The 72,089-nt window shown below is 29.7% G+C and overlaps 2 protein-coding genes across 3 annotated transcripts; both read right to left on the minus strand.

Moving 5' to 3' along the window:
• Positions 1-27,215: 27,215 nt before the first annotated feature.
• Positions 27,216-51,594, minus strand: LOC114722866 (cystathionine beta-lyase, chloroplastic-like). The gene is made up of 11 exons (XM_028909019.1): positions 51,493-51,594; positions 32,899-32,969; positions 32,694-32,785; positions 31,598-31,688; positions 31,361-31,475; positions 30,328-30,424; positions 30,053-30,134; positions 29,817-29,934; positions 29,328-29,435; positions 28,837-28,939; positions 27,216-27,409 (listed from the first exon to the last, which is right to left on the minus strand). Exons 1-11 carry the CDS (start codon positions 51,580-51,582, stop codon positions 27,216-27,218), a joined length of 1,161 nt encoding a protein of 386 aa, XP_028764852.1. The 5' UTR covers positions 51,583-51,594.
• A 6,604-nt stretch (positions 51,595-58,198) lies between these two features.
• On the minus strand, positions 58,199-61,798 carry LOC114723920 (cystathionine beta-lyase, chloroplastic-like). Of its 2 annotated transcripts, none has more exons than XM_028910282.1 (13): positions 61,688-61,798; positions 61,449-61,548; positions 61,246-61,358; positions 61,069-61,139; positions 60,870-60,961; positions 60,675-60,765; positions 60,470-60,581; positions 60,036-60,132; positions 59,818-59,899; positions 59,567-59,684; positions 59,292-59,399; positions 59,078-59,180; positions 58,199-58,577 (listed from the first exon to the last, which is right to left on the minus strand). In XM_028910282.1, exons 1-13 carry the CDS (start codon positions 61,751-61,753, stop codon positions 58,402-58,404), a joined length of 1,329 nt encoding a protein of 442 aa, XP_028766115.1. In that variant the 5' UTR covers positions 61,754-61,798; the 3' UTR covers positions 58,199-58,401. The 2 variants fall into 2 exon arrangements, with proteins under 2 accessions (XP_028766115.1, XP_028766039.1); XM_028910206.1 differs by having other exon boundaries at positions 61,443-61,548.
• Between the last annotated feature and the right edge of the window lie 10,291 nt (positions 61,799-72,089).

The following is a 72,089-nucleotide window of genomic DNA, read 5'->3' on the forward strand; positions in this document are numbered from 1 at the left end:
CGTTAGAATACCTCTTTAGAGGATTGAGTTATAACTTGTCCTTACTTTCTTGTTTTCTGGCTGCTCCCATATTTTTTTGGGATCTGTGTTTTAATTTAAATCTTCTCTCAATTCATTGCCTTGGACTTCTAGTAGAAAAAATGTTTAGTTGTCCAGAGAGTTTTGTTTATTCCTTTTGACACTTCAGAGATCTCAACAACTCTAACCATTTACACTTACAAAAACAAATTGAATCCAGGCTTGATATGTGTTGGATTCTTGTATCTCATGATATGTTTTTTTAAAAGTTATAGACAAACTTTTAAAACATTATGGTGAGTTTGTGGTTGTATAAAGCAAACCCATACATCTCAACCTTTTTTCCCCCAAAAAATTATTAAGAATGAACTCTATGATATCATTTATATTTTCTCCAGCAAATTCTTATGCAAATGCCCTCAAGTAGTTCGGTATGAGGTGTTATCAATTTGATGAACAATTATGAACGGGTTTTGTGGTGGAATAATTCCATTAGGGTTATGAAGTTGAAGGCCCCTTAAATAGGCTATATTTGCTTGTATCCGTTAAGTCATTAGTAAAAGCAATTATGCGGCTCCAAGCTTAAAACCCTCCCCCCTCTATCTCTCTCTCTCTCTCTTCTCTGAAGTGCTGCGTCAAACCTATAAACCCCCCATTGTGTCAAAGCTGTGGTTGCAACTATGCTCTTGGTCCCATACACTTTATGAGGAAGCGAGTATTTTGCCGTATAAGAGGCTATATGGTTGAGGAGAATTATGAAGCACTTACGGGTCATTGGTGGGACATTGAATCCGATATGGATCGCTTGTCTTAAAGAGAAGTCGTTTTCTACGCTAAAGACCATAAGTATAAAAATACGAGTAAAATTATAAACACGAGAAAAGGGACAAATTATGAGAATGCACAAGAGTTACTTTACAAACTGATATATCAGTTCGTTTGAAGCCTCTATGTCACTTGATTGCTACTAAACAACCATATACGCTATTCATAAGCCATTATAATTACTTCATTTGATTGCTTACACAAACATGTTAAATGCCAGGTTCAAACCAAGACCTTATCTAAACGTGATGAGTAACATTGTTATTAGGACAACTAGCTGTTACAATGCACAGTTAATACTAGCATAATATATGAGTTGATAAAAAAGAATTGAAATTCTATGTTGTGGGTGGAATCTAGACTAGGCAATCATACAACATAGTTTCACTAGTATATTAAATATACATGTGCTTTGATGAAAGGAACAATTAAGAAAGATGGGAATGCATACATGATACATGCATCCTAATAAATTTAATGAAAAAATTGATAATAATTTGACTTTGTTGGAATTTTTTTTTTTTTTCACCAGAGTCTTTGTTGCAATTGAAGTCGTCTAATTGGCTAGGGTGATCATTTAAGGATTAGTAATCTTATTGTGATTGAACTGAAGTCAACCAATCATTATTAAATAGTATAATTTAATTAAAATATATAAAAATATTTACACATAATCTTGAAAAGAGTAATATTTAAATGAAAAGATTTTTATCCACAAATAAAGGAAATATTCATAATATATAAACCATATATAATCCAATAAAATAGTTATTAGAGTGCAAATACAATTATTACTATTTTTTAACATTCAAAATAACATCATTTTAAGCTTATTAAAAAGTAAAAAAAATATAGAATTTAATTCAATTGACCCATTTAAAACTCTTGACTAGACCTATTAAGAGACTGGTTCACTGGCTGCTAACCCGGGTAATTTTTTAATACCATAAGAATGGTTGGTGAGTATACTGATACCTTTTTTTTGGGGGTATATGAGTTTCTAAAGTTGTGCAATGTGTACGTTTAATTGATTTAAACGGTTCATGTATCTTAAAAATAGTGTCTTTCTAGAACCACAATAAATTACAATTTTTTTTAAATTGACTGAACAAAAAGGATATGTTAAAAATAATTGTTTTTGTCAAAAATGAAAAAAGGGCTCTAAATAAAAGCCATCAAGCTTCTGTCCGTACAAACCCGGGTCTTCATTAATAGGACAAGAACGCGCTAGACTTCTATACTATTCTTATAAGCACATCACTATGTCTCCACTTTTCAAAAGATGCACTTTGCGTGATGCGCTTTCTTATAATATTTTAGTTTTGGTTCAAATGTTGACATGGTGTATGTACTTATCAATCTAAAATTAAGCATTAACGAATCTAAATAAAAAATTATGTCTAAATAAAAAGATGTTCTTTTGATAGGTTCTTATTTACAAATCTTGGATCTTTGATATTATCTAAAGTATATCGAATCCATTCTATGTTAACAAAACTTTTGGCAGTCTTTCCTTCTAAATTACTCACTCCGTTTCATACTAATTGTTACTTTAAGATTTTCAAGGAATAATTAATTATTGTTTTACAATTTTACCCTTAAATAGGGTGGTTGAGGTGATAAACACCCTTCAACTTAAGGATGTTGGATTCGATCCTGAGCATGGAAAATCCTCTCGTTGGGGGACCCCTTACTTCCTTCAAAAGACCTTAATCAAAGATTAGGCTGGATTAGTTGGATTCCCGGTAATAGGATCTAAATGCTAGTGGTTCCATCGGAACAAAGAAAAATGAGAATGATCTATTTTAAGAAACCATAATAAAAACGGTATATTTGGCAATTTAACATTACATTTTTTGAAATTATTTTTTGGTTAAAATTTAAGCTACTTATTAACTTTCTGAATTCGTATACACATCCTTAACATGACAATTATGATTTTAAAAAAAAAGGAGTATAATTTGTTTTATTTTGAATTTTATCTTTTCTATGTAAGATTTTTTTTTTTTTGGGGGGAGGGGGTGGGAATCTGACTATAGTATGCTTTCGGGGGTTTTAAACATTTGATTTATCTTCTTTTAATTATATTAACTAAAGTTGGTTGAGAACATTATATTGAATTGGAGCATGATGAAAGGAAAAGAGAGCACAGACGCGGCAAATCAATTCGTGATTCTATGAATGTCACTTGTTTTAATGAAACCAATCATCCCCGTCAAATATAATATATGTGTGCGTGTGTAATATATATATATATATATATATACTCCTCTAATCCTTAATATAAGACTTTTTTAACTAATTTGATTATATTAAGAAAGTTAAGTAAGTTAGTTAATTATAAAAAATATGACATATTTTTTCTAAAACATCATAATCATCTTTCTTAATATCTCCCCTTACTCACTTACTTAATTATGGTTAAGAAAGTATTTATAGGGCAAATTTATAAAAAATTAATAAATATGATAAATAGATCTTATATTTAGAATTAAAATTAATTTAATAATTAGGTCCTATGTTAATAATCGGGGGAGTATAAAAGATGTGTTAATTGTTAATATCTTAAGATACGTGTAAGAAGCATGTATAGGTGCGTGTATATTGTAAATACATAATTAAATTAATATATAAAATAGATTCCAAACATTCAAAAAAATTTCATATTAAAAATGACTAATATGGAACATTTTTGGGAGAGTTACCTTTAATTGGGCTTGATAACACTTAAATCTGATAGTCATATTTAAAAAAATGGGAGGGAGGGAGAGAAAGAAAGGAATTGACGGAGAAACCAGAGGAATAAAAAAAGAGGAGAAGAAATAAGAGGAGAGAAGAGAAGAAATTGAATGAAGGGAAGAAATACTCAAATGTCAATATTTTGCAATTCATAATTATAAGTTTATAAAAAAAGAAGTCTTAAAAGTTTATTTATAATTATATAGAGCATTAACACTAACCCTTGAATTAAATACAAAGTTTCTAGAATAATATGAAAATCTAAAAATATATCTAAAAATGTTTTCCAAATCTGAAATTTTATTTCCGAATCTAAATATTCTTCTTCTTTCTTTTCTTGATTCCATCACTAAATTAAAACTTTCAACAAAAACTAAATATTAATATTTTCTCTTCCATCAAAAGAAAAAATATTAATATTTGTCTCTATTCGCTTCATTGTGATTCTCAATGCATTCTCAAATTTTCCCAAAATTTATTGAACAAAAGTAGACCAACAATACACATATTAGGATGCATTATATTTGTTCATTGTAGATTATTCTGATACATGCATCACATCAAATGCATATATGAGTGGTGGATGAATAGGGGGGGAGGGAGAGAGAGACATATGGGATCGGGTCTAGTTCTTATGCAGACTTTAGATTATCAGAGTTTAAATCAAAGTAGTACAATAGATATACACAAGAGAGAAAAAGATAGAGGGAGTGATAATAAAAAAAAAAACTCAAGAATCAAAGTGGCTAGAATGAAGGACACTATTGATAGAGGCGCCCCCTATTTGTAAGTCAAGTGGACAATATATTTGGAAAATGCAATTTCTCATATTTTATGAAAACTTTTCCATTCCATATTTTCAGAACTGGCATATTCCAAACTTTAAGAAATATTTTTTACTACTCCCAATTAAAAATCTTGCAATTCATGTGATGTCAAATAATAAATTAAATTCTGATTTAATTTATATTTTTTTTGTTGACATGATTTAATTTATATTTTAATTAGCTAAAAGACTGTAATTAAATAGCCCCACCCATTAAGGGTGGATGGGAAGTCTAACCTGAGAAACATTTCAGCACTCTTTTCCTATTGCAATAATTGAAGCCTGCTGACCCAAACAAGTGGGTATGGCTGTCTAGCATTTCTTCAATCACAAAGATTTTCTTTAGCAACAATTGTATATTATTCAAATAGTTGGACATTTGTTCCACTTAATTAAGAATTTTAAATTCTGAGTATTGTGTATGAAAAAAGTTATCATGATGAGAGTTTTACACAGATATGCATTAATCTGATCTACCTGAATTTAAATAAGTTGAGAAGCTCAATATATAACTTTTCAACCTTTTTATCATAATAATTGAAGCCAGCCAACCCTAAGGCATGATTGTCTATATTTATTGATTCCAAAGAATACAAAAGACTTGCATTATCAAATTAAATAATTAACAATAGTTGGTTTCAGTGGTTTAGCAGTTATCTTCTTTTTAAATAAAGTTTCAACTTAAGGTCATCTACATATGAAAAAAATTTTAAATTTTGTATCAAAAAATTTCAAAATTAACACTAGAAGAGCTTGCCCTTATATAGTTCTTCGACCAAGATAGATTCAAATATTTTTGACAAACAAGTTGATGTTATCCCCAAAAGAGAAGGGAAAAAAAAAAAAGGAGAAAAAGATACGCATCAGCAAGTATGAATGCTTATTTTTTAAAACAATAAATTGTATCCAAATCAAAATCCCCAGATTGTTCCCGAAACTTGTCTCTTTTGATAGTAATAATATATAGAAAGAAAGAGAAAGCCTTTAGTCTCTAGATGTGATCTATAGAACACTACAAATTAATTAAAGATGTACAAAGACTTGCATTAACAAGTGAATGCTTTTTTAAATTTGGCATCCTGATCAAAATCCCCAGATTGTCTTCTAAAACTCGTTATCTTTTATTAATAATCTATATGAGGGGAAACCCTTCTGGATGCTATCTATAAAATATTTCAAAGACCTTATCATTTATGCACCATGCAAGCATTTAGCATTTTTCTTTCTCCTCCAAATAGATCCACCATGTTGGCCTCGTTGACAGTTTCCTCAATATTTTGACACTTGGCAATATAATAGCACTAACTTAAATATATTATTTTTATAATATTATTATATCATTATTATTAATATAAAAAAAGTAATATGTGAAAGTGGAAGCAAACGGTGTTGAAAAAACCTCAAAAGATGACAAAAATAGAAGATGTGCTTCATTGGTTTGGCTTATAGTTGTTAATAAAAGTGTTTCTGTTGGGTTCCCATCATGTGGAGAAAGTGGCTATAATTAAACAATGTCAGAATTCACTTAGTGCTGCATATTAAGTTTTTGTTGCAAAATTGACATAATTAATTGTGAATGTTGTGGATTAGTGTGTTGATTTAACTATGGATTGAGTGCCACATTATATTTTGATTAATTTATATCAAATAGTTGCAAGTATGCAAGTTGATTGAGGTCATTGTGCTGTAAATAGTTTGTAATATTAATATAAAATATAAAACATGATCTCTTACTTTACGTTTTTTGCCAGATAGCTTATGCATAAAAGTAAGATTTGATGGGTATACCAGATTTTAAGTTGTGTCCATATTTTTTATATTTATTTTTACAATATATATTTTATTGATAATTGTAATGTGTCAAGTCAATATGCCTCATACTTGTAGATTATTTGATTGATTTGTCACGTTAACAAGTCCCAAGCTTGTAAAATGCCTCCCTGCAATACACTGATTAGCATTCTAATTTACAATAACTATTGTTTATGAATAGAGTATGATTTATCTCAAATATTTTTATATACAAAGTGGTCTAAGCTAATTTTTTATACAACTATTTAATTGCTAACTGATTAAATAAAAATATTAATTGTCAAGTTTAATTGAAAGTAATATCTCCAATGTGTTTTTTTTTTCCTATTCATATATAATATTCAAATCCTCGCCTTCAGTTAAGGCCATAGTTGCTATGAATGAAAGGAGTCTCAAGAAAGGAAGATGGAGAAAGAATTTCTTATCTTGATGTATTTGACACATATTATATAAGATATATACTCCTTCTGTTTTTAATATAAGAACTACCTAACTAATTTGACTATATTAAAGAAGATAAATAAATTATTTAGTTCTAACAAAATTATATTGACATGATCTCTTCATTATACTCATATGTAACATAAGATTATGTATAAGTTAGACAAATTAGTTTATGAAAAATTAATAAATATGAGAAATAAAATAAAATAAAATCTTACATTTAGAATTAAAACCAACTCTCTAATTAGCTCCTATATTTTAGAAGTAGAGGAGTACCAAAGATTTGATAAAAGGAAAGTGTTTCCTAGCTCCTATCAAAAAGAAAATATATATTACCAGTTTATCTTAAGTTATAAAATATATTTTGACTATTTTGTCTATTCTTAACCTAATATTCAAATTTTTATATGTTTTAATTCTCTTGAAAATATTAGCCTTAAGTTTGATATTGAAATAATGCCCATAAATTTGAGAACTTGATTTATGTATTATAATAATGGGCATTCATGTCATTTGGCCGCTTTGACCCCTTCATTCTTTTCTTGAACATTTCCCACCAATCTTCCAACGCTAAATAATAATAATAATAATAATATAGTAATAATAATAATAGTAATCCATGAATTTTCCCTTCATACCAAACACATCTTTAACCTACGTACAAATCATCTTTCAATGAAAATTTCTTTTTCTCTCTTACCCTTTTAATTTTTATTAAAAAATAACTCAATCCTACCAAACATTGCCTAAAAAGAGTGGACTCCCCCACTTAACCCCAGTGGAGGGTCTAACTTTTTTTATTATACCAACCAAAGAAATATCTGTTGATTAACAACGAACAGACAGGCATAGGTATTAGCTATAGGCTTTTATTTAATTAATTAATTAAAAGTACCGTGAGGTGTAATTTGTCCATACATTTCTCTTCGATCCCCTCTAGCTTTTTACCTTTCTTTTTGGGGATATTATAAATTATTATGGCATCATGTCTAATATGATCCATAGAAAGGTTAATTTATTTCCAAGATGTTGTGAATTTTTAAACTTCAGTCATAACACTACGTATTGCAGTTTGCTTCTCCTCGGTGACATGCAAATAAGCCTACCCCATGATGGGAGGAAAAGAATAAAAAAATTAAACCAAAAAAAATACTGCCTTAAGCAAAATGTGCAAATGGGGTTGGTAGTAGTGAGGAATCTGCAAGTTGACTCAAACTTCAAAAAAAAAAAAAAAGGATTTGAGGAAGAAGAAAAAGATAGTGATCAACATTATTTTTTTAAAAAAAAAAATCTTTTTATTTGAATGGGTCCATTTATTTATTTTTTGGTGTGAACTTAGAGTTTTCCTAAATTATTTTGGACTTGAGACTAATCTCTGTCAAGGCTGAGAGCATTAAAGTTAAAGCCCTCTTAATAAATACACTTTCAAGGATTCAAACTTGTATTTTTTTTCTTTCAATGATGCGATCACTTACCATCTCAAACAATACTCTATTAGCAATAGGTCTGTTTATTTAATCGCATGATGATAATGAGATTGTTTTCTTGCCAAGTCCAAGGGTACCCAGTAATTGTGCCCGTGTGGTCCTCCACTTGTTTCTTTCTTTTTACTTTTGGATCAAAGATTTGCTTTCAAAATTGAAATTATTTTGTTTTCTAATACTTTGATCTGATTCCATTGAGAATCAATACTACAAAAATAACGCGCTTCAGCCGACATTTTTTTCCTGAACAGCGATGTGATATAAACATCCACCAATGATTTTGCCAGTGGTTCCAAAATAAATTGCTGCGCCTGAAACATCCGATAGGAAAGTTTAGCAGGAGTTTAATTTAAATGATCCGCCAATAATGCAAAGGAATAAGGAACTGTTGCTATTAGATGCTTGCTATTAAAATCCAATCTAAATCACACGGTTAGACTAATGAACCGGTGAATCAATTCTTTCGTCAGTCTCATGAGTTTTAAACAGATTGATCAAGTTAGATTTTATTTTATTTTCTCCCTTGCTGAGCCTAAGACAACATGGTTTTGTTAAAAAAATAATAATAATAGTCTGTCATGCAGTACTTCAGTAACATTATTTTTATTGGATTATGTGTGGTTTATACATGAATATTCTATTCTTTTCACAATCATATATGAATATTTTTGCATATTTTAATCAAACTGTATTACTTTAATCATGATTGAATAGATTTCCATTCAGCCATAATGATTTTAAATAATTATCTCAACTCGATTAGTTCAATGACTGATCCAATTTTTAGTACTCTTATTTGATGCATAAAGTTTATGTAAGTCATATACATCCCAACTCATCTTAAATTTTATGTATAATACATAAGCCTTATATTTAATGATATAGTACAAGGTCAAAAAAAAAATTTAACGATTAGTAGTGCTTTTTGTGAATTATTTTATCAGTCTCAAAAGATAAGTCTTCTTCCTTCTAAACTTTTCCTATTCTAATATACAGGTCATTCTGATATAACATGTTAGATATAAGGCATTAGATGAATATGGTTAGAATTATTTAGAGTAGGGTGACATTAATGAGGGGTAAGAATTTTTTTTGGGGGCGGGGGGATTCTTACATGGTACTCCATAGATTTTGATTTTTTGTTGTTGTTGTTGTTGTCTCTTTTCTTATGAGAACAAGCTAAGTAAATACGGACCGAAGGATGGAGGGAGTCACTTAAACCGGACTTGCGTTTTTGGATGGAGGGAGTGTGTGTTTGCGTGTGTGTGTGTGTGTGTGTTTTTCCAGAAGGATGGAAGGAGTATATATATGATAGATAAATAAAAAAAGAAAAAAGAAAAAAATTAGTTTCACATGTTACATATTTCTTGGCTCATTCTCACTTCTAACGATAGATGAATAGATCACGATAGGGTAGGATAAAACAAAAGACAAAACAATTATGGACTTACCATCAAACTGAATATTTAGTTTGAAAGCAATCATATTCGATGAACATAGGTTTAAATCATATCATCAATCATTAATAACTAGTGATTTTTTTGAATTTATGTTCAATTGGAATATATGTCATTTTTTTCTTTTTATAATTTAGAGTATTCTCAAGTCACTTTAAGTTTAAGAATAATTTCTGTTAAGTCATAAAGGTTAAGGTTAAAGTCTTCCCAATAAGTACGTTCCTTGAAATTTAAAATTGTCTTCTTCTCTACACGAAAGTAAGACTGTTTATCATCTTAACTAACAACTCGATAGTGAATACATGTCATTTTTTGATAGAAGGTATTACACGCAACATGAGCAACAATTATTTCTGAACTTTGCTTAAACCTTGTCCCAAAGCACATTTATCCGGCCAAACTACATAATCAGTTTGGTAAAATAATTGCAAATTAATATATATAAACATATGTAAGCCAACAAAATTTGGTCCAATCAGTGAAGATACAATATTACAACTCATATATTTCCCCAGTCCCTATTATTAAGTCATTTCTAACCAATAAAAAAAATTAAAAACATTAAATTTGTTCTAAAATTCAACTTATTTTTAATATTATTTTTATTAACTATACTAAACTCTAACATCATATTAATTTTTATTTTTTCACTACCGTTATTAAATATGAGCACATATAGCAAAAATTATTTAACACTCTTTAAAACTAAACAAATTCCTTAAAAAAAAGACTAATAATACTTGTTAATTAACAAGGCCTTATTGTTATGAAATGAATTAACAAAGACAGTAGAGTAGAGAGGTGAAGTAGGTGAAGGAATGCAATTAATTATCTCATTTTCTTGTCTCAATCTCATTTTTACTTTGCTTTCTTTGTTGACTCATTTCATAACACTTATAATATTGATTAGTATTTGAGAGGTGGTTTAGGTACCCATCAAGAGTCATGGGTATTGAAGTTCAGACCACCCAAATCTATTTTAAATATCTACCTACTTTTGACAGTCTAAATTTTTTTTTTACTTTTATCTTTTTTAAAAAAATTATTTTAATGTGAATAGAATTCAAATAAAATAATTTTTAAGTGTTAACTTTTAAGAAAAAATAATTTTTTAAAAAAATTATTAGTTAAAAATGTTAAATTTAGACTATTGAAATTATATTGAGAGGCATACTGTAATGTAATGATGGGCATCTAAACTGGTTAGATTGGAATCTCGTTTAATGACAGAATTTTATTAGTCATTAAATATATAAATGTGAATACAGACATATTTTGAAAAATAAGATCTGCTCTGCTTTGTCTCTAAAAAGGTTTTTAAACCCTGTTGAATTTACCATATCAAAACCTTTATAAGAATAATCAATACTTCTACAAAAATAATCAGCAATCAATTGTTTTGAAATTCAACACGTATTTGATGGTATTTTCCGGTATCAATATTTTTTTGGGTACTAAGTATAATATCTTACTCAATTTTATATCCTAAATTTATAATTTTTCTCAAATTATTTCTATTAATTATCAAGCTTCTACGTTTAGAACTAGATGAAGTATAATATGAGAAATATGTCGAATTCAATATAAATGATGATACTTATCCTCTAGGCACTAAGTTTATATAAAAATTTAATTTTTGATATGAAATGATGTGTGATGAGAAGGAAAAAAAAAGTGGAGAGGTGAGTGAAGCATATCCAAAATGCCCCATGACGCTGAAAGATCAACAACTGATCATCCACTCACAATTTCATCTTCATTCATGTGGACATTGGTGTTACCTTTATTCCTGATTCAAATCGAATCATTCTCTCCCACTCCTATAGCTTCACTTTTTTTTATTATTTCTTTAATAATATTTTTTTAAATAAAATAGTATAATACATTTTTTAATTAAGGATCATTCATAAAATTTCATATAACTTTTTTGGTTACAAAATTTTCATATATATAAACTAGTAGGGCACCTTTTCTTTTATGATCAAAAAAGTAACTTTGTTAGAGAACTGATTAATTTTTGTTTTATGCAAGAGGGACGTGGAGCCGGAAAAACAGGTTGAACCTATCGGGCTGGCCTATTTAAGCCTAAAAATTGTAAGGGCCAAGTTTGAAATTTTTCCTTTCAAATAAAAAAAAAAGGCTTAAAATGACTCGTCCTATAGAGCTGAGGGTTTAAATGGGCCGGCCCTTATGTTTTGGCCTTTTTATATTTTTTTAAAATTTTTTTGTATATAATTCTAATATCTTCTTATATTGTTGACGATATTTCAAATATTTAGTTATTATTATCATTTTGAAATTAAATTTCACATAATGGTGTAATTTATTTGGTTTTAGATGATTATTTATCCAATTAAATTTTAAAAAATGAGTTAATTTGGAATTTAATAATGATTTGATTTATATTATATGTGTTGATATTTTAAAACTATATATATTTGATAAGAGAATATTTATATACTTATATAACTTGTGATTCTATAATTTGAATTAGAAATTTATGAATTTCAACAAAATGCCTCTCAAACTAAAATTAAAAAAATAGTTAGACTACAAAATTTAAAAGTAAAATTCCTATAAAGAAGAAAAACTTGATTCTTTGCTACGAAAGAAAAGTAGTAATGATGAAGTTTCAAAAAATTAATAATAGTATTTGTCTATTACATATTTACACTATTGACGAAACATTTGAATGTTATTGTTTGTTGATAGATGTTTTACATGTTTTTGGATGTTAGTGGATATTTACATATCATGATATTTTATATTTGTGATTTAATTTTATACATAGTTATGTCTTTCATTAATAATTTTCTTGGTTTGTTTTATTTTTTGATAAAAATATGAGAAATATGAAAAATAGCATTTTTTTTTAAATAAGCCAAAAGCCCATGAGCTGGTCCTGAGCCTGTCAACTTAAAGGCCGAGCCTATTAAATTGGAATATTTTTCAAATTTTAGCCTTATAAGGCTAGCCCTTTTAAGCTTGTAAGTCTTGTAGGGCTCGGTCAGCCTCTATTCTCACCCCTAGAGGGACGTGACGGACCCAATTAGCTAGTGGGGGCAAAATTTATAAGAATTATAATGAGATTAAAAAAATAATTACAAAATAAGTTCTAAAAGTTATTATTTTTCACTTTGAAACTTCTTGTTATAAACTGTTTGGGTTATTATTGAGGTTTTTTAATAATTATTTTCCTTCACTAGAGCTTCGTTGTAATTCTCTCAAATTTATATGTTAAGTATTTAATAAATTACACTAAAGTTAAATTTTATTAACATTAATAACATAAAAATAATTTTTGTCTTAATAACTTTTATAGCTATCGCTATAGCTACAAGAATCATGCTTTTTTATTTTTATTAAATAAAATTTATTTGTAACGTTTTGTATACTAGAGACAATTTTCGTGATAATTTTTTTTTTAAAAATTTCAGAAATTTATTTCCTAAATTATTAAACCCTTCAAGTTAAAGTTTCTACATATAATTCTCTTGCCTAATGGTTGTAGGATCACCTTATTTTGATGACAACAAAACTTGTAAAAAGATTATTTTGCAGAGCTTTATTGCATTATTGTGACAAAAGGATCAACTCCAAGAAAAGACTTAGATTTTTTTTTTTTTTTAGTCTTAAAATCTCTTGAATGTGAACATTAGAGAGAGTTCTGGTTCTTACATGAAATTAATTTTTTAAATGTTTTTCAAAGAGAAAGTTAAACTATATATTTGGTTTTACAAAGATTGGAAAACAATTAAAATAACTGCTCACTCTTTATTGTTGTTTAACGTGTTAATTATTTTATCTAACGTGCTAACCACGCTGACAATATGAAAAATGAAACTCACAATAAATAATAAATATTATTATTCATAGATATAAATAAATCGTGTGAGTTATTTTCAGAATTTAATCATTAAGATTTTTCTTGAAAATTAAGACAAAACTTAGATTCATTTACTAATATAATTTACAATTAATTTTTCAATTAAACTTCAACTCTTCAATTATATCATAAATAAAAGTATAACTTAATTTGGTTAAAAAAATTGATCGTAGTGGATATAAGCATATACCTAAACATTCCCCACTCTGTTATCATGTGGTGGTAACACTAATAACAAGAAACGGATTCTGGGAAAAATTATTATGATTTTTTATGAATACTAGATAATTTACTCATTATAGTAGATATTAGGGTAAAAGTGCATCTAATACCTTAAAATATTTTTTCGGTGACATCTATTAGTCTTAAAGTATTTTACGATACATCTGACATTCTAAAATATTTTTTTTGAGTATATTTAATATCCTAAAATATTCTTTTCGAATACATTTAATATCTTAAAATATTTTTTGTACAGCTTTATACTTGTAATTTAGGAGTTAAAATTAAAATTCACAGAAGAGGAGTTTAGGAAACAGAGTATGAAATGATGATTATAGATGGAGATGGGAAAGAACACTGAAAGCGGAGGGTGTGGAGACAGAGTCAGAGTGGACAGAAAAGGATTCTTGTCGACGCCAGCACGCTTTAGATGATTCCACTGAAGGACAAGTTGGTGATTCCTAGGTTATTTCTTCAAGAAAATTAAATTGACATAAAAAAAACCCACGAGCTTTCTCACACAAAAGGAGGCTGAAGACGATGAAGATGCTGCCCAGCTTCATCAACAATTAATAGGACGACTTAGTTATGAGCTGAACTGAAAACGATTATTTTCTTAAAAAAAAAATAGAGAGAGAGAAAAGATAAGGAATGAGTTTTAACTAAGTTAAAAGTTCAGAATTGCATCGCACCAAGACATGCTCACGCACCAAGACATGCTCAAGAAACTGAGTTACAAATAAGTTAAAAGTTAAAAAAACCAAAAGATTAACTTTTTCCAAAAATATATTTCAAAATGTTAGATGTACCTGAAAAAATACTTCGAAATGTTGAATACACAATAAAATATTTTAAAATATTAAAACTAAATTTATTTTAAAATATTTTAAAGTGTTGGAGTGCTACGCGGTCAAATTGGTAATTATGAAAACGTGGCCTCAAAAAAAGGGGCATGGATGAAATTCAACCAGACAGGACAATGGTGGGCTGGCAACGCCATGACTGAAAAGTAATAGCTAATGGGCTAGCATATCCATTATTAGTTCATCAGCGCCCGACAAAGTGAATTAACCTAGTATCCATTTATACTACTAAATAGGATAACCTGAGGCTCAACCTCATGATGTGATTATTATTATTATTATTATCATTATTATATTATTATTATAATAATAATATTATTATTATTATTATTTAAATTTTAATAAAATGCAGGGTTAATATAATCTTTAATACTTATAATTTGACCATATTTTAGTTTTGATATCTAAAATTTAATCTCATTTTGATTTGTCTAAAAATTGTTGATTCCTAGAAGAGTGTTTTTGGTCTCTAAAAAAAATTTAATAATTAAAATCACTAATTTCAAATCTTTGGTAACTATGAAGTCATATTTTAATGATTAAATATTGATATTATCCCTAACATAAACAATAGCCTTTATATTTGATTGAATATTGGATTGAAATATGGCAGATTTTTTTGTATCCCAGATTCCAATACGACGAACTATCTTTGATGATATATCGTAGGAGTCAATCAGGCTATCCACATTATTTTGGTATCTTCTTCTTTTCTTTCTAATAATAATATCATGTTGTTTAAAGGTTGTTAGGCGTTTGATTTAACTTATTTTAAATGATTTAATATACAAAATATATATGAGAGAAATCATAAAATATAAATATAATATTTTAAGGAATCCAAACATCCACAAAACAGGTGAAACAATGTGCGTGTATAGAGCTTATCTTGGTCTTGTTTTCTCCCAAGTCTTATCAACAGCTAAGGCAATAAGGAACACATAGGTCTTCCATTTGATATACAAACTTGCAAATTTGGACATGTAAATGTCTTTATATTGGCCTGTTCGGATCTCAACTATAATCCATTGTAACCAACATCATTATTTATTTAGAAAATATTCAAACACTTTATATATGTAAAAATTAATTATATATGAACCCAAAACCCAACACTCTTTATACTTATATTGATTCTGAAGAATTCGAACTTTTTGTGTGGGATTATTGGTTAAGGTACACTTTTGCTTTCAGAGGTTTTGTGTAAAAACTGTGGATATTCAGATTTTTTTTTAAATATTTATAAATAGGGGTGAAAACAGGTCAAGTCAAACTAGGTTTCACTCTTAACAAGCTATGCCTGTATTGAGGCCTACTGGCCTATGACAAGCTTTGTATTAGAAGCTTGTGTTTTTTTTAAAAAATATTTTAAACATATTTAAATCAATCCAAAATTGCAATAACTCAATCCAAATTATCTAAAATACAAGCATAAAGATTATCTAAAATATTTAATATTCAAATGGTAGTATATTATTCTGTTATTCATGTTTCAAATTACAGTAATAAATTGACTTGAAATGGTTTTTTAAGGAGAAGATGTAGTTAAAAAAAGTCATAATCCAAGGGACAAACAGAAACCAAATTCATAAAGGGGTTATTTTTATTGTCAATTTTCGGTAATGTGTAGCAGGAAAACTGAGTAGTTTTGTGTAGGTAAATAAAGGTCAAAAATAATAAACATGAAATCATCATTAGGTGGACCGAATTTGAATGAACAATAATGCGCATATTACAAAAACAATCATTCAAGGTATATTAAAGAGTAATCTAAACATAGTCTTATTTAGGATAAAAATGTGATATTAGGCATATTACAATATTAATCAAAACATGGTATTATTATAAAAAAAGTTAATTACAAATTTACTTTATAATACTTTTTTTTAAAAAATAACAGACCTAGGCTGCCCAACAAGCCTAATATGCCTGCTAGAGAGCTTGGACCTGACCTATAAAGAGAAATAGGCTTTTAAAAAGACTTAAACCTGCTTCTATTTGGAAATAGGCCAGGCTAAGCCTATTTCCACCTTATAAACATTAAAATAAGTGTAATGTTGCCTAAAGTGAGAAACATGTCCATTTATTTCATTTTTCGAAGTGAGGAACATACCTATTTGTTTCATCTCAAGTAGGAAAAATGGGCTGAGCCCGTTAGGCTGTCCTATTTAAATCCGTTTAAGTCAAGGGTTGGGTTCATGATTTGGAGCTTTCGAAGATAAATGACTTTAAAAGGCCAGTTTTGTGGGACCTAAAATTAAACAGACCGACCTGTTTAAACCTGTGAATAATTTTTTTTAAATTTCTGTTTTTAAAATGTGAATTTAGTGCCTCTTTTTTTAAATCATTAAGGTATAACCATCTCCTCAATTTCTTGAAAACACCCAATTTCTCACACTTAAAGTTTCATCCAAATTTTCCAATATTCATATTGCGTTGCAAACCTCAAAGTCAACCCCCATTCAATCATCTATATAAGTTCTACTAAGTAAAATAATTTATTAATTTTGAATTTAACACACCTAGTATCATAAATCATAATCTCCCAACAAAACCGTAACTTGGTTTCCTTACAACAATCATCAATCATTAAACACAAATCTAAATCCTGCAAACTATTATTAACCTTCAGCGGTCCAATAAAAAGAGAATAATAATCTAGAAGACTCAAAATTTCAAAATCTATAAAACCCTAGGTTGTTCATCATCAAAAATTCATAAATACAAGAAAATAAATATTGGTAATATATAGAAGGTGGAACACATGCCAAACGCTTTAGGAATATACAGAAGGTCGCCAGTGGATGAAAAGGGGCACGAATCTGATAGTGATTGAGCGAGGGATATGTGGGTTTTAAAAATCAATATTGATTTAACATTTTTTTCAATTGTTTTTTTACTTTATTATTTATTTATTTATTATTTCCTTCTTTTAAAAAAATTTTCACACTCACTTAAGATTCATTATTGGGTTGAGTTTATATATTTTGTTCAAATAAAATTTTCATAATTATATTATATTATTTTAAAAATACTATTATTTAATCCCATGTAATTTTAATAATTTATCTGTTGAAAATTTAATTTGATTTCGAATAAATTTTTCTTACTCAAAATAATTACATTTGAATTTCAATTAGTATGAAATTGTCCTATTAAATTAAAATCATGATTTGAAATATCTTATATATTTTTTATAGGCACATAATTTATTTGATACATGGAAAATATAATTATGCCACATTCATCATTATTAGTATTTTCTCCTCAATTCTAATTCTAAACTTCAAACAATGAATTTGATCTACTTTAAATCTCAAATTAATTAATAAATTGCATCCTAATATTATTTAAATTCTAGTAATAAAAAGTTGGGATGTTACACCTATCACCCCCTTTTTATTTTATTATATCTTCCCCATTTTATCTTCTAAATGAAGCACAAGTTAAAAGTAGGGCAGATGACAATAAAGGTTAAGGATTTGAAATCTCTTAATATATTAAAAAGAGTATCTAATTTCTCTACTCTATTCAAATGAAAATAAAAAGGATAATTATTTCTTAAATCTCAAAAGAAAATTATTTTGATCTATGTACTAGTCATTTGTTCTTCATGCAACGGAAAATAATGAAAATAAACTGGAAAGTTTAACTGCACTCATATTTCTAATTTTTTTGATGAACTATTTGTCTGTTATTTAAATTTAACTAACATCTATGGTGACTTGCGAGTCGAAAATTTTAATTTAATTTAATGTATAAAATAAATGTAAAACTGATTTCAATTATCAACGTAAATATAAAATATATGATAAAATATATTATACATGAATCATAAATTATATTATCTTATATTTTTAAACTCTATATATTACACATGGGTTCATTTTCAATAAAAAAAAGAAGAAGCAAAATTATATATTTTGGAGATCGGATTTTATTTTTTAAATTAAAGCAAATCTCTATCTGGCTTTTCAGCTTAGAAGGTGAGGTGATATGATTTTTTGAAGGAACTCTTGTAGTAGACATTATATGGCATGTTAATGGGCATCAAACGAGATGAGTCAATGGGCTGGCAATACCCAAACAGAAAACTAATGGGCTGACATCCTCGCTACTAGTTCATCCACAAAAGGCATAGTCAATGAAGATAATATCCACTTATATTTTTGACCTTAATAATATCCACTTATATTAAATAGTGCGACAATCCACATTATGATAGGATACTTTAGACTGAAGCTCACGGCTTAACAAATATTGGATTTCAATTTTAATAAAATGAAGAGAAAATAATTATATAAAATGAAAATGTGTCAAAAAAAATGATGCATTTGGCCAAAAAGCCAATTTTCAAGTGAAATTTTAAGTAAAGGGAGGAGAAAATAATTATGAAAATCACGCAAGGACCCAGAAAAATTGAGAAAAATTAGAGATCATGATTTTAAGAATTGAAAATATTATGAAGCAATTTATTTTCCACAAAGACTTATGAATGGTTTTCAAGTTAATTTTTGAGGATCAGGGACATATTTTCCCGAACATTCAAGGAAAACTAGCTATAGATTAATATTTGGCCTGAAATGTTTAGGAAAATTGTTTTATAAAATAAAAGAAGCTAATTAAGATAGAAAATCCATATGAAGTATTAATGATTAATTTTTAAAATTTATTTGGTGTTTAAGTCACAACAGAGAAGGCTGTAAAATGATAAATTCACATCCCAAGCTCAAAAATAAATTTGGGCCACGACGAAGCCCAACTTGTAGAGCGTGGAACGTTCTCCACCAGATCCAATGGCATCTGGCTCTATGTATTTGGACCAAGGACAAAAAAAAAAAGTCAAAAGAGAGGATAAGTAAATTTATTTATTCGCTGGAAATGATGTTCACATTTAGTGCTCGACAGTACCTTAAATAAAATTGCCTTTAATGAGAGAATACATATATTTTAGCAAAATGTGGATCCCATATAAATAAAATATCAGTTTTTTTTTTGGGGATAAAAAAGCAAAATGACATTGGTAACAAAAGATGAAGCACATCACAAAGGTCATGTCAAAAGAAAGAAGGAAAAAAGAAGTTATCCGTTTTAAAAGAGGAAGAATTAACCACTACGATATCAAAACTAGTAAATAAAGAGAGAGAGGACAAAATATCCTCCAAGACAACATTTCCTGCACCTATCCTTTGATTAGCCGCTCGAGCAAACAGTTTAATCGACACCAAGAGTTGTGACAATGTGGTTCCAAGTAAAAAGAGTGTGGATTTAATGATCCAGGAAAGAGTGGAACTAAGACACTTATTATTGAATAGACGGTCCCTTTTTGTCTTTGAACCCATCGGAAATATTGGAGAGGCTGAACGTGAAAGCACACCCAAGAATGAAAAAGAAGAACACATTAATTTCCTTTCATTTGATGAGCTGGAGAGACAGTAAGAGAGTTGAGGAACGAAGAAGAAGAAATCAAATCAAAGCCTATTTCCTTCAATGAGGAGTTGAAATCTGGTTTTCGGAGAGAGAAGAAGCCATGGCGAAGCATGAGTAAACAATACCTGAATAATATAGGTTGTATTGGTCGTTTTATGGCTTGCATGTTAAATATTGTTGTTGGGGAAGACATTTTTAAATCTGAACTTTCTGTTTCTGGGGAATCTCGTTCGGTTTTCCGATGGAGATTGCATAGAATGTAAGTGTTCAAATGTTAAAGTAGATAAACAAAATTAAGAAACGAGTTAGGGAGAGAAAGGTAAAGAAGACATTAAATTGTTGATGAGCTTTTGTACTATTATTCCAATTTGTTACCGCCATCCAAGTACAAATGCAAATATAGAAAACAACAGAAGACGAAGATGACAATAAAACCACCACCAAATCATCATCATCAACATCCTTAATTATTATGATTCAAAGCGACACATGTTTTGCGAGTACGTTGTGAAGATCATGAAGAAGATCTTGAACATCCTCAACCTCCATAGAAACATGCGCCAGATCTTTAGTTAAACCCATTCGTAGTTTCTCCATTCCTGGTATGCTAGAATGGGATGTATACCAAGGCAAGCACGTGGAGGATCCTACACCACCTACGTACACAACAATAACAACAAAATTCACAACAAAATGGGTTAAGCTTGTTAGACTGTCATCTTTAAACCTGTTTAAGTTAAAAGCTGGGCTCATGATTTGAAGCCTTTAAAGACAAGTTTGACTTAAAAAAGCCAGCCTTGTAAGGCTTAAAATTAAATGGACCAATAATATTTTTTTAAATCTCTATTTTTAATGTGAATTTAGTACCTTTTTTTTTAAAAAAAATCATTAAGGTATAACCATCTTCTTAATTTCTTGAAAACAACTAATTTCTCACACTTAAAGTTTCATCCAAATTAAAGTGTTAAATCTCCTGGTCAGCTACTTCACCTTTTGAGGGGTCACTCAAAAAAAAAAAAAAAAAGAAGTTTCATCCAAATTTTCCAATATTCATAATGCCTTGCAAACCTCAAAATAAACCCATTCAATCATCTGTATAAGTTCTAATAACTAAAACATAAATCATAATCTCCCAACAAAACCTTAACTTGGTTTCCTTACAACAATCATCAATCATTAAACAAAAATCTAAATCCCACGAACTATTATTGACCTTCATTAGTCCAATAAAAAGAGAATAATAATCTAGAAGACTCAAGATTTCAAAATCTATAAAATGTTCATCATCAACAATTCATAAATAAAAGAAAAGAAATATTAGTAATATATAGAAGGTAGAACACATACCAAACGCTTTAGGAAAGCCAAGTAAACACCCACGTTCACTCAATGTCTCTTTCTTACTCTCACCCGCCACGCCACATTGAGAAATTGAAGAAGAGGCACGACACGAGGGCGGGAAAAAAAGGAAGCTCGCCAGCGGATGAAGAGGGGCACGAATTTGATATTTAGTGATTGGATTTGGATGAGAGGTGTATGGGTTTTAAAAATCAACAACCCCACTATTGATTAAAGCATTTTTTTTTCAATTGTTTTTTATTTTGTTATTTTGTTATTTATTTATTATTTCTTTTTAAAAAAAACTTTTCACACTCACCTAAGATTCATTATTGGGTTGAGTTTATGTATTTTGTTTAAATAAAATTTTCATAATTATATTATATTATTTTAAAAATACTGTTATTTAATCCCATATAATTTTAATAATTTCTTTGTTGAAAATTTAATTTGATTTCGAATAAATTTTTCTTACTCAAATAATTACATTGTGAATTTCAATTAGTATGAAATTGCCCTATTAAATTAAAATCATAATTTGAAATATCTTCTATATTTTTTACAGGCACATAACTTATTTGATACATGGAAAATATAATTATGCCACATTTATCATTATTAGTATTTTCTCCCTTAAATTTTCAATTATATTTCATTCTTTCCTCAATTATAATTCTAAACTTCAAACAATGAATTTGATCTACTTTAAATCTCAAATCAATTAATAAATTGCATCCTAATATTATTTAAATTCTAGTAATAAAAAGTTAGGATGTTAAACCTATCACCCCTTTTTTATTTTAAGGGAGAATTACAATGAGGTTCCAAACAAAGAAAACAATTGAAAAATAAGTCCCAGAGATTGTCATTTTCACTATAGGACTTGTCATTATAGGCTGTTGAGATTGTTATTGGGACTTTTTGGTAGTCATTTCTCTTATGTGGGACTTGATTATTGTCACATCCCGCCAAATTTAGTATTGATAAAAGGGATGAAAAATTTGGTTAAGGGCCAATAGAGAAAGAAGATTGGCTAAGAAAACTAAACATGATATGAAACCCAAAAAAGGTCTGGACCGGCATTTTCATAACTATCGGTCTAGAAAGGACAAAACAGGAAAATTTGAGAAAAATTCTAAAAAATTCCTGAAAAATGGGAAAAATATAAATTAGAGGTTTTAAAAACTCGGTTGAAACCCGAAAGGTAGAATTATGGTGAAAATAAATTGTTACGGAATTTCCTGTAAACGGAGATTTTTTGGGAAAATATTAAAAAATTAGAGGAAAATAATTAGTTTAATTAGTTAGAGGCCTCAATAATTGTGATAAAAATATTAAAAAATTATCTAAATATTTATTTGGATTTATAAAATTAGTTTTAGGCTTCGAAAGCTCAAGAATAAATTTTAGGGAATTTATTTTTCCGCAGTGATACTGATAAAGGCCTAATCGGAGAAAATTCAAAATAAATACCTAGAGGTGGTGAAAAATTCTAAAAATTTCTAGATCATGTTCTCATGTTAAAAGGTGAATTATCATGGAGAGGAATGAATTTTTTGAGGTCTGAAAAAATTATGAAATGTTACTAGTGAATAGTAACCGATAAAATTTCGGCATGGTTTGGGATTTTGACTTGGATTGTGGGCCATCTTTTTGGCCCAGCCTAAACCATTTGTGGGGCTCACATTAGGCCCAATTCAAGTCCAATTTCGTGCAGCTTCTGGACAACTCTATTTTTAATTAAATAAAATGCAAAATTAAGGGATAATTGTTGGAATAATCTAGAGCTTGGACACATGAATAAATCTGAAGCTATGAGGCATTTGATGGATGTCAACTCACATTATTTCAGCCATTTTGGATGTCAAAAAATCAGAGGGGAAGGGCAGCTTGGTTTTTCTATAAATATCCCTAAAATACAAGAAAATGTTGGAAAAATTGGGAAAAAGAGGGGAGGTGCTACTATTTTCATTTTGACCAAGGGAGCCTGAATTTGTGGAGGTTTTGAACAAGGAATCATTCAAATTACATCAAGAAAATATCAAAGTATGCTTAAACCCTCTTATCCCTACATTTCAAGCTAGTTTAGTTAGAGTTTTGACTTGAAATTTTAAGGCTAGATGCTACCCCATTTTGGTCTGATCATGAAAGGTTTAGGGAAGGATAGAAACCTTAAATATCAAGTGGAATAAGCTTGTTTAAGTGGTATATGGAATGGTTTTTGAAAGAAAATACAACTAGGGTTCTATATGTTCATTTCGGCCAAGGGGTGTTCTTGCAGGAGGAGTTTGTTTTGCATAGATTTGATGATTCCAATGGGTTTAAAACATGTTTTTGTGTAGGGATATGTTGTTGGAAAATGTTTGAAATCATTGAAATCAAAAATAAAATTTTTGAAAGTCTATATACCCTATTCGGCCAAGGTGAATTCAAGGGGAAGGAGTTTGATTTTCAAAAATATGATTCCATATTTGAATTCCTCATAAAAAATTGTATAGGAATGAGTCATGAGGTTATTGATTCTAAAGAAGGAATCATTTTATTAAAAATCAAAGAAAATGAGAGAAAATGTTAAGTTCAAGTTTAAGGATTGTGCTTAAGTTATTTGGTTATTAATATAGTCTATATTTATGCTTGATTTAATAGGCTTTGTGAGGAGGAGACAAGGAGAATCATTGTCCCTTGAGATGACTAAATTGGACAAGTATTAAAAGATAGCTTTGAATTATAATTTGATTGTTTATCTTACTTGTTTAATGTGATTATGTTGATTGCTTGAATTCAAGAATTTATGTGGTGATAGTGGTTGACTTTATGACATTTGTTTGTGCTTTCGCCAAATGCATAGAAATATGTCAATGTGAAATTGTTGATATTCCTCTTTTGGTATGATGTAAAATATGATTTTATGTGACTTGAGGATGTTTGAAGTTTTATAACATGTCGCATTATACTTGCTTGATTTACATGACGATTGTAATTCATTGCTACCAAGATTTCTATGAAATCTCATTCCCCTTCAATGTATAAACAATAATAGGAACCTCAAGTGGTGTTGCCAAGGGCAAGGAGAAAATGATTGGAAGTCATATTGGAAGGAGTTTAAGCTAAATGTCATTGAAGTTATGATTTGTAAATTATTATAAGTTGTTATGTATCATTATAAACGATGTTAGAATATTGTATTGATGATTAAGGATACTCTATTTATCGAAAATTGACTAGGGAATTATGTCTATACATGTGTTGTATGATTGGAAAAGCTAGATGAAAGGAAAAGAAAAACAAAAGGCAAGAGTGGTATGAAAAAGAGATAAAGGTTAACTTTTCGGGAGCAAAGTTTGACCAATGTGATTTTGAGTAATTGGATGAATCTGGATCTGAAACTTGTTATGCTTATAGATCTCATTTTTAGTTTTAAAACAAGTGGTAATTCATTAAGTTTGAAGTTTTGTACAGAAAGTTATGCCCTTCCAAAGTTGGACATAAATCCTGAAAAATTGAGAAATGATCAAATGAATTTTTCCTGGGAATGATGTATGAAATCTGGATATAAATGAGTATTTTTCCTCTAAAGAGTATGTTAAGAGCTTTCTATAGAACTTAGAACCATCCCCTTTCAATTTTTTTACAACTAATTATGAATTTTCAAAATTGATCTAAATTGTTGTGAATAGTGTATGGAAATTCAGAAAATGGGAATAATGAAATTGAAATTTTCTCATACTTAAGACTTGAATAATGATTCATGATGATTCCAATTGATGTATAATGTGATGATAAAGGAGGTGTGACAATTATGATTCCCCCTTTATTTTATGATATCTTCCCCATTTTATGTTCTAAATGAAGCACAAGTTAAAAGTAGGGCAGATGAGAATAAAGGTTAAGGATTTGAAATCTCTTAATATATTAAAAAGTAGTATCTAATTTCTCTACTCTCCTCAAATGATAATAAAAAAGATAATTATTTTTTAAATCTCAAAAGAAAATTATTTTGATCTATGTACTAGTTGAAATTATTAGTCATTTGTTCTTCGTGCAATGGAAAAATAATGAAAATAAACTGGAAAGTTTAACTACACTCATATTTCTAATTTTTTGATGAACATTTGTCTGATATTTAAATTTAACTGACATCTATGGTGACTTGCGAGTCGAAAATTTTAATTTAATTTAAAGTATAAAACAAATGTAAAACTGATGTCAATTATCAACGTAAATATAAAATATATGATAAAATATATTATACATGAATCATAAATTATATTGTCTTATATTTTTAAGCTTTATATATTACACATGGGTTCATTTTCGATTAAAAAAAAAAGAAGCAAAATTATATATTTTGGAGATCAGACTGAATTGAGATTTTATATTTTTAATTAAAGCAAATCTCTATTTAGAAGGTGAGGTGATATGATTTTAGAAGGAGCTCTTATAGGAGACATTATATAGCATGTTAATGGGTATCAAATGAGATGAGTCAATGGGCTAGCAATACCCAAACAGAAAACTAATGGGCTGACATCTTCGTTGCCAGTTCATCCACACAAGGCATAGTCAATGAAGATGATATCCACTTATATTAAATAGTACGACCCGCCACATTATGATGGGATACTTCAGACTCAAGGTCACGGTTTAACAAATATTGGATTTCAGTTTTAATAAAATAAAGAGAAAATTAAGTTTTTATTTCCTATAATTTTGACTCAACTGTAATTCGATCCTTAAATATTAACTTGATGATATAACTCAGTATTTATAGTTTTGATTCGTTCTAACTCGGTTTGTAAACTTTGGCTTATTACAGTTTAGTTTATAGGAATTGAATTGCAATGAGTGAAAGTTTAGAAATTGAATTACAATCAAGTCAAAACTATAGAGATAGAGTTGTACTAAGTTAACTTTTAGAAATTAAATTACAACCAAGTGAAAATTAGAAAGAGAAAAGCAAAGAGGTAGCGAAGTAGAGAAAGATAGTATTGCTTCTTTGTGATGTTTTGGAATATACATCTGTTTTTATGAAGACATATTTTGTTGGCCAAGGCTAAAAATGTACAAAAGCTACCATGTGATGTTTGACTTAGTTGTAAGCTTATATTTTGATATCTTTAAATATGTGAAGACTAGAATGATTGTTGGGTTTGGGCTCCCTTTCTTTGTGAAGAAAGGCCCAATATTTGGAACTCAATCTCACTTATTAAAGTGAAAGTGGCAAATTAGATCATAAAAAATAGGTCTCATTGTGCAGTCACTTGAGAGAAAAAAAGAGAGTCATTTTCATATCTTCACATGGTAATCTCACTATATCACTGTTTTCACAATCGTTAACATGGGACATCTAATGTAATGGTTGGATTGTTGGTTCGTTTTCTAGCGTGAGAGTTATTCAATTCGCATTGAACTTTGCCTTTATGAGTATTTTCAACTTCTTCATTCTTTATTATAAGCTTGTTGCTTTAATTTGTTATTTGACTGATTGTTTGTAACTCTTTGTACATTTGATTAAGACTCTCTTGTACCCTGTTTTGATGATAATAGTGATGATTTTCATTGGTCTGGACCACCCATGATTTTTAGCTTTGTATTGAGAGATTTTTCACGTTAATAATTCTGGCACATCATTATATATAACTACCACCATCAGCCCCAAAAAAAAAAAAAAACATACTACCACCATGAAACCTAAAAGCAATAAAATAAGTGAAAAGGTCGAGAGAGGAAGACACGAGCCAGATGAATCAATAAAAATGCTTTGCTTTAATAAGCACTTTATTCCAAATGGCTTAATTATTGTAGTGTTGATGATAGCCAAATGCAAGGCAAACACGTTGAATATAGTACAAGTACCAAATCAACCTCAATTCAAAACCAAAAGGACTTCTTAGTGGGATAAGACGCGAATGCATTTTTGAGATCATCAATAAGATCATTAACATCCTCGATGCCCACATTGAGACGAACAAGATCTTCAGTTATGCCCATGCTTTCACGCTCTGCTTGAGGTATGCTAGCATGGGATGTATACCAGGGCAAGCATATTGCAGAAATTATACCCCCTTAACAAACAACAAAACAATTCCCAAGGTTAGGATTTTGCACAAAAATCCTACTTGTGTCTATCAACTACCAATAAATTATTCTCTCTAGTTCTAAATGCAGCAGTTAGACAACTAGTTTACATGCCGAGATTAAAAGAATAATTAGCTGAGTTAATTAATTATCTGTAAAAGAAATATATTCCTTAAGATATTCTATTTAATCATTTGTCATGGAAGCTGCTCTCATGTAATATATGCAATTAGTAGGGATCGTTTGCAAAAAAAATTCTAAATTTGGGAGACAAAATGGCTTGGGTCTGGGTCTTATAGATTTAGTACCAAAACAAACATCTTAATTATTAGTTCCTATCCTTAGAATCAGAGGAAGTATCAACAAGTTTATCCCTAAAACCTATAAGAGATTATTACTCCCTTCAATTGGAATCATAAGACACTTTCTTTTAGTGATCCTCAATATAGTACCAAAGCAAACATCTTAATTATTAGTTCCTATACTTAGAATTAGAGGAAGTATCATCCCTAAAACCTATAAGAGATTATTACTCCCTTCAATTGGAATCATAAGACACTTTCTTTTAGTGATCCTTGATATAATACCACCTCTCGTTCTTAGGGGGTGTTAGGATAGCAATCAAACCATGGTTTCAAAAGTGATTTTATGGTCTACAAAGTAAATATATAAAGGAATTTGCCTCGATTTACGGAAGTACTTTTCAAAAGCATTTCTAGCTAAAAAAAAAGGGAACCTTTCCTCTCCCCAGCCATTTCGGCATAAGAAGATGTGAAAGCGCCTCTCTCTCTATAAGAATGGGTGTTCCGAGGTGTGAAGTGGGTAAGAAGGGATTTCATGATTAGAGTTTTGAATAAGACGACCTTTTCATTTAGTATAATTAAAATATATTTTTTAGTGCAAATTGAACTATAAGAGATAGTACCATTTATCTAAGGCATTAATTTTGTTCCCTCTAAATGCCGTTAGCTTTGATGCTTTTAAACTATCTATGCAATCTTCTAACTGATTAAACAACCTGCTCTAATTAATTAATTTCTTTGATGGTCGTTTTGAAATTTTAAATGCAAATTAACTAATTTTAATCAAATACCTGTATCAGAGTTGCTACTTTGTTTTTATAATAAAAATCAAAAGGAGTATTTTAGTTAATAATAGAAAAAAGGAATACTAGACCAACAAATCAACTACTACAAAAATTACATGGTTAGAGGGGAAATCATACATATTTCTAACATGCTAACTGCTAAATTTGCCGTTATAGTAACAATATATATTCTCTATATCACACATTCGCACCCTACATCTTACCATTTTGGTCAACTATATGATGGAAAACTAGAAAAGTAAGAAAATAAATGTCAATAATATGTAACAGTTTATATGATAAATGTATATTTCCAAAAATACTTACCAAAACCGACGGTCATACTAAAGTATTTGGTGTGTTCAACAATGTGTTGTGAGAGTGCCGCAGAGCCTGTGGTAAAGCTAAGTACAGATCCTGCCCCACTTGCCTGTGAAACAAGAAACACAATGAATGTGGATAAAATTATTCTAGGCATATCAACCGAAAATTATTAGTGTTTCCAGTCCAAAATATAAGTATCATCAAATAACCAAATTACAGTTCAAAAAGTTAATTAAAATTGGTTCAAGATAATTTTAAAATGGAATTTATTTTCCCAAAATACCCCTGTAGGGAGGTCTAGTGGGAGAAGAAATGAGTGTGAAAAGAGATGAGAGAATTAGTGGGGGGAAAATAAAAATATATATTAAATGATTAGACCAATCCAAATTGTAGATTATAAAAAAAAAAGGCCTACTTAAAGATTTAATGCTTATATTTTGAAAGAGAGGGAGTATTATTATTGAATCGTAATTTAGCAAAGAATTAAATCATACCTGAGAGAAGTGCAAGTCATGTCCCGGATGAGATGGAAGACCAACATAGTTCACTTTGGTTACTTGTCCATTGCTGGCAAGGTACTCAGCAACCTTTTGTGTATTATCCTGTGAAATATAACACACACACACACACACACACACATGTATATAAATATGGTGTCATTAACATACTATCATGATTTTTTTCCTGCTCATCTATCTATTTAATCACTTTCTTAAGCTTGATTAAGAAAACTGAATAAATTACTAAATTATAGCATATGTTATATGATCTATCTAGAACACTAATATATATATATATATATATCATTAGATTATATATTAATTTATAAGTAAGGTAAATTAGTATAAAAAATATATAAATACTTTAAAATAATTTATTTAGTTTTTTAATATTTGTAAATTAATTAATTAAGTCTTATATTAAAAATCAAGTCTAGAATATTTGAAACCATGAATAATTAACTCAGAATGTTTGGGAAGCACCTGTTGTCTTTCAACTCGCAATGCCATGGTTTTGCTTCCTTCCATACAGAGCCAAGAATCAAATGGGCCCAAGGCACAGCCCATGGCATTTAAATAAAACTTCAGCTGTTCTGACAACCTTCACAATACATATGATCAAGGTGGGAAAAAAAAGATTAGGGAAACATAGACATCCACATTATTGATTGAATAAAAAAAAGCACTATATATAAAGCATGAGGAACAAGAGCTATTACTTTTCGTCATTCGTTGCAAGAACACCAGCCAAGAGATTACTATTTCCAGAAATAAATTTGGTCGCAGAATGCATAACAATATCTGGGGAAAAAAAATAGCAACAGTTATTTTTTTTTAAAAAAAGAACACAATTGCCATAAAAATTCCTTCAATTCACACACGTTTGAAAACTGCTAGAAATAATCTTAAAATAAGTTATGTTATGTTTTTCGACATAAAGCTGATTACTTATCCAATGTAAAATCATTTAAAAATGTGTGATGCGAATATATACCTGCTCCAAGATCCAACGGCTGACATAACATAGGAGACATCATGCTGTTGTCCATCATCACAATAGCACCATGTTCATGAGCCAACGCTGATATTTTCTGCACATAAATTAAAAAAAATGAATGAAATTTCATATTACCCCATCCTTTATTATAACAAAAAATTATAACAATTACCAGATTCAAAATATTACTTAAATTTAGTTAAAAATAATGCTACTTTCGATCCTTAATATATGAGTTAGTTGACTAATTTGAATAGATTAAAGAAGTTTGTTAAGTTAGTTATTTGTAATAAATATGTGTTATTTTTCCTAAAATACCCTTGTTAATCATGTGTATTAGCTAGAATTACCATTTAGTATAATCTTTAGCATATGCAATTAATACAAGAATTACTTTGAAAAACATAGATAAATATGAGAGACAAATTAGATTGGGATTTTATATTTAAGACTAAATTAAAAATCAAACTAACTCTTATATTAAAGACTAGAGATAGTAAATATGTGAGATATATACATATTTTTTTCAATATTGATCATTTGAAGTGATTATGTCCATGCAAGAATTAAATAAAAATCATATAGGCATGGACTTTTACTTCTCACTGCTGCCTGAAGAGATGCCGCGGGGGGGGGGGGTACAAAAACCGAAAAAAAAGAAGTCTTTGATCTGTTTGAAAATTTTATTGGCCTCATGTGTTTTTATACATTGCAGGATTTCACATGCAAGAAGTATCGGTAGTCAGTCGGATTCATATCCTTTTAATAAAATTTTTAAACAAAAGCTTTTCACCTATTTTCAAAAAAAAAAAAAACTGTTGAAGCACCTTTAACAATCAAGGAGAAGACAAAAAGCAAAAGCAAAATGTTAATATTCTTATGATTTAGTGGCAGGAAAACTTCCTTACAAGTAGAAGGTTGTATGTTCAATTTCGCTTATAACTTTAAGATTATTAGTATTTGCCTCTTTAAATTAAAAAAGAAAAGCATAAACAGAACACTTACAACCTAGAAAAAACAAATAACTTACTCGAATATCAGTTATTTTTAATAGAGGATTGCTAGGACTCTCTAACCACACCAGCTTAGTCTTCCCACGTTCAAGAGCAGTTTTCACCTTGTCTAGATTAGTTGTGTCTACTCGGCTGTGCATTTAAGCATTAGAAGTTATAACCTCATCAAATTGAAAACTATTTATATATATATATATATAAACTTCAAACCAAAAAGGAAAAAAAAATCCCAAAAGTTGGAAAATCACACTTACTTCACTTCGACTGCTCCTTTCCTTGCAATATAGTCAACCAGGAATTGATGTGAACCACCATAGATATCCTCCACAGCAACGATTTCTTCGCCTGCATTGAAATTATATAAATAAATGACACAAAAAAAAAACCATTAAGTTTTAGCATAAGCGGTCTCCAAATGAAAACTCTGAGAAGATATATGCCCAGGTGGTCCCTCTTATAAATATTAGCGATAAATATATTTTTAAAAAAACTTCAAATATTTACTTTTCGGACCAAAACAAAATGCTATGTCTAATGTTGGTTATGAGATGAGAATTGTTGTTTGTTGACTCTTGATTGTGATTGATGACATTTGATTAGGATTGACTACACATAATTAGGGAGATTTGATTTTGTAATTATGATGTGTACTTGTTAGCCATTATAATATTGTATTATATTAAAAATCAAGCTGGTCATTTTCGGTTTGTGGTCCCCCGTACTTTTAGGAGTCGGCTTCCCTCTCCATTTTTATGCCTTTCCACTATCTTTTCCCTGGATATCTCAACTATTAAATCTAATTTTCAAATGCATTGATCTAATATTTTATGAAATAATCTTTCTTTTTCTTCTGCAGTTATAAACTATTGAAACCAATTAAGTTATAATAGTTTAGATTTGTTTTAATAATTTTTCATAAACTTACAATTTTAATAATAATATTGTAAAATATTAAATATGAACCATTTATAAATAATTGACCCAATAATTGAGATATCTAGCAGAGAAGTAGTGAAGGTAAATGACAAGATAGCCATAGGCAACTATCCGTTGACATTCTTAGATGAGGTCCTGGTTCAAGTCTGGCATTGACATATATATTTGTATTATCATGTGATTGTGTTTTTAATTAATTTAGGCTTGTTTGACTAAGTAGCGTTATGTGTTGGCTTAGTCTATAAGCCCGTCGCAACTTAGATTATGGGTCGTACTTTTAACTTGTGTACTCAGTTCCTCATTTTTCACGCACAAATAACGCTTCCATGCTTGCACTCTGCTTTATACAAGCTTTGATGAGTTACATGAGAGCCAATTAAAACAGACTAATTAAGATGAGGAAATTAGACAAACCAGGTTTAACAAGTTCAGTAACAGCAGTTAAAGCAGACATTCCACTGCTGAAACAATAGCCATATTTTGCATTGTCAATCTTCGCTAGTAACCTGAGAATATAATTAGAGTACACCAAGTAAATTAACAAGAGGATATATAAAGAAGAAACGAATACGAACAAAATATCAAGACAACAAATTAGGGCATTTATACACACACGTACTTCTCTAAAGTATCTCTGGTAGGATTTCCAGTTCTTGAATACATATATTTACCACCATGTGTTGCAGAAGGCTGAAAAAAACAAATACAGAAGACAAGTACAATATGAGACGAATAACATGACATATCATGGACTAGAGATTCTAAACACAAAATTTATTGAAGGGATCAGAATTTAGAGATCAAATCTTCACCATTTTGAATGTAGCAGTTTGGTAAATGGGTGTAGAGGTTGCCTGGTAAGGATCAAAGTCATTATTGTAATGCACTAACAGTGTGGACATATTAATGTCGCTTGATGTTTTTTCTGCAAATAAAAGAAGCTAAAACTATTTATATATATACACATAACAAAAATATTGAATATTATAAACATTAATATCAACACAAGAGACACATCACAAACCAGTAGTTGGAACCCCGTTAGTTGTAATATCCCCGGCCAACGTGGACGACGTTTTGGCCTCAATCTGCTTCTGCGTTTGTGTTTGGAATACACAGTTTACTCTGAACCGCTTTCCATGGATCTGTCGTTTTGACTTTAAACTGATAATCTTGTTAAATCCCAGAATCTCCTGCGTATTTAATACTCTTTTAGTCTAAACACAGCAATGAGAAATTTAAACATACACTATGTGCATAGACTATTCACTAGAACATCACGCAGTCTCACAAGTGAAATTGATTTTATAAATTCAAGAGGTTCTTCTTTTCTCATCAACAGGCCAGTCCTTTGGAGTTGACTCTTCCTTTACATAACCAGTGCTCATGAAATTGCTGTTTTCACCAAGATACTTAAATCATAAAAAAAGTTACTTATGGAAAGGTTCTGACTGATAAGTCATGTAGTGAAGCCGCTAATGACATTAGCTCTCAACAGGGAGTGTTTTCTCTCAAATTGGAAAGCTTCACCACTAAAATGTGATATTTATAAGTTCAAGGAGTTCTTCCTCCTAATAGACTAGCATTTTGGGATAGGCTTTCTCATCAAACTTTTGTTCATAACATATACTTGGAACTCAGCGCATAGCAATGCCTTTGGGGTTGAAAAGTAAACATTATGACCATAGACTAATATAACTAAAACATTACGAGAGCTTTTCTAACAATAAAAAAAAAACATTAGAAGTTTTACAAATGAGGCAGGCTTTATAAGTTCAACGAATTTTTTTCTTAGTACGCTGGTCTTTTGGGATTTACTTTTCTTTTGAACTTAATTATGCTCATAAAAGTGGTGTTTTTGCCAAGAAGCCAACATGGTAGAAAAGGCTACCCACAAAAGGTTCTAATTGATCGGCCGTAAAGTGGAGCTGCTGATGTTTCTGATGACATTAGTACTTGAACAAGGGTGCATTATTATAATTCTCACATAGAAAAGTCTCACAAGTTGTGATTTATAAGTTCAAGAAATTCTACCTCTCTATAAAACAAACTTATTGGAATGAGCTTTCTTTTTAAACTTATAAAATAGGATTAAGGTGTAAATTTGCCCTAAGAGTTTTTACTCACGAGCTCTGAGTATCCGGAGGTTTAAAATAGTAGCAATATTACCCATACTTTCAAAGAACTAATGTTAACCATTAAAATAGTTACATTAATTGAAAGTTAATATATTAACTGTATTAGGATAAAAAATTTTGAAATAAATTTGCACCTTAATACTATAAAATAATACATGCCAAAAAAAAAAAAAACCTGCGCGAATAGTTGTTACCTCAGTGTGGCGATTAGCAGCGACCGAAGTGTCCAAAGGGCTGAGAAAAGTTGTAGCCAAAGCCATCACTAAAGATCAACAAAAAACTAAAATTTTGCTTATGCTCTTTGTGGCCGTGGATTTCGATGAAGTGTTTAGAATCAGAGCGATGCAGGCATATATATATATATATACACAAAATTCACTCGCATTTTCCTTTTCTTTTTCCCTGGTTTTCTTAAAGTAATTTTTCCCTTGTTTTTTTGCCGATAACATTAAATTAATTTTTTTTTTTGAGAACATATACTCATCACATGTCACTTTCCAGTAGTTTCACATACAGCACCAAAATCACGTTTTGCCACGTGCCTTTTTTCCTTTGAAAGGAGAATAATTTCATTAGTGCATTATCTCTACGCTTTGGCGCTTTTAAAAAAAGCCAATAATCCCTCTAATGCGTTATCTCTATGTTTTGGTGCCTTTCAAAAGGACAATAATTTCATTAATGCTTTGTTTTTATGTGGGCGGCAATTTATCTTTTAGGGAAAATTAGAGCAAAATATCTAGAGGGCAACTTATCATTTAGGGAAAATTAGAGTGAAAGATGAGGGAATGATATTTATTGGAGTGCATATTAAAATTTGCATTAATTATTTAGAAGGATTAATACTAAAATATACTAAAATAAAATCAAGGTGCTAGATGTATCTGAAAAATAACATTAGATGTTAAGAAAATTTTATTAAGGCTGTTGATTAATTTGATTTTTAGTTATTGTTATTTCACCCTTTTCTACCTCAAAAATCATATGGAACCAATGGTTCACTTGATTTGCGTAGCTCACTTCCCCTGCTTATTTGTTGATTTAAGTGAACGTGATAATCTTTTTCACTTCTCATCCATCCAGTACCATTAAGATATGAACTATGACCTTGTTTGATCCCTCAAAACATAAAGCATATGGGAGCTAGGGTCAAAGGAAGTATCAGGTTTTGGTTAGGGGTAATTTAATATTTTTAATTATTTATATTCTAATAATTGATCCTTCTACTTAATTATAATTTTTAAAATTTTAGAATAAAAACTTTATTCAAATTACCATAGTTAAAAAATGTAGTATTATAATGCAATAATATGTAATAAGATGCTTATAAAATTTTTGAACAAGCAATCATCATGCATAATCAATAATTTAATTCAATTTATTAGTTTTTTTATTTTATTTTTAAATTATATTGGATTTGATATTATCTTTTGTAAAAAATATGGTTAAAAGAATTTATCAAGAAATAGATTGAAATATATATCTTTTGAAGTAATTTGATTCGATAGATTCATTGACGGTACGGGTATTCAAAAAACAAAAATTTGACTTGTGTTCTATTATCTTTTTTTTTTTTTGGGCTAACTTTAGGTGCATTTTACATGTTTTCTTTTGGTTTTTTAATTTCTTGGACTTTTTCATTATTTCATAATAATATAATATTGTTAACTAAAATATAGTTAAATCAACTGTCCAGCGTCCACAGATGAATTTGATGAAAGACAGACAGCTACTTCAAACCCTTTCACGTTTCAACCACCTCGCCCCTTTACTTCATTCCGAAACCCAGCCTTCTCAGCTGAAGCATTTCAAAATCCCTATTTTACCCCTCTCTTATTAAATATTCTCTACTTTGACTTTCATGCCGTCCTAAAAATATATGAAAATTGACATTATTTATTTGTCCCCTTTTACACACACACACACACATCTCTCTATATATATATATATGCCTTTTCATTTCTGTAATAATATTCAAAATGGAAATTTTTTGGTAAGTATAATTGTTTGTAATTAATACTCATTCTAATTAATCTGCTTGGAGCAATACTTAATTAGCATCTTAAACATCAATTAGATGCAAGAGTAATCACTCCAGTCCTTACTATTAGAAACTTTTAACTACTTCATAGATATTAATCCCTATTTTTTGACTTACTCTTCCGGTCCCTAATATAATATCTATTTAACTAATTTGATTATATTAAAAAAGTTAGGTAAGTTAGTTAATTATGAAAAATATTATGTATTTTTCTTAAAATACTATAATTATCTTCCTTAATATCCTCCCTTCCTATCTTACTTGATTATGGTTAAGTAAATATCAATAAAAGGTAATTTAGAAAAAATTGATAAATATAAAAAATAAGTCTTATATTTATAATTAAAATTAATTTAACAATTATGTCTTATATTAAGAACATAGAAATATAATAAAAACCATTTATTTCTCAAAAAAAAGTGCTTTATAATCAGAGTTGGAGGGAGTATTGAACTCCAAACACTTTCTATTGTATTACAACGCACACCCTTATATGGGTACTACTTTTATTTCCTAATATAAAAGCTAGATAAGTAATTTGTAAATATTAAAAAAATTAATTAAGTTAGTTAAATACATGAGTGTTGTCTGAAAATGAGTGGTGTCTCTTTTCTAAAATTAAATACACTTGTTAATCATATATATGCATTAGAATGGAAACCCTCTAACATGGGTAATCATATACATGTATTAGAATGGAAACCCTTTAAATAAATGAGGATTTTCTATCATTTTCGCATTGTATAAGATCTCTAAACAAGAAAAAACTTGGCGTCTACTATTACAAAGTCAAATAATTAATCAATAAACTAACGTTGAGTTAGTTTTTATATTAAATATTCCTCATTTAATCCTGATAGTTTTATGCTGGTAGAAAGTTATTATCGAGAATTAAAACATGTTAATTGTAAAATGAAACAAATTAATTTTCAAGGTTGTATTGTGATAAAAATTTATTCAAAGAGTTATTATAAGTGTGTTATTAAGACAAAAATTTGTTAATTTAGAATTGAAATATATTTAATTATGAAATGGAACATATTAATTTTTAAAACTGTATTGTGATCATGTGTTATTCAAAGATTTTTGCAAGTATGTTATTGAGACAAAAAGTTATGAGTTTATAATTGAAACATGTTAACTGTGAAATAGAACATGTTAATTGTCAATGTTGTATTATGATCAAATTTTATTTAAAAACTTATTGCAGTTGTGTTTGGGGAACATATTATTAGTTTAGAATTGAAGCTTGACAATTGCGTAATTAAACCTGTTTATTTTTAAGATTTTGTTGTGATTAAGTTTTAGGGAAAATGACAATAAAATACCACTTGAATTCCAAAAAGACAAATAAGGCACCTGAATAAGCAAAATGACAAATAGGGCACTGGGTACCAATCTGGAATTCATATTTTCAGCCAAAAGACCAAAATGCCCTGATGAAATGCGGGAAGATAGACGCTGAAAGTGAGAGAAAGGAGAGAGGAAGACTGACGCAATGAGAGAAAGGAGAGAGGAAGACCGACGCTGATGAAATGCGGAAAGAAGGAAAGAAGAATGTTGGAAATGCTATTATCTTACTCCTTCGCATCACCATTTTGTAGAGATTGTTGATTTTGGTTGTGGGAAAGAGGATTTGTAGTGAGAGAAGGAGTGAACCGAAGCGGAAATCAGAAAACAATGGCAAGCAATTACGTAACATAACTGCTGTCATATGCCTGCTGGTTTTTGGTAAATCCCACTACGTGAATGGTAAATTTCACTATACATGTAGTTAATTATGAAAGTTAATAGTTCAATGTTTATTGTGACGTACTTCAAATGCACGTTCACTGAATGATTTATTTATGCTTATAAGTTGCCTTTCCGGTGAAAACAAGTTTACAAAACCCATTGAAGAAATAGTCACTTTCACTATAAAAGTTGTAAATCCCAGTATATGTTTTGTAAAATTCAACGTGAAATTTTATTGGTTTTTACAAACAAGTTGCCCATCCCCTGAAAACTGGTTGCAAAAGCCATTTAAGAAGTGGTCATTTTCACTATAAAAGTTATAAATATCACTGTGTGTTTTGTAAAATTCAGCGTGAAATTTTATTGATTTTTAGAAACAAGTTGCTCATCCCCTGAAAAGAGGTTGCAAAACTCATTTAAGAAGTGGTAATTTTCACTACAAAAGTTGTAAATATCACTCTATGTTTTGTAAAATTCAGTATGGAATTTTATTGGTTTTTAGAAACAAGTTACCCATCCCTTGAAAACTGGTTGCAAAAGCCATTTAAGAAGTGGTTATTTTCACTATAAAGTTGTAAATATCACTGTGTGTTTTGTAAAATTCAGTCTGAAATTTTATTGGTTTTTAGAAACAAGTTGCCCATCCCCTAAAAACTGGTTGCAAAAGCCATTTAAGAAGTGGTCATTTTCACTATAGTGGTTGTAAATTTCACTATACATGTAGTTAATTATGAATTTTACAAAATACATATTGTGATTTACAACTTTTGTAGTGAAAGTGACTACTTTGTTAATGGGTTTTGCAACATGTTTTCAAGAGATAAACAATTTGTTTGTAAAAGCCAATAAAATTTCACGTTGAATTTTACAAAACATATACTGGGATTTACAACTTTTATAGTGAAAGTGACTACTTCTTCAATGGGTTTTGTAAACCTGTTTTCACCGGAAAGACAACTTATAAGCATAAATAAATCATTTAGTGAGCGTGCATTTGAAGTACGTCACAATAAACATTGAACTATTAACTTTCATAATTAACTACATGTATAGTGAAATTTACTATTCACGTAGTGGGATTTACCAAAAACCAGCAGGCATATGACAGCAGTTACGTTACGTAATTGCTTGTCATTGTTTTCTGATTTTCGCTTCATCTTTCCCACAGGTTCATCTTTCCCACAGCTTCACATTCTCTGAAAATGGTTTTATGCGAAGAACAGAGATAGAACCAAAATTTTTTAGAGAAATGCTAGGCAATAACATTTTAAGCTGTGGGAACCCATCGAAAATCAGCGTCTTCCTCTCTCCTTCCTCTCTTCTTCCCGATTTCATCAGCGTCTTCCTCCTCTCTCCTTCCCGTATTTCATCAGTGTCTTCCTCTCTCCTTCCTATCTCCTTCCTCTCACTTTCAGACAGGGCATTTTGGTCTTTTGGCCAAAAATCTGAATTCCAGATTGGTACCCAATCCCCTATATGTCATTTTGCTTATTCAGGTGCCTTATTTGTCTTTTTGAAATTCAGGTGGTATTTTATTGTCATTTTCCCTAAGTTTTATTAAAAAAAACTTGCGCAACTATGGTATGGAGATAGAAAATTATTAATTTATAATTAGAACGTGTTAATCATGAAATAAAATATGTTAATATAAAATTCTTCTCTTTCGATTTATAATAAAAAGGGCATTAGAATTATTTCATAAAATCTTAAAATTCTTTTTTAGGTCATGTGACTTGATTAGGAATTTGACTAATTTAATGACCCAAGTAAAAATTTGGATTATTTAAGTGTCTTTTTAAAGGATTTTCTTAAATAATTTTTCTTGTATCTCTAAATATAAAAAACAAGTTTTTTAAATTTTAAACTACTTTTCATTTTTATCCTCATTAAATATATGACACTTATTATCTTTCAACAATAAATTTTTTACTTATTATCTTTCATGTACTCTCTTTACAAACAAGTATATAATAGTTGTTCATATTAAATGAGGTTGTAAAGGAAATAGAAAAATACAAAAAGTCACATTTAAACTTTAATTACGGAAACAAAATTAATAAATAAGGATTAATTACTCATTAATAGTTTATATTTTAAACCAAATTATTTTTTTAAGAGTATGGGATGAGGGAATATTATGAACCTAGAATTTCTTCCGCAGGGTACCCAAAAAGCCAAAACCAATATTTTGGATCAAAGGAGTGTATAATATACTCCTCTATTCCTATTTATAAGACAGAGAGAGAAGATATTTTTTGATCCTATTTATAAAGCTGAGAGAAATTTTTTATATAAATGTATAATTTTACCCTTCATTTATTATTATGTTGATTTTATTGAGGTATAATATATATTAAATAAAAATAAAATTAAAAAATTGTTGAATTTTAAATAAGAGTTAATAAAATTTAAAGTTTTATTTTGTCTGTGTAAAACATTTGACTTATAAATAGAGTCAAAAGATGAGTTCTTGCACGTATTAATTGATACCTTTGGGCCCACAGCTATGATTTGCAATATATCACAGCTCAGCAACACGTGAAAATTGCGTGACAGCTCATCCTTTAATGCGATAGCCATTACCCCTCCTCAATTCCTTACACCTGGTCCCCTGTGCTGTGGGGCTGGCTCGGCAGAAGCAGGGGCCATTTGGCACCACTTTGTCTTCTTCTTATTCGTCCTCTTCTTCTTGAATCTTGTTATATCTTTCCTCTTCATTTTTCTTAACCTATTTTACTTATTTCTTAAACTATACTTTTTAATACGATCACATTTTTTTAAAAATTTTTATGTTTATACATAAAAATAAATTTATCTCCTTAATTTATTTTCATAAAAATGCAAAATGCTTTGTCATTTTTTTATATACACAACAAATGTGTGCTCTTGATCTATAAATGAATATAATTTAGAGAAATTTTAGAAATAAATGGTGTGTTTCTTCGCTAAATTCAATTGTTCATACATTACCCAAAAAAAAAGCTGATTACTAGCGGAATTAGCAGTAAAAAATTATTTCATCATTAATTTTTAATATATAACTAACAAAAATTCTATTACTAAATTTAATGACAGATTAGCGATAAAATTTTTCTGCCATTAATATTTGTGAAGCATTAGTTACAAAAATTTCATTTCGTCACTAATTTTTCTGAAACTTTGTTAGTAAACTTTTAGCAACAAAATTTTTTCGTCCAAAATTTCTATCACTGGATTTTGTTATAAAATTTTTAGCAATAGAATTTTTTTCTTCATTAGTTTTTGTCATTGAATTGTTTGTCATCACATGTTTTTTTTAGTGACAAGGCTTACAATAGTTCTTCTCAATTCTAATTTTTGCCGAAATTCTTCTCAATTATTAATAGCCACTTCTGATCTTCATAATTTTTTTCTAGTAAATATGACATGCTAATAAAATGATATTAGAAAAACTAATCTTCAAATAGTTTTAGTTGATTTTTCATCAAATATTTTTATGTTTTATTACATCCTTATAATTTCACTTAGTTTCAATCATATTCCTTTAATTTTTTTTTAATAAAGTATATGTTTGATTCTCTAAGCTGACATTAAGTTTTAGTATAGTTTATTAACACCATTAGTTTTACTAACGAAAATAGTTAGCTCAACAAAATTAAATAGTGATTTTACAATTAAATGCTACCAAAATATGCTTAAAATATGCTTCTTCAATATAACTTTTTTATGTTTTGAAAGATGACTTGTTATTGAAAGTCTAGATTAGACATTTTTACAAATTCAATTTTTTAAAATTATGCTATAAAATATTACTATTAACATGTAAAATAAAAAATATATTAAATTATTTAACTATTGACCTGTGAATATGCCTATCATCTTTTACATTAAATTATTCAATTATTGACCCCAGAGTATCTGTTTCATCATTATGGATCCCAAATAGCTTTTATTTGGGGAAAAGAAAGAACAGCACTACTTCCGGGTCCCAAATATAAAATTGAATTTGTAGTGGAAATAATGCTTCTTGAATCTTTAATATAAGACATATTTAACTAATTTTATTAAATTAAAAAAGTTAGGTAAGTTTGTTAATTATAAAAAGTAAGATACTCTTTCGGTTCTTAATATAAGACCCATTTAACTAATGCGATTAGATTAAAAAAGTTAGGTAAGTTAGTTAATTATAAGAAATATGACATGTTTTTCCTAAAACACCATGATCATCTTTCTTAATACACCCTCTCTCTCTTCTACTTAATTATGGTTAAAGGAGTATTGATAGGGATAATTTAGAAAAAATTGATAAATATGTCTTATATTTAGGATCAAAGCCAACTGAACAATTGGGTCTTATATTAAGGACCGGAGGAGTATGTTCTAAAATACTATATCATCTTTCTTAATATCTCCTATCCCTCTCCTACTTGATTATGATTAGAGGAGTATCAATAAAGTAAGCTAAAAAGATAATAACTATAAAAAATAGGTTTTACATTTATGATTAAAATCAACTCAACAGTTAGATTTTATGTTAAGGACCTGAGGAGAAGTTTAATTTATACTATAATTTGTACTATAAACTAAATAATACTCTTTTTTAATATAAGACATATTTAACTAATTTTATTAGATTAAAAAAGTTAAGTAAGATAGTTAATTATAAAAAATATGATATGTTTTTTTTCTAAAATATTATAATCATCTTTCTTAATGTCTTCTATTCTTCTTTTACTTGGTTATGGTTAGATGAGTATCAATAGAGTAACTTACAAAAAATGATAAATATAAAAATAGGTTTTACATTTAAAACTAAGATCAACTCAATAATTATGTCCTATATTAAAGATCGAATGAATATAATTTATAGTATAATTTGTACTGTAAACCAAATCTTATATTAAGAGGATGTTTGGATAAAAAGTAAAGCATGATTTTAAAAGTAATTTTATGTTAAAAAATCTAATATGGACTTGTATAAAAACACATTTTGCCCGAAAACAGTTTTTTAAAAGTGAGTCCCCAAATCAAGGAGTAGTGGGGTCCTAGCAAAACAAGTGTTGTCAGGGGACAGCTAACAGCTTCTCTCACATGTGATCGATATGGGCGGCCCGTGGTAAATGAAGACGAAACGCCCAAAGGGGCACCGTAATATTTTGACTTTATTGGTGGGCCTGGTTGGGCCTTGGGACCCATGTTTCTTCCTCGTGATTCATGACTGAAGTGAAGGTTTACGCCTCTCTCTGTTTTTTTTTTTAAATCTTGATTTGTCTTTTTTTGTTTTTCCCCTCTCCAATGCGCACGCTTATCCTGTGACTATGTTGAATTATCTAGATAATTTTTTATAAAAAAAATAAATTTTTTTTAATGAATAGAAACTTCTTAAGGGTTAACAATAGTTAGATATTCCTCCTGTTCTAATTGTAATATCTATTTCGTAATGTAAATTACACTACAAAATGAGTCTTATAATTGGAACTTGAAGAGTTTTTTTTTAATTCCATTCCGTTTGCTATATTTTGCAAGTGAGATTTCGGGATGACTGGTTTAAATTTAAAAAATAATTGGTTGTTAGATAACCACCCTAACTCACTTTTTTGTTGTTTTAATCAGAGACGAAATGCATTAAGTCAAAGGAGAGTTTACAAACTGAAAAGAACCAAAAGACAAGGAACATAAGGATAGAAGCCCTAGATCAAAGAGAGCGGAAAAAATTGCAAGGCACAACTTTAATACTAATGCCTCATTTGGTATCATGGAAGAATGTTTTATGGAAGTTGAAGTGAAAATGGAAGTGGGTTTTAAGTGTGTTTGTTATGATTATGGAAGTGATGTATCATTTTAAATTTATATTATGAAATGACCAAAATACTCTCAGCTGAGGGAAACAAACCATCGTCATCCTCTCAACCTCTTGAATCCTCCTCCTCTTCATTGTTCCATTTCCAGAAACAAGTTTCAACATCCACAATGTATAAGAACAACAATCAGTAACCAGAAATTTAATTAGAAATGAAGCACCAGAAGCATTAAGCACCATAAGCAATCAATCTCAGTGAAATCAAACTTGAGTGGAAAGATTGAAAGAAAAATCATCTTCATTTCCTTCCCCGAGACCCAAAACAAATTGCGCTGAATGGCTTTGTTCTTCTGCGTTTCGAAGGATTTGGAAGGAAGTGCTGGTTCCCATATTTGATGGAATTGACACTTTCGTAGAAGCCAAGCAGGCCAAAACCTCACTTCCATTGCCAATTCCAATTCCGTCTCCTCCGTTCAATGGTACCAAACGGGGCACTAAGAAGAGAATTCCCTAGTCACAAACTGAATGTCCTGCGCAACAACATTGAAACTCTATCCTTTCAAAGAAGGTAAGCTGATTGGAGATTTGTCAATACACTACATTATGTGAAGATCTCCCTTCCCCTTCCCAATATTGTACGTTAAAGTATATGAGTTGATCCAACTAAGGGCAGCTTGAAAACATTGACCATAAAATAAGAAACCCACCGCATGTGGTTTCCTCCAGAGAATCTGATGCACAATTTTTCCATCCAAGCAACATATTACAATGCATAACTAGACTTCGATTCTTGAATTTGTGAATGTGCAAATTTGCTCTAGAAGTTTTTATTGAAGAGCGTTAAGCATCCGGAATTTTTTTTGGTACAAATGTACCCCAAAAGTTTAAAATTATAGCAGTGTTTTCTTATACTGTTAAAAATGTTAATAATCAACGTCAGTTTTTGTTTTAATAATGGGGGCAATATCCTGTGATTTTAAGCTTTTTGGAATAAATTTATACCTAAAAAAATTTCGGTTATCTAACGCTTCAGAATAAAAATTTTTGGGACAAATTTATACCTTAATCCAAAAATAATATATTTATATTATGCATCTTTTTAAGTTAAGGAGTACTTTGAGAAGGTATTTTGTCTGAAAACGAGTTAGTAAAGGGTGACTTCAGCCGATTAGCAATATCCAAAAAGAAGGCCTTGTCAATTAATGACATGCCAAGACGGTCCATTGGCATGGCAGCTAGGTCGCTCTCATAAGAATGGTCCCGGCCTAACAAGTACACAAATTATTGCGTCCTTTCTCCTCTCCTAACCAAATACCCAAATGCTCAGCCTAGCACGCGTTTACATTTCAAAAGAATCTTTTCAAAAAATCATAACTTACGTAATAGAAAATAAATATATTAGAATAAGTTTTATTTTAACTCATGTAAATGTTCTTATGCATAGTTGACATAAGCAGCTCAAAACCATATAGTCACGTTATACAGGTGATGAAAAACAATGAGACACGTAGCCCTGGGACAGATTATTCTAGAGAAAAACAAAATATGAAGATCAACTTAGAGATCTGCAATCTTGGGCTTGGAACTGCATTTGGGCTTGTGTTCTAACAAAGACAATGAAGCCTGGGTTCGAGGATTGAAGAGCAGGCGCTCACCTGGATGGTCAGGAATGGATAACACCCAGTATCTTGAATGTCTATTAAATAGTGAAAAATCAATGGGATTGCATTCAGTTTTTTTTGGGGGGGGGGGGAGCTAATTCCTCACTGTGTGATTTTACTGAGAAAAAACCCATATTTAGTGCTCAACAATACCTTGAATAGAATTGTCTCCTGCGTAGCACCAAAAAAAGTGACAAGAAGACATTATGCTATATGTGTGGGTTAAATGAGAGTAAGTAAGAAGTTGAAAGACCATGAAAAAGGAAAAAGATAGTAGGGCTAAATAATGTGATTATGAAAAATTTAGAGGCAAAAGTATAATAAGATTAAATATCATGCCAAAATAAAATTATGAAAAAATGCCCAAACAGTTGAGAACAATTCAAGAAAATCCTGATAAAATAGGACAGAGCTTTTCAAGTTATTTTTGAGGCCTAAATAAATTATATAAAATGAAAATATCTCAAAAAATGATGTATTTGGCTAAAAAGCCAATTTTCAAGTGAAATTTTAAGTAAAGGGAGGAGAAAATAATTATTAAAATCATGTAAGGAACCAGAAAAATTGAGAAAAATCATAAACCATGAATTTAAGAATTTATAAATATTATGAAGCAAATTGTTTTCCAGAAAGAGTTATGATAATTTTCAAGTTAATTTCTGAGAATTAGGGACATATTTTCCCGAACATTCAAGGAAAACTAGTTACAGATTAATATTTGGCCTGAAATGTTTAGGAAAATTATTTCATAAAGAAAAGAATCTAATTAATATAGAAAATCCATATGAAGTATTAATGATTAATTTTTAAAATTTATTTGGTGTTTAAGTCACAATTGAGAAGTGGTTAAAATGATAAATTCACATCCCAAGCTCAGAAATAAATTTGGGCCCTGACGAAGCCCAACTTGTAGAGCTTGAGATGTTCTCCACCAGACCCAATGGCCTCTGATTATATGTATTTGGACCAAGGAGAAAAAGGACAAAAGGGAGGATAAGTAAACAAAATATCAGTCCCCCCCCCCTTCTGTTTTCGATTAGAAAGGCCAAATGACACTAATGACCAATGTTTTAAAAGCCGGACCGGAAGACGAACCGGAAAGATCAACGGGTCATGGTTCAATCGGTCGGATCGGTCGGACCGTTTGGTCAGACCGGTGACGCAATAATTAATTTAAAACAATATTATATACATATAATTAGTATATATAAAAAATATCAAATTATTAAATAATTTAGAAATGCATTTAAATAATCTAAAATTATAATGAAATCATTGAAAATGAACTAAAACCTTATATATTTAAATTTATGTATGTTTAAAATATTTAATGATATTACAAATTATCAATTCATTCAAATCAAAATATTTTTTTAAAAGATAGACCAAATATCGAAACAAAAAGACTAGCGACTCACGATTTTAACACCACAATATATGAAATTTTCAATGAAATAATACTATATGGTTATAAATAGTCTAAAAATATATTAGGATATTTAAGGGGATCAATTTTTTTATTTTTCTTCTATTTTTTAAAAAATTTTTAGTATTTTTCAGTCAGGCTAAAAAAACCGTCCGGTTTTCTGAAAACCGTTCCGGTTTCCGGTCCAACTCCGGTTTCCGGCTTAATAACGGCTCAACTCCGGTCCAATCCGGCTCAACTATGTGAACGGTTTTTTGGTCCAAACCGAGCCGTTAACGAGTCCGGGCGACGGTTCAACCGGTCCGACCGTCCGGTCCGGTCCGGTTCTTTAATCATTGCTAATGACAAAAGAAGCAAGGAAAAAAGTTCGCTGTTTTAAAAGAGAGAGAATGTGATTCCAAGTGAAAAGAGTAAGGATTTAATGATCCAGTGGAAAATAGATGATCCCCTTTTGTCTTTGAACCCATCGAAAATGTTGGAGAGGCTGAACTCGAAAGCACACAAAGAAGAACACATTAGTTTCCTTTCATTTGATGAGCTGGAGAGACAGAAGAGAGTTGAGGAACGAAGAGAGGAAGAAGAAGAAGTAATCAAATTAAAGCGTATTTCCATCAATATCTCCTCCTGTGGCTGCGTTTTCTGCAAGTAGATGATCAATGAGGAGTTGAAATCTGGTTTTCGTAGAGAGAAGAAGCCATAGCGAAGCATGAATAAACAATACATGAATAATATAGGTTTTATTGGTTGTTTCATGGCTTGCATGTTAAATATTGTTGTTGAGGAAGACATTTTTAAATCTGAACTTTCTGTTTCTGGGGAATCTTGTTCGGTTTTCTGACGGAGATTGCATAGAATATAAGTGTTCAAATGCTAAAGTAGATAATAAAAATCAAGAAAGAAGTTAGAGAGAGAAAGGTAAAGAAGACACAAGTGTGAGAGAATAAAAATGGCCACATCATCTTTAACAAGCTTTTATACTATTATTATATTCCAAATTGTTACCGCCATCCAAGTACAAATGCAAATATACAGAAAACAACAGAATAAGAAGATGATGACAATAGAAGCACCACCAAATCATCATCATCATCAATATCCTTAATTATTATTATTCAAAGCGACACATGTTTTGCGAGTACGCTATGAAGATCATGAAGAAGATCTTGAACGTCCTCAATTCCCACAGAAACACGCACAATATCTTTAGTCAAACCCATCCTTAGTTTCTCCATTTCTGGTATGTTGGAATGGGATGTGTACCAAGGCAAGCATATGGAGGATCCTACACCACCTATATAGACAACAACAAAATTAACTAGAGAAATATATATATATATATATATATCATGTCACGTGTGCCCTATAATTGACTAATTTACTTGACTTGTTTACTAGACGACTAGAAAAATCGCAAGGCCAGACGAAAAACCATACAGAAGTTGACATGCATGCTAGCTATGAAATTTGTCATTATATAACAACAATATTCTCTATACACCCTATTTCTTATAAGATTTTGATTAATTATGATATATATATATATAATAACTCTCAAAGTGAAGAAATATATGCAAATGATAAGGTGTATTGCCCAAGTTAAAATACTTACCAAAACTAACTGTCATGCTAAAGTATTTAGTCTTTTCAACAATCTGCTTTGAGAGTGGTAATGAGCCTGTTTTAAAGCTAATCACAGATCCTGGTCCTGATGCCTGCAGTGAAATATATATCATTTCAGGCATATATCAAAAATATTATTATTTTTCAATTACAACAGGTAAGTAACATATATATACCTGAGATTTATGCAAATCATATCCAGGATGATTCTTAAGACCAGGATAGTTTGTTTCCTTTATTTTTGGATGTTTGGCAAGAAAATCAGCAATAATTTCTGCATTTTTCTGCAAAATATAATATGTTGACCTTAACTCACTTTTTTTTTTGGTAGAAATAAATATTGTCACTATAAAGGACCAAATCAAAACATCATTCAAAATTCATTAGTCTATGCAAACCACATTGTATAATTTTATAATAATCAAGCAATGATATCAAAAAGAAAAGAAAAACGAATCATATTATGTTTTGAATAAAACTAGTATAGATAAGCATGGAAAACGATTGTGAACAAACAAAAATTAAACCATTCGTAGCATTCATAATTAACAAGTCTCTCTATAACTTGTCTTTATTTCACTTTGTAACTATTATATATATACATATATATATAAATGTATACGTACGGGGGCTATATAAACAAACCAGTTTGTCAAATAAAGGAATCGTACTTGTATAAATTAGAAGGAAAATAGACACGTTGTGCACATATAGACTTGAAACTATGAGTATAACAATGAGGCACATAATGTTTTATTAGGTACCTGTTTTTCGTTAACTCGCAGGGCCATAGTTTTGATTCCTTCCAAACATATCCAAGAATCCTTCGGAGACAAACCGCAACCCGTTGCATTTTTAAAAGAATTTGTGTGATCGGCCAAGCTTTAATTTACAAAATGATCGATGAAAATCAAAGGGAACAAAAAGGTTCACATGATCAGTTGAATAAAAAATGGAAAATAAAGAGAACAAAAAAAAAATACAAAGAAAAAGAGCTCGTCCTACTCTTTCCTATTCGTAGCGAGGCTACCAGCCAGGCAACTACTGTTTCCAGCAATGAACTTTGTAGCTGAATGCATAACAATATCTGGAAACCAAAAAAATAAGGAAAAAAATAGTATCACTTAATTAGTGATTAAATCTTAAGTGTGTTTTTGTTTTTGTGTGTGTGTATTTATATATATACTCCATAATCTTAGCAAGTGTGTTATGATGAAATACCTGCTCCAAGGTCCAATGGCTGACTTAACACAGGAGACATTACACTATTGTCAAGAAATAAAATAGCTCCATATAAATGAGCTATCCTCGCTATTTCCTGCACATAAATCAACAAAATTAAAGAGATTTTTTTATTATTAATGCCACTATTGCTTTTACACAAGTCATGCATATTATTATTTGAGGACTTGGTAAGGGTTAATTATGTAGTGATGGATCACAAAAAAAATAAAAAACACTTCAAACCTACAAAGAAATTAAAATAACTCACTTTGATATTAGATATTTTTAGCTGAGGATTGCTGGGAGTTTCCAGCCACACCAACTTAACCTTATCAGACATAGCTTCCTTAAACTTCTCTATATCACTTGTGTCTACTTTCCTGTCCATGCAAAGCAATAATAATAATACAACCACATTTTATATCTTCTAGGAATCGATCAATCCAACAATAATTTGTTTTCATAATCCATAATTACTCCACAAGGAAAAAATATATATCCTAATTAATAGCTGAGAAATCATACTTACTTCGCTTTGATTCCTTCCTTTCTTGCCATTAGATTGTTTATGAAGTTATATGAACCCCCATAGATATCTTCAACAGAAATGATTTCATTGCCTGCATTGGAATTTTACAAGTAAATATGACTATAAAAGAGATACTTTGAACTAGTTTCAACGCCGCAAGCTCATCCATCATATTTGGATGGTCTAGACTTAATTTCTTTTTTATTTTATTTTTTAAAATAATTATTTTAACGAATATAGAATCTAAAATAACAATTATATCTTAACTATCATTTTTTAAAAAATTGATTTTTAATTAAAAATAAAAATAAAAAGGAAATTAAATCTAAACCATCCAAATCAGATCTGAATGGTCTAAATGTGAATAGTTTTGGGTGTTGTTCATCATTCTAATGGGCACCGAAACTCATTTTGAGATAGTTTAAGCATGCATGCATACATAGTCTCCAATGAAAACTATGAGAGAATTATATATACATATATGTATATATATGCGCGCACAAGTTGTCCTTGTTATATTTATATAATGAAAATAAAATTATATGGATTTCAGTATATGTATTAGGCATTATAATGTCAGATTAGTTTCTCATTAAATATTTGTATAAATGCCAAGATATGCTTCAATGATTTATAATAAACAAAACAAACTAAGATGAGAAAACAATGTACCAGGTTTAACAAGTTCACAAACAGCAGTCAAAGCAGTCATTCCACTGCTGAAGCAAAAGGCTTTGTAAGCATTATCCAGCTTCGCTAGTAACCTGAGGACAAGAAATATGCTAAGTGAAATTTGATGGGGAAAAAAAATTAAGGGAAACAAAATATAGAAAAACTCATCAAGGCAAGGAATAAAGGTCAAACTTCTCCAAAGTGTCTCGGGTAGGATTCCCACTTCTAGAATAGCCATAAGGACCAAATTCTGTTGCAGAAACCTGCATAAAGAAAAAGTATAAAAGTACAATATGAAAAAAAAATATTAAGGAATATAATAGAGATACTAAATAATAACACACAATTACTAAAGAGCTCATCAACATATATAATACAGATCGAATTCTCACCATTTCAAAAGTAGCAGTTTGGTAAATTGGTGTAGAGGTTGCTTTAAAAGGATCAAAGTCATTGTGGTAATTCGCTAACATTGTGGACATACTAGGCTCGTGTGTCTGCTTTTCTGAAAATAGGAACTAAAACTATTAATCTATAAACAAAAATCATATACTAAGTAATATATAAACAAAAATCATATGCTAAGCACCTCTGATTTTTAATATATAAGACCTAGTTGACTAATCTGGAAAGATTAATGAAGCCAAATAAATGATTTAATTATAGCACATATTCCTTGATCTCTCTATCATTAGATTATATATCAGTTTATAAGTCAAGTAAATTAGTTTAGAGAAAAACGATAAGTATAAATATTTTAAAATAAGTTGTTTAGCTTTCTTAATTAATCCCTCTCCAAATTAGTCAACAACATTTTATATTAAGAACAGGAGGAAAGTGTGTGTGGGTGTGTATAGAGAGACACACGCACACACAAACATGGTATCAACAACACAAATTACCACTAGTGACATCGTCCACCAAAGCTAGTTTGCTCTTAGTCAGCTTCTCTGTTTGGATTAAACAATTTACAACGAACCCCTTTCCATGGATCAGTTGTTTTGACTTCAGTTTGGCCCACTTATTAAATCCCAAGCTCTTATTATACGTAATTTCAGCACTTGTGCCCTAAAACACAACAAGGAGAAATCAAACGTGCGTAATAAACTTTATGCTTAAATAATACTAATAATAATAATAACAACAACTTGAACAAGAATGCATATAATATAATAAAAGTGTTTGAAATAATGATTGTTGTTACCTTAATGTGGGGATTAATAGTGATGGGAGTGACAGAAGAGGCAAGAAAAGTTGAGGCCAATGCCATCTCTGAATTAAAGAAGGCTGTTAATAAAATTTGTATGACATATGTAGCTATGCTCAATGATTCTATTTAAAGAGGAGAGAATATAGAGAGAGAGAGAGAGAGGAGTGGGAATAATAGAATAAGGATCACATGATGGGGTTAGGTTTGAGGTTTGTTATGTGATGCTCTGATGATCTCTTCATACAGTGTAATATCCCACATAAAACTATGCCATACTTAAATATACAAGTAGCACATGCGTATGTTTACTAAGGTACACAAAAGAAGAATTCTAACTTTCTTTTCAGTTCGCTGAATAACCATGATATATAAAAAGAAATACCCTACCCAAGCACATATCATGGTTATAAAAAGAAAATATCATACTTCTTCGCCTAATTGTAATATCCCACATACCTGGTTATCATAGACATTATATAAAATAAATCACAAGAAAAGCATCACTAAATGACCCACTTATTCAGATGCAATTGCCGTAATGTTCAACTGTGGGTCTAAGGCCCTTAGAGAAATCAATAAAAATATCCATAGCTAAAGAAGCAAAACAGTCTAGTAGTAATAACGAGTCCAAAATAAGCCACTAACAGTCTAAAGAACATCATGGCTCCTAGGTGGCAATTAAACGTAAACCAAACATAAATTCTAGAATCGAAGCGCAGTCACTAGTGTAAGTGACCTCACGCTTACAGTGCCTTCCCTGCTGCATCTCCCCTGCTGCTCTCACCTGAAATTGATGAAGTAATGTAATGAGACCACAGTCTCAGTAACATAAATCCTACCCACCTTACCTACTAGTACCCTTACAAGATGCCAGGTATGACTAACAGTTCAAAATCAATAGTTACTAACAGCATATGGATAGCAAGCAGATAAGCATATCATTTAAGATCACATTGTATCATCATATTCAAATTAAATAAAATACATCATAATTGTCACATTATCATAATATATTAGCTTTCCAGTTCCACCTTATAACCTCCTTATAACTGCCGATTGAACCCATGGGCTAATTGCTACCCACGTCATAACTGACTCTCGCAAGCTTTTCACAAGTGTGATGCAGACCGGCCAAAGTTGACAGAGCACACAAGGGCCATGGGTTCCTCCAGAAAGGGGTTACTGCCTTAGGATACTTCTGGAGTGTCGCAAGCCAAGGGTTACTGCCCTTATAGTATGGGCCAGCCATAGAGCACCATATAACGGCCTACCATGTGGTCACAATGTCACACCATATCCCATCAATCCTCCACCATATTTATTTTCCACAGTTATATTTTATAATCATAAAATATCACAACAATGTCATATAGTAAAGTAGTTCATAGGATCAGATCTCAAGGATCACAATATGTAGCATTACGACATATAACCTAGCATGCATCAAAAACAACCAAGAAAACTAATTATGATATAGTAAGACTCAACTATGGGTCATTTGCAAAAAAAAGAAGAAAATCATCTCACAAGGTTGGTTTTTGGCTCCAGAAGAATTTTTCATGATTCCTAGCAAATCTTTTCTCAAAACGATAAAGACAAGTCTCCAAAGATTCCATATTTCCTAAAGGACTCATAGGAGTCACTAGCAAGTAAAGTAGGTAGAAATCTACATTACCTGTTATCCTCTAGCCACAAGTAGTTAAATAGAAATTTCAACAACCAAGGCTCTTCGTGAGAGGCTGCAAAAATCACATACATACGATAATATTAATATCTATAGCTCAGAACTATTAAAAGTCTATCCTAGACCTATACCAAAGTTTCTCCAAAGTTATCCCAATGTCTTATAATTTATCCCTGAAAATATAAATCTTCTTTTAAATTCATATTGCTTCCTAATTTAATTAGTTCACTATAATAGTAAATTATATGAAGGTCTTGAATTCTTTTAGAACTTTCCAAACCTTCAGATTTTTGCTTATAAACTAGATTGATGTTGTATATTGATAATGATTATTTTCATAACTAAATAGGTATAGATTTTGAAATATATTTAGTAAAACCTGTGGATAATTTATACCTATTTAATTATCTATTATAGACTTTCTTCTTTTAAATCAATTATAGGACAAGAGATGATCTTGTATATAATCTACTCAAATCTTTTATTATTATTATATATATTTTTCCTACAGGAGATATAAAATTATTGAGAGACGAAAATATCATGTATATGTACATATATGTATTGGAGAAAGAAACAACGACTAGCCGAAAAGGAGTAAGTTATCTCTAATCCAAAATCATTAGTTATGTGTTTTATTCTATTTGTTCACATTCTGAGTTTGAAACGTAAAATGGGCAAGGTAACTAAATTATTCTAAACATTCATCTATATACATATAAATAGATACATAGCCCCGAAAACTCTACCGAACTCCATCCTTTTGATCATAGCTCACGCCATGAGTGTTTTACTTCATTCATGTAATACTAAATTATCTACACACACATATATATATGGCTACAACTTGATGATTGGACGGGTATATAGTGATTGACACATAACCGAACACATATTGAAGGTGGGAAGATTGTAGAAAAGAAAGAGAGGGAGCGGTGGGGATATGCGCTCACGTGTGTGTGTGTATATATATATATAAGGAGTGTGTGAGAGAGGAAATAATATATGTTTATATACCTTTGAGAGAAGACAACGCCTGTGATTTGTCGATTGCAGAAAGAACAAGGAAGGTCGGTCAAGATTGCTGATGGTTTGGCTCAAAAGGATGGAATACATGAGAGAAGAAATACAAAAGAAAGGGAAGGACAAAGAAGGTACCTACAGAGCGATTAGGTTTGCGTTGCGGTAGCCACCAATGAGATAGAAACTAGGTTCTTGGGTATTTGTAGAATTTATAAAATTTAAACTCGATCCCCTTATCTGATCTTAACTTATTATTCTTATTATTATCAAAATCCTATCAGATATGGTACATTTAAAATTTAAATCATTCTTTCCTAAATATATATATTTTTAAATATTTGATCCCCTTTTTATTTATCTTTAAATATTTATACATAGCTCTCTTTAATTATTTCAGACTCTTATTTTCTATTTAACCTTTACATATAAATACATTGTTTCCCTTCTTTTTTATTTTATAATAATTTTTATATATAACACTACCCGTACTAAGTCTCCAAACAAATAAAATAAATAAATTAAAAAAATGGGATGTTACATACAGTCCTCCACCCTCTTCAGTATTTCCAAATTTCTTAAATATATAGTTATCTCTAGAATTATAATTGAGCTTTATCAAAAAAAATAAATCTCGAATTATTAGATTGTAAAGCACAATATTACAAGGCTTGACTAAAATAATTCTCTCAATATAAAGTTGAAGCATTATCAGCCTTCCTAAAAAAGTCATCAAATCCTACTTGATTTATTTCCAAAAGGGAGCTTTTCAAAATTTCCTGATCGTTCGTAATAAATTAAATTTAAATTGGTGGTAATTTTGCTAGATAAAACCTTAGCTCTATATACCATTTGAAGCGAAACATAAGTTAAAAAAATTGTATAATAAAATGAAGCAATTACATGGGAGAGTTCTAGAATCCATGGAAGCAGAAAATTGATGAAGAAATTGGAGTTAGAAACCCCCATGAACTATAAGCCATTCGGCCTTCCTAATTGGCCAGAGCAGCATAGCATATATGCATCCATATATATAATTTGTATAATGACAAATTTACTATTGCTTAGATTTAGAGTCTGTTTGTTACGAGAGAAATGAAGAGAATAGGAGGAGATGAAAAATTTTAACAAGCTCATTTTAAAAAATTGAAGAAATGGGGTAATGAGATTTTAACAAAAAGATGTAATATAAAAGAGTAAAATAATTAATTAAAATATTTTAACGTGACTCCTTCAATTTTTCAAAATGAACTCATTAAAATCTTCTCTTCCCTTTCCTTCCTTTCCCTTGTACCAAGCGGGCCTTTAAATAGGACACTGACCAATACTATGGCTAGAAAATTAGGGTCTCTTGCAAGAAATACTAGGTTTTTTTTTTAATAAAAAGACAATTATATATTATACAAGATAAAATGATATTACAAAACAGAGTGTGTATAAGGACAAAAATAAGAAGAAAATAAGTTCATAAGGAAACGAGGATGACTAAAGAATATGAACGCATTTGAAAAAGAAGATACAAGCAATTGAAGATCTTGCCCAATTGATCCAGTAGAAGAAACAGATGGTTGTTGAAGCCTGATAAATTGCTTCTTGATGCATATGACGTTGGGAACTTCAGAAGAAGACATTAGTCCAGAACGGTGAATCCATAAAAGAGTTGCTCTCAGACAAAACAGATGAAACATGGTAGGAGCTGCTAATTTCCTGATGAAACATGTTTCTTTTATGCCAAACAACATTGAAAAGTATGATTATGCCATGAACTAAATTGTCTTCCTCATCTCTATGAAGTTGAAGTGGTTCTAATTCAATGGCCAAAGTCATTAAAGCTGGATATAGGTAGTAAAAAATGCCGAACCACAAAGCTTTAGTAAAATGGCAATTTGAGTATTATAGCTCATTATATTGTGGTCTCTTCAACTTGATCCAAATCTCATTTAATTTTAAATATATGCATAAAAGTTTTTTAACCTAAATAATTTTAAATAACTTTTAGTTAAAGATGGGTATTTTGATGTAAAACATATGATTTAAAGGTGAATTAACAATTGGATGAATAAAATATAAAATCTTTTTTTTTTTTTAAAAAAAAAGAGGGCAGTGAAGTTTATGTTATACGACATTTGATTTTTGAGGAGTAGAAGAAATTTTATGTAATTAAGATGAAATAGAGGGGAGATTAGTTAATATATTTTGCTTAATTAATAATCCAACGTATTATTATGCTTTATATAATATGTATTGATACTAAAACGAAAACCCCACAAGGCCAATTTTTTTGGGGAAAGCCACAGATCCAGCCCAGTAGGCCCTCACTACAGATTTACGGCTCATACATGCATTCATTCCTTCAAGAATCATGGGTCACTATATTTGTAGCTAAAATGAAAGAGTTAATTATGACCTCTGCAAATGGTCTTTTAAAATATTAATGATTAATTTTAAAGACTAATCAGTTATTGAATTGTCAAATGCTTCTAGAAGTGTTTTTAACTTATTATAAATGATATTAATCGACTAATATAGTGGTTAAAAAAACCAAAAGAATGCTCTTTGGACAAATTTTAACCTATTAGATACCATATAAATTGTTTAATTTAGTTATCAAACACCTAATTTGATATTTGGACGCTTTTACACTACTAGAAAAAACATTTTTAAACCATTTTTTTTAAGACCGTTCATTGGAGATCGTTTGAAAAATGTGATTGGTGCTATTTTTATAAATATTGATAGACTTTTTAGATCAATTCCTTATATAACTGGTTTAAAATATACTTTTTAAACTGGGTATTTGTACAACCGGTTTAACAAGCATTAAAAATATTTGTTTAAGAAATAATATTTTAAAACTTTTAGGCTGTTGTGCATACAACCATGCTAAAATATGCATTCGGTACTATTATAAGCAGTCTAAAAAGGTTCAATTTTTTTTTTACAAAAAGATAATATTTACAAGCTTTTAAATTTAAAATTTTTGTTCCATGTGCCAAATCTCCCCACATTATATATATGTATATATGTTTATGTGTATGTACATGTATATGTATTATGATTATCTCAAGATACAGCAAAAACACATCATCATTGATATAATCATCATCTGGAAACGTAAATAAAAGCATTAAATTAATCAAGCAAGAAGGTGGAGAAAGAAAGGTAATTAAAGAAGACACCAATGTGAGATAATAAAAATGCCTATGTTTAACAAGCTTATTATTATTATTCCAAATTGTTGCAGCCAAGTACAATAATGCAAATAGAAAACAACAAAAGAAGAAGAAGAAATAGAACATGGTAATAGAACCACCACCAAATAATCATCAACATCCTCGATCTTCTCATTATTTGAAGCACGTAAGCCGTAGGTCTGACACATGAAGTTCAAAGCGGCACAATTGAGAGTGCATTGTTAAGATCATTAATAAGATCTTTAACATCCTCAATTCCCACAGAAACACGCACAAGATCTTTAGTTAAACCTGCTTCTTCTTTCTCTTTGTCACTCATACCGCCATGGGATGTATACCAAGGCAAGCATATGGAGGAACCCACACCACCTATACAACATCAAAATTAATACAAGGTTTAGCATCTTCTATGAATGTATGCTTGTTCAGAGTTGTTTATCATAAGCATGTTTATGTAAGTAGAGATAAAACTTCTTTTACATATTTATCTCGTATACCATAAATCACGATTGAAAGCTGTTTTCGAAGGTTTCAATCATCATTCCCAAACAAGCCCTTAATCAAATTATTAATCATTTTTTGACTAAATGTCCTTTATTTTGATATTCCCTGACTAACTAAACAATCTTGTAACTCATTGATCAAACAATGTCCTCAAAGTAACAAACTTTTTTGAGGTAATTTCGAAAATTTGAAGGCATTAGTTAATTTTAACCAAATTTCTTTATCTACATAAATTTACTAACAAATGTCATTAATTATAGCTGCAAGATTCTCTATCATACCTACCTTCTCACCATTTTGATTAACTCTCAAAGTAAATAAATATATATGTAAATGATATAAAGTATATTCCCCAAAATACCTACCAAAACTAACAGTCATGCTAAAATATTTAGTCTGTTCCACGATCTGCTTTGAGAGTGGCAGTGAGTCTGTTGTAAAGCTAAGCACAGATCCTGGCCCTGATGCCTGTGAAACAGGAACTCCATTAATGAATAAAATCATTTCAAGCACTCACAGAGACATAGATATTATTAGCAAATATTAATATTAAGTTACAACAGGTAAATTAAATCACACCTGAGATTTATGGAGTTCATATCCAGGATCAGCTTTAAGACCAGGATAGTGTATCTTCTTTATTTTTGGATGGCTGGCAAGAAACTCGGCAATAATTTGTGCATTTTTCTGCAAAATACAATATGTTAATTCTAAGTTGCTTTTTTTTTTTTGGGTAGAAATAAATAGTGCCACTATAAAAGAGATACGAACAAATCTCAAAACATCATTCATATTTATATTGTGCATATAATGTACTTGAAACTATGAGTAAAATAGAATGTTTTGTTAGGTACCTGTTTCTCATGAACTCGCAAGGCCATAGTTTTGATTCCTTCCAAACATATCCAAGAGTCCTTGGGAGACAAACCACAACCGGTCGCATTTTTATAAGAGTTTATGTGATCCGCCAAGCTTTAATTTACAGGATGGTCCATGATGATCAAAGGCCAAAAAAAAAACCAAAAAAAATTTCCCACTATTAGTTGAATAAAAAATGGAAAATAAAGATAACCAAAAAAAAAAAAAAAAAAAGAGCTTGTCCTACTCTTTCCTATTCGTAGCAAGGCTACCAGCCAGGCAACTACTGTTTCCAGCAATGAACTTCGTAGCCGAATGCATAACAATATCTGGAAACCAAAAAATTTTAAAAAAAGTAAGTATCACTTAATTATAGTGTTTAAACCTTAAGTGTGCGTTTGTGTGTGTGTGTGTATATTTATATATATACTCCATAATCTTAGAAAGTGTGTGATGATGAAATACCCGCTCCAAGATCCAATGGCTGACTTAACACCGGGGACATTACGCTATTGTCAAGAAATAAAATAGCTCCGTGTGCATGAGCTATCTCCGACATTTTCTGGACATAAATCAACAACATTTTAAAGAATTTTATACTAGTAGTGAGTGATACTCATAATTCATACATATTATTCCACAAAAAACGAGTTGAAACAACCCACGTTCTGACGGGTTAACATTTTGCCAATATAAACCTGCCATAATTAACGGCTATAGATGTTGGGTCCATGGAAGAACTTTCTTAGTGTTATATAGTAGGCATGGATCTATACTTCTTACTTATTCAAGAAGAGAAGAGGGAAAGCTACTGATGGGCCATTATATAGCTGAAGAGAAGAATTTATAAACCAAAAAAAAAAAAAATCCCAACCCATAAAGAAATTAAAATAGCTTACTCGGATATCAGATATTTTTAGCTGAGGATTACTGGGAGTCTCCAGCCACACCAACTTAACATTATCAGACATAGCTTCCTTAAACTTCTCTATATCACTTGTGTCTACTTTGCTGTCCATGAATATTACAACCATATTACCTTCTGGGAATCAATCCAACGATAATATTACTCCACAGGGAAAAAGCTGAAAAATTCATTCTTACGTCACTTTAATTCCTTCCTTCCTTGCCATTAGATTGTTTATGAAGTTATATGAACCCCCATAGATATCCAGAACAGTAATGATTTCATCACCTGCATTGGAATTTTATAAGTAAATGACAATAGTGCCTGCCCCTTTAATTCAATATATATATATATATATATATATAGTCTCCAATGGGAAGAGAAATAAGCACCAGGATTAACAAGTTCACAAACAGCAGTCAAAGCAGACATTCCACTGCTGAAGCAATAGGCGTATTCTGCGTTGTCAAGCTTTGCTAATAACCTGATGAGAATACAGAACATTAAGCCAACAAGTAAAAGAGAATAATGCATAGAAAGAAGAAATAGGCACAGACAAAAATCAAGACAACAAAAATCATAACTCCTTACTTTTCCAAAGTGTTTCGGGTAGGATTTGCACTTCTTGAATAGCCATATTCACCAAATTCCGTCGCAGATTTCTGCATCAAAAACAAAACAAGTGGAGAAGACAATTACCACAGAGATCCTAATTAAACTCATCTAGTTTCTAATTCTTAGCAAGCATATGGATCAATAATTTCCCACCATTTTGAAAGTGGCAGTTTGGTAAATTGGAGTAGAGGTTGCATGAAAAGGATCCCAATCAGCATGGTAATTCACCAACACTGTGGACATACTTGGATCTTTCACAACTTTTTCTGCAAATAGGAGAAAAAACTATTACCTAACATAGAAGACAAAACACACACACAGAGTATCAACGCAAGAAACACATCACAAACCATCACCAGCTGGAACCGCAGGGGATTCCACAACAGCCGGTTTGGTCACAGTCTGCTCAATTTTGATTAAGCAATTTACTCTGAAGCTCTTTCCAGCATTTTTGATCTAAAACACAGTAATGAGAAACAGTTAGACATTAAACTATCACATGGTAACTATACTTGCAATAACTAGAACAAGAAGGCCTTTATGGTAAATTTAAGGTACATAAGGCGTTTGAACCAATGATTGGTGCAATGGCAACCTTAGGGTGGGGATTAAGAGTGACCGAAGTAGCGAGGGGGTTAAGAAAAGTTGAAGACAATGCCATATCTGAAGAACAAGGCTAAGAAAGAGCTAGCTAGAGGTTTTTGCTTATGCTCTTTGATTAGCCGAAGCAAAGCTCAACTTGATTCAAAACCAAAGCCCTGTGTGCATTTATATACACGAACACACACCTCCATTCACATTGAAATATAGGAGTATTTTTTTGAAGACACAGTTGCACATATTCACATGTCATTCACGTGTCACTTATAAGAAGGTTCACAGTACCACCCTGGTCCTAAATACAAGTCACTTGTCAGAGAAAATTTTGGTTATAAATGCAAGTCACTTGTAAAGTTGTAGTAATATTTAATACTACCTTCGGTCTTAATTATAAGACATCGTTTGTAATCTACAAATAAGGTCTTATAATGAGAAAAAGAGGTAGTGCCTGCTTTCAATTTTACTGTTATTTAATTCTTATTGGAAGGATGGAAAGAAGGAAGAGATAGGGGAGAGATGAAAATTCAATAAGAGTAAAATTAGAAAATGTTGCCTATTTAATGCATTCTTTGATATGCAAGAATGTGTTACAAGTGATTTATATTAAGGACAAGGGTGGTGCCATAATTAATGACGTTTTGGGGATACATTAATGTTATTATTATATTAGTCAACATCCGGTGATTTACTATATGTAACTGTAGTTTTAATTACTACTGTTGGGACAGCGAATCGGCCCTTCCGCATATCCTCACGATTTTTCATCATACCCGAACCCAACATTTTCTCTATTTAGGCTTTTCAAAATCTCTATTTGACTATTATAGAAAACTAAGATGATGAGAAAAATAAAATAAAACAGAAATATAATGATTATATTACTCCAATTTCCAAAATATTCCCTTCAATGATATAAAAGTTTAGGGTTAATACTACCTCCAATCCTAATTATAAGACATCATTTGTAGTTTACAAACAAAGTCTTATAATTAAGACCGGAGGCAGTATAATATTTGATTCCTCAAGTTTGTCTATATTTTTGTTTTAATCTTTCAAGTTTCAAACAATAAGTTTTGATCTATCAATAGGCAAAATCGTCCAGATTTTTATTAGATTATAAGAACCAATCTTAGAAATAAAAAAGAATTTGAGGAACCAAAACCTATGGTTTGAAACTTGAAGGATCAAAACTAAAATGAGGACAAATTTGAAGAACAAAAAATTGTACTCCTCCGGTCCTAATTGTAAGACCCTTATACTAGTGTGTATAAGGGTCTTACATTTAGGACCGGAGGATTATTAACTCAAAAGTTTAACTTATTTGAAACATGACATAGAGCATAAAGTTGAGATCTGTGTACACAATTTTTTTCTTTTATTTTTTTGGAGGCTACCACCCTACTCGCCGCCCCCCCTGAATGTAAACTTATAGTATTCATAATATTTATATTAAGTAAAAAATATCATGTGTGTATGTCGGCCAAAAGTAAACTTTATAGGTATTGTATTGTTTAAGTATTTAATTACCTGTGCTAAATATAAATTCACGTCATAGTTCAATTTGCATTACAAAAGTGAATTTTATATTTAACATTAGAAGTATACTAATATATATTTATGGATGTATAGGGATAGACGTTAATTACTTAAGGTTTCAAGGGGATCAAACTTTTGTCTGGACGTATCACTTACAAAGGAGCTTTTATGTATGTCTGGAAGGAGGCTAAACACCTATTAACTGGTTATAGCCTAGTTTATTTTAAGCCTAATTTAGTCTATTTAGCCAATAGGTAACCAGGAGTTACCGTGCCTATTTTCATAAGGCTTTAGCCAACAAGGCTACAGTTCTGACGTATTTGCCTTTTTAATTTTGCACCACTATATATAATATATCTAAATTAATTTTATGAATTATTTAGAAAATTATTAACTTAATTTAATCCTAAATTTCACATCCCATCCATTCACAAGTAAGCTCAACCCTTTCATTCATGTTAATTTAATCCTAAATTTCACATCCCATCCATTCACAAGTAAGCTCAACCCTTTCATTCATGAGCCACTCACGTCTCTTGCTACTTTTTTGCTAGATAGCTCAAGAAGGCAATACTAGCCATTTTCTTTTCCTTGATTTGTGTCATTTGTTGAATCATACTAGCTATTGAGTTTATTTTAGTGATGTCCAAATGAAATGTTATAATTTTAGTAGGAGTTTGTCCTAATTTTTTCTATGAAAAGCGAAAAAAAGGTAACATTTAATTTTTTTAAGCCAGTTGTTGTGATTTATTGATTTTAGAAAATACTCCTTAGTGAAAGGATGGTTGCTTTTATCTTATTTCTATTTACTAAGACAATTGTTATCACGTGGCTTTCTCTTTTTGTGCTCTCTAGCCAGTTACTAGCCAAAATCGATTTCCAATGGGCATTGGATATGCTCCATAATGACAATGACTTGATTCATCCTGTAAGAGCCATCTACTAAATAAAGAATAAATTTTTATTAGACCATTGGTGCGCAGCAATACTAAATTCTTGGGATTGTTTCTGTTAGTATTATAATAAATGAAAAACTTTTTATTTTATCGTAAATTTAAATTATATTTATTTAAATAAATAATTAAATCATATATAACTTTTTTATAGCTTCAAAAAATTTTCAAGACATATGCAAGCTTTTAAATATGTTTGGATGGGTTATTTATGGTTTTGCAGGCATGGCCTTTTAAGCTTATTGAAAAACTTACGCTTTAAATACTGGTTTTGCATCATATTTCCATGTGTGTGCGTGTGTGTGTGTGTATGCAGTATCTCTTTTTATTTATATTTAAATTATTTTAAAATGTATTATTATTGTATTGATAAAACAAAATGAATGTATTTTTTTTATAATATTTAGCTGTCTTCATATAATAGATATATACTCCCTCCAATCCTTATTATAAGTTACCAATTGAGGTGTTAATTACAATTTTTTAAGATTGCCCTATTTAAAATCTCATTAATTGAAATTTTCTACTCTTATGTAACTTCTTGAATGTAATTAATCGTGAAATTAGATATTGATAAATTTAGACATTTCTTTGATTTTCAAATAAAATTAATGACTTACAACTTTTTCTTAATTTTAATAAGGTAATTAGAGGTGTTTTGAAATAAAAATCTAAAGGGGTATATCATATATGTCTAAAGGGTAGAGACATAGAAGTACAAGATGATAATTCAATAGAAGAGAGGAGACATGCATATATATGATTCCATCTCAGCTTCTCGTTTTCAATTTCAATTATTCTTAATTAATAATTGGGAGATACAATGTGTTCTCACAATTATATAGGTGATATGATATAATATATCTGCCTGTTCTTTGTCCTGTGGCTGATTAATTATATTAATTAACAAATCGGAATACCTAAGATCAAGTTGGCATGTTCACATGTGATGATATTATTAATGATTTATATACCAACCATATGATATTAATTGATTTTCTACAAGGTACAATAATACATAATATTTCATATTATGCCAAAAATGGTAATATATCAAACATGACATATATAATATTAAAACTATATCAGGCCTTATCCTGACATAGGGGTGATTAGTGTATTTTATTTTAATTAATAATTATATTAATATTCACCCGCTTTTTGTCCAGAAGCTAATAAATTAGATCAACAAATTAACGAATATTAAGATCTAGTTGGCATGTTCACATGGGCCTTGACCATGAATTTCGACAAATGCAGAATAAATAAATATACATATATTCCAAGAGATAATTGAGGTGCTAGTGGCAGCTATATTAATAATTTAAGAATAATTATGTGATGTAATATCTTCTCACAATTATGTGAATATATATATATATATATATATATATATAGATATCTGCTCACAAAACGAAATATTAAGATCAAGTTGGCCGGTCGCGCGTGGCTTGGTGGTGAAACTCGATAATTATATATACGAAGAGATATTGAAGTGCAAGTGGTAGTTTAGACATAAGCCTTTGATTATAATAGTTTTAATCGACCTGAAAAGACATTATAAACATATTTTCTTTTCATGCTGATGATTAAAATTCTACAGAGAAAAAAGTTATAATAACTTATGGGGAGAATTACCAGGAGGACCCAAAGAATAAATTTAATTACCAAAAAAATCTCAATAACAAGTAACCAGTTTGGACCTGTTGTTATTTCTCACTCTAAAACTTGTTATTACTTGCTCTTCATTTGTCAATAGACTTCAAAGTAATTAAATCCATTTCTTAAAACTTGATTGTAATTCTTCCTAAATTATAAACTCATGTTTAATTTTTTTTTAATATTAATGAACAAAACCAAATTCAATCCAAGATGGTGTATAGCAGGGTATATGAAATGAAGTATAAAAAAAAAGGTATATACAATAAAATCAACCAATAAACTGATTGAAGTATGGTTCAAAGGGTCAGTGATCAAATTTGTGGTTGAACTAGATAAACCTAATCATCATATAATTTGGTTAAACAATATAAAGATTAAAGCACAAAATCTACCCATAAAATATTTTGTTCTGAACGCCAAACACTATAAACTTGAATGCAAAAAATATATATATGAAGTTTTCAAGGTAATGCAAAAATATCAAGGTTGTGAAGTCAATATTTTAGCATAACATATCAGTCAAAAAATGGCACAAAAGTATATATAAGATTACCAAAATGGTATAAAAATGCCACAATCTTTAAGTCAACAAACCTTGACAGTCCCCACACGTGTTGTGCAACATTTTTGCTCCCAATGGCCCTATCCGGCATCACAAGGTCTTTTGCACAACATAATGGATGCACCTCCTCGGTTTTGAAGATGCCCTTCCCCCGCTTCCTTAATCTATTGTCCTTTACTTCGGTTTTTTTGTCATTTGCGATTTTTGCCTAGGAGCTAACGAGCTGCAAATTAGGGGCGTTGCCATTACAAATTAACGCATATAAATCCTTGGATAATACTCACTGATGGAAAAAAAAAGAAAAAAAAGAGGACTTGTGCAGCCATTGTGTTTTGAAGAAAACCCACAGGGACAGAAAAGGCTGTTCAGAGCAAAAACAATATGTAACACGTGTGGGGACTGTTTGTTAAACAATTAATGTTCGTTAACTTAGCGGCTGTGGCATTTTCACACCAGCTTTGAAATTTCATGGGTATTTTTGCAATATTTTTTACTAACATATATACTACCTACGGTTCTAATTATAAGAACTAATTGACTAATTTGAGGAGATTAAAAAAATAATTTAAGTTAGTTATTTGTAATAAATATGTGTTGTCTTTCTTAAAATATAATTGCTAATCAAGTTTATTGGTTAGAATTACCATTATAGGAATGACTACTTTAAGAAAAAAATGCATAAATATGATAGATCGATAAGGTAGATTGGGATCTCATAATTAGGGTCAAAATAAAAATCAAATGAAGTCTTATATTAAAGATTGGAGGTAATACTTGTTAAACTGTCAATGTTAGTTGACCTAACTATTGTAGCATTTTCTCACCATTTTGAAAACTCTGCCTACATATTTGCACCTCATAAAAGTTTATGAAAAATGTCAGTTGACTTAACTTTCATCAAAAGCTAATAATAGAATACTTTATAGGTAGATTTGCATATTAATTTAATAGACAAAATTACTCTTATAAAATCCTGAAAAGAGTACAATTTTGAAAAAAAAGTATTAACCCATAAATATATAAAATATTCACTAAAAAAAAAACAGCTGATCAGTGACAGAATTTGCGACGGAAAAAAATTCCGTCGCTAATTTGCGACAGAATTTGTGATGGAAACAAATTCCGTCGCTAATTTCTGACGGAATTGCGACGGAAATTCTGTCGCTAATTTTTTCAACAGAATAGAGACGGAATTTTTCCGTCGCTAATATTAGTGACCGATTATCGATGGAATTTTTGTCCGTCACTAAATTCCGTTGCTAATCCATTAGAAAATCCGTCAATAAATATTTAGCGATAGAATTTTTTCCGTTACTAAATTGTTTGTCGCAGAAGTTTTTGTCACTAATTTTGTCGCTAATTCTATTCCGTTGCAATTCCGTCACTAATTTTAAATTTTGTTATGTTAGATTATAATCTTACAAAAAATTATATAATAACAATTAAGAATATAATGATTTAAAAACATTTTTTATTATAAAATAAATTGATATATTTGTGGAGTTGGTGTTAATGAAGATATCGTCATCATTCATGTCATCATTATGTATATACTGAAAATAGAAAGACAATTTCTTAGAAAACTTGTTTATATTTTGTTAAAATAAATTCCTCTTGATTATTAATAATAATTAAAAAAATATAATAAGAATATTAATAACTTTCTTACAAACTGATTTAAGAAAGAAATAATTTTATCACATGTAAAATATATTGAAATATATAATATATGATAGAAATTCAAAACCAAAAAATGAATTTATATCAATGCAAACTAATATTGAAGTGAATTTTGAATTTCAATAATTAAATAATAAAATTTAATCATGACATAATTAATACCCATGATATAGATTGATTTTAGTCTTCAATACAAAAACAAATGGTATATACAAAGAATTTTAAGAAAATAAATTACATAGGATATATACAAGTAGGAAAATACTGTTTACCATAATCTATTCAAATCATTTAATTTTTTATATAGAATAATTTATTAGATTTTATTATAGTAGTTATTTTTTGAATAACAAGATTTTTTGACTAATTGTAAATGATTTTCTTCAAATATATAAAACACATATAGATAATATAATATAATGTAATATAATACACATATAATTAAATTGTATATCTTATCAATGTTAATTAACAAATAAATTTAAAAAATATTTATAAAAAAATTATTTATGATTTAAAATTCAAAATTAGTGTCGTTAGAAATTAAAATTATATTAAAAAAATTTTTAAAAAATAAAACATTATAAAAAAATAGTAAAACAAATATTTAAAAATTATTTTTCATTATTATAGTTATGATTAAAATTATTATATAGTATATTTTTAGTTTTTAATAATATATATGTATATATAATTGTTTGTGTAAAAATAATATTATATATATAATTTTACATAATAAGTCAATAGGTTCATTGCAGCTCAATTGGTAAAGCCGCATGTGCGTACAGAGGAGGTCCTAGGTTCAAGCCATGGAGAAGTCACTTTGGTGAGGGAATTATGTGGTGGCGACACCTAACACATACGTGGCAGGTAGAGGTGAGGTGGCAGCGACACGTGGAGGTGGTATCCAGTGATGACGTGGCAATTGATAGAGGTGCCATGTGGCATTTTATTTTATGTTTTAAAAAATCGGGTTAGCAACTGATTAGAGACGAAAAATTTCCGTTGATAATTAGCGACGGACATTCCGTCGCTAATCTGTCCCTAATTAGCGACAGAATTTGTTCCGTCACTAATTCCTTTGTTGCTAATTGATTAGCGACAGAATTTCCGTCGCTAAAAGCATGTTTTTTTGTAGTGATTGATGTATAAATAATCCAACAAAATAGAATTATAAAGAGCCGGTTTGATAGGAAGAATTAGTTGAAATGGAAAAGAATAGAAATGAATGAAAAATTTCTGGTAATGGCATATTTGGTAAGCACTGAAATACAAGATGGGTTGATGAAATTTTTGTTTTGTTTGATTGGATAAAAACAGGTTGGAAAATTGTGCAATTTTACCATGTTACCCGTAATGAGAGAATTTAACATTATTAAATAAAAAGAGCTTTTTTAACATTAAAGAATATTAATATTGTTCAAAAATTCAATAATCCAAAAATTAAATTAATAAAAATTATAATTGAAATAAATAAATATAAATACTCAATATAAATATAAAAGCATCATAGATTTTCATAAAAGATACTATAAATATTATTTTTAACAACATTAAATAAATAATATAAATAATAATAATACGGAGATAACCTCTGTTAAGATATCAAATCAAATCAATTTTATTTTGATACGCATCACCTTATATAAAAAAATAATTAACAATAATAAAAATGAAATAAATAATTAAATTATATAGTAACGTGCAAAATTTTTTAAACGGATTGTTTAAGTCTTACGGCTTTAACAAGCAAGATTATCCCAAAGATCTCTTATCTATTCTCTTGCAGAAACCCCTTCTTTCGAATGCTTGTAGTTTTGAATGCCTCCAATATTTTGTTTTTGGTCATTATACTTGTTGTCTCTATCAATTCAGATTTTCACTTCCCACTCAAAACTTCAAGAGCAGAAGATTTTATTGAATTGTTACCAAGCCATATGGTGGATCAAATTCAAATTTTTGAATGGATTTTACTTAATTAGAAATTAGATTTAAACAGCTTTTCAGTGATAGGTCATTTACCTAATTTATATTTAGATTGACACAGTTATGTACAATGAAATTTAAGTTTTAACACGATAAGAAAAGGAGTAAACAAAATCAATTTTGATGCCAAAATTAAAAATTTTTTATATCAAATTCAAATCTACACAAGAAATTTTGAATTTGATGCAGTAAATATACGCATCACATTTGAATGCACACATTTCTTTATCGTTGTTTAAAGCTCAACCATGGGTTTATTGCTATTAATTGGAAATCAACAAATTCCAATTCATGAGCTATACATTTTAACTTTCGCACAAAATTTTAATTTCATTATATCTTACTAAGACACTCTGTTTTGGACATACTAAATAGAGCAATTTTCAATTAGATATAATTTTCCCAATTTAAATTCAAATTAGGAAAGTAACTATCATGGAAAGCTCTTTGAGTTTAGTTTTAATACAACAAGACCCATTCAAAAAAACTTTGTAATTTTTAAAGTTATGATCAAAATAGTAAGTAAGGGTCAAAAACATTTTTCTCCATATTTTGAACCAGATTTGAAAAGCCATATATATTCATATGAAAATATTTTTTATTGAGGTAAATGTTATTGAAAACTTGTAGAGGCTATTTTTATACATAACAAGTTTCACTTCAAAAATATTTAGAGTTTGTGAGATATTGTAATAATATTAATCAAAGGTCACATCTAAAATGATGTTTCTAATCTTTTTTTTCATTATCTTATTTATTGCTTTAAAAATATAAATATTTTCTCTAATGTGTATTATTTTATTAGAAACTAAATTCAAAGAGCTTTCTAATGATAGTTCAGTTGCCTAACTTGAATTTAAATTGAGATGGTTATGTCCAGTAAGATTTATGATATAACAAGAAAATGAGCCAGCGCAACAAATTTGAATTTGCTCATTTATAGTACAGGAAAGACCATAGTCATCAACCCCGCAACATTGAACACCTTGCCGCTGTCAATGAGCTGGGTGATGCAATAATTTTCTTCCTTCATAAGTCAATGCTGAATACAATGCTTCTACTGTTGAACATGGTGGATTATCAAATGAAACATTTGTCACTGCTTGACAATCTAGACATTTAAATGAATCACCTTGGTTTGATTTGAACACGCCAACTATACAAACAAATGAGACACTTGAATCTCAAGAAATTGACATACAACAACAACGGCCATAACGTATGGGAAGCAGGTCAAGATGTGGGACTAGAAGTCACTATCAGTAAGGTGGATAATTTTTTCTTTAAACTTAATTTTTATTTATTATTTTTACAATAAAATATTTATTATTTATGATTAATATACATCTTATACTCATTTCACAATTAGTTTTAATATCATTATGTAATTATCAATATTTTCCTCCCATTATTTAGTCATGATTTTGTCATTCAAATGATTGATAAATCATTATACTAATTATTTTAATCAGGAGAGAAGATCAGAAGTCGTTCAGCAGCAAATAAAGTTTTGAAGTCGTTACCGGAAGAACGATTTTTGAAATCGTTCACTTGAAAAAACAATTTTCATTCACTTCACACACATCAAAAACTGATTAAGTGATTATGAAGAAGTCATTCACCAGAAGAATGACTTTAAAAATTGTTCACCTGAAGAATGATTTTAAGTGTAGCATATTGGTAAATACTTTTAAAAGTACAACATATTGATAAATAATTTTACTGTTTATAGTATTATAGTAAAAAAGCCTATTTTTCAAGCATTGAATGAGGAAGATCAGATTGCTTCGTCTAAAAAAATGTCCACTCATTATTCGGTGGTTTAATTTAAAAAGTATTTAAATGTGTTTCCTTTTTTCTCTTTCTTCAATCGTACAATTTTGATGCTCTGTCAAGCTCTTCGTCTTCTCCTCCATTGTTTCTATCACCTGTCTTTTTTCCTTTTTGGGGTAAATCTGGTCTAAAAATTTTCTCAGCAAAGTGAAAAACGAGTTACCATAAAAAATGATGGAAGCGAT

The sequence above is a fragment of the Neltuma alba genome, unplaced genomic scaffold (assembly GCF_004799145.2).
Source record: "Neltuma alba isolate B1F8T4 unplaced genomic scaffold, ASM479914v2 tig00000327_pilon, whole genome shotgun sequence".
NCBI lineage: Eukaryota > Viridiplantae > Streptophyta > Magnoliopsida > Fabales > Fabaceae > Neltuma > Neltuma alba.

Excerpts from the sequence above, each read along its gene's own strand:
- LOC114722866 (XM_028909019.1), bottom strand. The coding sequence starts at position 51,582 with ATGTCCACAATGTTAGCGAATTACCACAATGACTTTGATCCTTTTAAA. Across the intron at positions 32,970-51,492 it reads AAACTGCTACTTTTGAAATG|CCTTCTGCAACACATGGTGG; the intron begins GTGAGAATTCGA and ends TGTTTTTTTCAG. Across the intron at positions 30,135-30,327 it reads GCCGTTGGATCTTGGAGCAG|ATATTGTTATGCATTCTGCG; the intron begins GTATATATTCGC and ends TTTTTTCCCCAG.
- LOC114723920 (XM_028910206.1), bottom strand. The coding sequence starts at position 61,753 with ATGGCATTGTCTTCAACTTTTCTTAACCCCCTCGCTACTTCGGTCACT. Across the intron at positions 61,549-61,687 it reads CTCTTAATCCCCACCCTAAG|ATCAAAAATGCTGGAAAGAG; the intron begins GTTGCCATTGCA and ends ACTGTGTTTTAG. Across the intron at positions 59,900-60,035 it reads GCCATTGGATCTTGGAGCGG|ATATTGTTATGCATTCGGCT; the intron begins GTATTTCATCAT and ends TTTGGTTTCCAG.